This window comes from Calliphora vicina, chromosome 4 (assembly GCF_958450345.1).
Source record: "Calliphora vicina chromosome 4, idCalVici1.1, whole genome shotgun sequence".
Lineage (NCBI taxonomy): Eukaryota > Metazoa > Arthropoda > Insecta > Diptera > Calliphoridae > Calliphora > Calliphora vicina.
The window spans coordinates 35,014,923-35,087,011 of NC_088783.1; the positions used below are offsets into that span (position 1 = coordinate 35,014,923).

The window sequence follows — 72,089 nt, forward strand, 5'->3', positions numbered from 1 at the left end:
AATTCAACAAGAGCTTGCAAAATCATTGTATACTAAATTCAGAATATTATTACTCATTAGTATCCATACTGGCTATCTTATCTTATAAATGTTAACCACTTGGGACAAAAGTACAAATTTTGGAACATTTAACAATTTCCACAAAAAAACAACGTTTAAAGAATTTCTATTTCTGTTTTATTTTTGACATGACAAATACTGCCATGATTTAACTCTCCCTCAACAAAAATGTCCTTAATAAAATTCGATTTTATGAGGTGTTAAACTTTAGGAGGCAATTTCTCATTAGCTAATCTTTTGAAATTTACTAATGAGTTGTCTTAATTTTTATTATTTTACAGCATCTCAAATGTATTCCAAAAATAAAAATTCAAGGATTTCCTCTAAAACTATTGTGCAAAATTTCTCTTCCTTTTTTGCAAAACTCGTAACATTCTTTCGATTTAACAAATTCTATAAGCAGCAGGATTTTATTATCCCGCTGACTAGAAGTCATTCAATAAATATTTGAATTTCATTTTAAAATAATTTGAATAGATAATGTCAAGGCAATATTTGTCAGCTAACAGCACGTTTTCCTAATCAACACCAATAATGTTAGAGAAAGAATGAGGAGAAAGCAGCTCAAGTGTTAGAAATTTTTGTATGGTCAGTGACCATGTAACCTTAAATAAATTTTCTTTTGTTGGGCACAATAACAAACGCTTTATTATATGCCCATGGAGAGGTGATTTAATGCCTGTTAAGTTGAGACAATGCACAAGGAATTTCGTGATGTCCTTAGCAGACTAGTATTTTAACATCTGGTTGTTAGAAAAATCAAAAACATTTTTGAAAATGTTATTTTATTGTAACAAAATTGTAATACAAAAATATTTAAAATAATTAAAAATTGTTTTTTAAAAAGTAATTGAAATTTGAGTGAAATACTCTTAATTATATGTGTTTGTAATTATTTTAATTTTTGTCAAACAACTTCATTTTTCCGCTACTCATAACCAATTTGTTTTTTATTAACAAATAAATTTTATGCCAGTCACAAATTTGTAATTTTTTTTTTATTCTAATTTACATAATTAAAATTTGTAATTTTTTTTTCTTTTTTTATTTAAGAAAAATGTTATGATATTTATTAAAAAAATGTGTTTGATGAGCAGTTTCATACTTAAAAACCAATTTATTTTTATGTGCTAATTATGCAGAAGATCAAGTGGGGACAAATACCCTACATTCAGTCATGGTTATATTGTAATAAAGTCTTAATGGTTTTATCGATAAAGGAGTAACGTTACTGAGTGACAGATTCAACATGCACAGTTCAAGTACCCTAATCTCTAGACATGAGTATGGACTATAGATTCGTCAACCCGCAAATAGATCCACTAAGAAAGGATTTTTGGAAATGACTTTGGCACATATATCAGACTGAATTTAACCGATAGCTTGGCTTCGGGACCATTCAGCGAACACACGACGCACAGTAGGACAGAATCAAAAGTTTTTAGTTTTCTAAAGGTCCGAAAAATTAGTTCGGAATAAATGTGGAAAATGTTTCTAATATTGGAATCCTACTAAAATTTGTATGCAATAAATATGTAATAAAATCATTATTTATTAACAAAACGCCATGAAATTTTCAACGTTTTTTTAATTTTGTCATTCTTAATAACAAAGTGTAAAAATGCTTGTCAAAGGTCCCGCAATTAATAAAAATTGGAGAAAAAATTCCAAAAATGGTATTTTTTACAATTTTGTCCATAGAGTCCACATTTCCTTCGGGGCTGCGAAAATACTTTGAGGGTAAATAGAGAACACATCTAGGTTTCCGAAGCTGCTTTCCGTTTTCTGAACCCAGCTTTTGGGATTTTAGAACATGTGGCCAAAATTTTAAACTTTGATAAAAAAAATAGGTCAAATTCCGAAGGGCGTAGGGGCGACATATTTGAAAAACAGGACTTGTATTTTATATCAAAATATTCACCGTAAAGACAAATTTCAGAAAAACAAAAAGAAAGTTTTTTGTTAATAAAAATAGAGTTAAGTAACCTTTTCGCCCAAAAAACAGCAAAAACCTACTATTTTTTTTAATTTGAAAATCGTTTATTTTTGGATCCATAGCTGATATTGCTCTGAAATCTTTTGTATATTATTGGTAATTTAGTTGTCTAACTAAAAATGTTCATTCGGTCCAAAAGTACGACCTGTATTTTTAAAAAAGAGGACCAAGGCATGACATAATTTTAAAATTTCAATTCTGAAATGCCTATAAATCGGAATTATGTTTTTTCAAGAACTAGCCGAGTGCTTTCCAAAAATATAAAAATCTTTGAAATCAGGAAGCAAAAAAAAATTGCATGTCAAATGTTATTTATTTCCAAAAAAATTTGATTCTGCCCCACTCTGCGTCGTTGTCTATGATCGTCTACCTTGAGCTCCTGGGTCTGTTGAATTTTGTACGGTTACATGCACAAGTCATGATGCAAAATTCGTCAAGCTGTGGTCGACAAAAGGCCGAGTTATTGTGAGCAACGCGAAATCGACTGCCTCGGATTATCCTGTACACTCTCAAGGACAGGGTGTTAAATCACAGATTATTGAACAAGAAGAAATTTATCCACCACACTGCAATTAGATCTCTTGCTGTGACGATTATGGCGACCGTAAAATCAGCGAAGTGCGTGGAGCTTTGCCCGAACAGAACTCCCATTATGAACTCCCACAATTTTTTTATTATTTATTTATTTTCAACAACCTAGCTTTATTGGTCATAACCGGTTATAAATTTCTAGTTAAAAAAAGTTTCTCATTTGGTCGTCTTGTTGAACGCTATATGCTTTCACAGTGATTTGGCAAAATAAACTGAATAAATAACAGCCAATTCTACAGATGTTGCTGCAACAATATGGCCTCCATCAACTGTCAAAGTTCGGAAGTCCCTAGTGGAACACATTTTAGAAATTAAGAATCTTTCGAAATATTTTACACCATTACAATATTGTAACTGAAAAATTACGACTCTCCCAAAAATGATATACATACATACCACTACAAAATGTAACAAGAGCCGGGGTTATTTATGGTTAACATTTGGTATACCTTGGCTAACATTAGAACGACATTGTACTGATAGTAATTTTCAGCCTGGAATATAATACACCATGAACTGATATACAAGACAAACTCTTCGATTAAGCTAAAGCTACCATCATTCCATAAAATTTCCCTACAACCATATTTAGTTAGAGAAAACTGTTTTGCAATTAAGAAAGAGAAAAAAACGAAAATTTTCACTATATAAACATTTTAACAAAATTACAAATAATGATTTTATTTCGCGCCTCAGGCTAATTTTTTAAATGCAAATATCATTTAAAAAACATAAAAATTCTTAACAAAAAAACACACAAAACTCCATCCAACTGTCTCAATGACTAAAAGCACTTGCAGCAGCAGCACAAAGTAGTATGAATGAAAATAAAAATAAAAAATATATGAAAAATACCTGTCATAAAAAGGGAAACACAACAACTTTGTATAAATATTTCATTGATTTATGCAAATTTTTTTTTTGTATTTTGAAGCACATATTTTGACCAGTTACCTTCTGACTGTTGCTGTTAATTTTCGTTTCGTTATTCTGTCAGAGTTTGTAACTTTGACAAGTTTGGTGTTAAATTCTACACTTGACCAGCTCAAAACAAGTGTGTCTGTCTGTCCTCTTCCTGGCTGTCAGAGTTTGTATGTAGAAAGCGTGTAAAAACTTCATTTATTAACATCACTGATCAATTAACATGCAAGTGTGACCCACAAACATTCATTTTTGCTGCTCCATCTCTCCCCTTCTTAGTTATAGTTGCTTTGGCAGAATAATGTTGCAAATCCTTTTAGAAAAAACAAACACTTGTTTCCTTTAGTGCTTTTTATGTATTTTATTATTAAGATGAAATTGTTTCATGTAGCATTTATTGTACCCTTTATGTTTTATTTGTTTAACGTTTTGAAAATTCTTAACGAAAAAGAGTAAGAAATTATTCAATTTGTTTATGGTCCTTAGAATAATGGATTTTTTGTTTTGGAATTTTGGTGGACGTGAGGACATGGCTGGCTGCGTGCGGTGGTTGTGAGTGCTTTTAACATGTAAATTGGGGCGCTATATGGCTTAAGGACATAATAATTGTTAAAAAATGATTTGTGTTAAGGCTACAAGCAAATATCAAGAAACTTCACTTTAATTTACTTTGAGAAGAAAACATCAAAAATAATTTGTAATGATGACTGAGGTGGCCAAACTATGTACATGGGTTTGATTCGATGTTTTGAAATATGCACTGAACATTTCTCAATAAGTCCAAAAAGTTAAATAATATGGAATCTATTTGTCTGCAATGTTTTGATGACTCAAACTAGGTATTTTAAATTGCAGAATGGGCAAAAATAAATCTGCCATTTCTAAAAGACTGATCCGACTGATATGAAATTTCATATAGGATTATTCGGAGTTTTATTTGACTCTCTTAGACTTCACCAGAGGTAGCTGAAGTCAGTCAAATTTAAGAAAAAATTAATGAATAAAAAAATTAATTGAATTGCTTCAAGAAAATAATTCTCAAAAATGCATTATCGTAAAAATTAGTTCAAGTTTTTGTTTTTTGAGTTCTTTAGTGTTTTTAAAATTCGGTAATAATAAAATTTTTATTAATATTTCGACAAACATTTTTTTATCGCTCAAAAAAATACATTTTTAAAAAAATAAATCAAAAATTACAAAAGTTTGTTGGAATTTAAAAAAAAAAAATCGTATAAAATCGTACATTTTTTTATTTCAGTTTTTGTTAGTATATAGTGTTGTTGAAAAGGCTGTGAAAAGATAAGTACCAACTTTTTGCCACACCTTAAAAAAAATGGATTTTAAAATAGGTGTAAATTCACAATTTTTACTTTAATTTTATGTATTAAGAGCAATAATGTTAAAGTTATGTTTCAAGATATATGAAATAATATTAATAACTTAAATTTAATTAAAGAAATAGTCATAATTTATTATATGGAAATCAAATTGTGCATCAAATCTTAACCAGAGTGCGCTAATATTATATAATTTTAAGCAAGATGAGGTAATACTTTGTATATCCACCTATTTTGGTGACACATCTCTCTCAATATTTTACTTATGGATTATTTAAATATGGATTCAAATTCAACAACAATCTTAAAATTTACAGAATCTTGCCGTTTTGTAATATATTTTTGTGCACTGCATTGCCGACTACTATGTATTTTGAAGACTTTTGGAAAATATAAGATATACATATTATATAATTGTGTCTTCTTTTCAAAAATATATTAAATTTTTAAGAATTAAAAATTTGATAGAAGACTTTTGTAAATTTTTTTTATAAAATTTTAATATAATAAAAGTTTTGTATACCCGAGATATCCCATTTTGGGGCCTTGAGGCTCCGCCCTACCTTCTAAAGTCAAAATTCAAAACGTAAACTCAGCTATACCTCCTCTATAGCCATGGAATTTTATTAACATCAGACTGTTGGTTTAGAAGTTACATTGTTATTACTTAATTTCATTTTTCTTTCATTTCCCCACTGTGCTCAAGAAGACATTTTTATGGAGGCTGGGTGAAATCATGAACCGATTATGACCAAAATTATCAAAGTTTGTCCTTGGGTCGAAAAAGTGATGTGGACCGAATATTATTGGAACATGTCTAAAATTGCGACATATACCTTGATAAATAAATTTACATGGACAGACGGACAGACAGATGAAGACGGACAGACTGGCGGACGGACAAAGTTTATTCAACCCAAAAAGTTATTCGGTAAATACTGATAAACATACCAAGTTTCATTACAATCAGATAATTTTTGCAAAACTTATAGAATTTTTACAATTAAGGATATATGGCAGGACCAATAGTCCTTGCTGCAATCACAATAAAAATGAGCAGAAAGATTGTAAGCTTAGTGCGTATAACAAATGCAGATTTTCATGAATTTTAGATCAATTATGTAGCCAAAATTAAAAATTATATTTTTGATATATATGGGAGGTAGGCGTGTCCTTGGTCCGATTTTTTCCAAAAATTTAGTTTTTCTTAACTAAGGTATTTTATATTAGCACACAAAATTTCAAAAGAATACGACAACTCCTTCTACTTTTGTCCCATCGTTATATGGGGACAAAGCTACTCCCTTCGGAATTTGACCTATTTTTTTTATCAAAATTTAAAATTTTAGTTACATGTCCTAAAATTCCAAATCTGGGATCAGAAAAAAGAAAGCAGCCTTGGAAATTTTGATTTGTTACCTATTTAGCCCCAAAGTATTTTCCCAGCTTCGAAAGATATCTGGCAAAATTGTAAAAAATACCATTTTTGGGATTTTCGCTCCAATTTTTAGGAATACTCTGTGACCTTTTGACAAGTTTTTTAACACTTTTTTATTATTTTAAAAACGTTGAAAATTTCATTGAGTTTTGTTAATAAATAAAGATTTTAGTACATATTTATAGAGTTTCCAAAACTAAAATATGTATCATAATTTGAATAGGATTGCAAATATTAGGAACAATTTGATCCTTATTTCTTCAAACTAATTTGTTGCTTAGATAAGTTAACATTTGGTTTAGCAAAAAGAATTATCAATTAGATTCAAATATATGCACTTTAAAACTCTGTCCTTCAAAAATATTGCACTTTTTTCTATTTTTTTTTTATACCCTACACCACCATAGTGAAATTTGGTACATTTTATTTTTTCGGCTCAAGGACCAAGCCTATTGGTACTGGCTGAAATCGGTCCATTATTTCACCTAGCCCCCATACAAATGTCCTCCCGAAATTGGACTTTATCGGTCATAAATGTTTAATTTATATATGTATCACCACAAATTCCGCTCCAAATAAGTTTTATATACACAAAATTCATGTCACCAAATTTTGTTACGATCGGTCCATAATTAGTCATAGCTCCCATATAGACCCGCTTCCGAAAATCACTTTAATGTGCATAAATCGCTTAAAAATGTTGGTATACACACAAAATTCAACACAGTTAACTTTAATATAGACATAAATCACGCAACCTAATTTCGTGGTCCATAATTGGTCATATCCCCCATATAAGGCCCGCTTATGAAAATCACACAAAAATATAAATTATTGAAATTTTAAAAGAAAAATGTTTTTGCTATTTAACTTAGTGTAGGGTATTATATGGTCGGACTTGACCGACCATACTTCCTTACTTGTTTTTATTACCTAAAAGTCAATTTTTTTACTTTTTATGAAATTTGAGCTCATCGAAAATGTTTTTTTTGATATGTCGTATTGGAAATTTCGTTTCCCTCATGCCCTTAGCAACTTCCTTAAGTGGATCACAGACACTCAGCAAATTTTATTTTAACGTATTTATTTCATACTCATTGATGATCCAAATGTCATTACAAGTGATATAGAATTATAATTGATAAATCAAACACGGTATTAATGAAAGTTTTCATTGATGCAATGAATGACTTAATAGCCAAAAATTATATTTAGAAAAAATTGAATAAGCAGTACCCCATACAGTAAATATTTCAAATCAATTTTTTTTATTTTTTTTGGGAAATATACTGTTGATGACCTAAATGACTATTTTCGGGGCAATAGCGTATTAATGGAAAAATATAAATGTTTTTTGCAACAATAACTTTCAGTAAAACAGCATTTCCCAAGAAATTGTTGAAATGAACAAAGATTGATTAATCTAATCAAACAAAAGCCAAAAATGAGTAATAAGTACTTAAATAAAGATATCGCACCAACAAAACGTAGACATAGATATACATACGTTTTAACTTTTTTGCTGAAATAAATTCATATGTATGCCTGTAATATACTATTGGTAAATTACGAAATTCTTGACGCTAGACATGTTTGTCTTCTTATCGGCATTAATCTATGTTGCGTTATACTGTTAGCTTATATACAGTCATCGAACTCTGCTAGGTTAAAGCAAGAATAAAATAAACTGGAGTATATATTGGAAATGTACTTATTTCTTTGTACATTTGTTTCAAAACTAAAACATTTCCTTGTCAGGCCCTTGAGCTTTCCCTTCTCTGCTTAACAAAAACTTTGATTTTTTATTTTGATGATTTTATTTCTAAGAAAAACCTAATTATACCTTTAAGTTAAAATGACATGTTTTAATTAAACAAACAAAAAACCAACAAAGCAAAAAAATAAACAAATTTATTTTATTTTTTCTCTGCTAGACTAACAAAAGACATTTTAAAAACCAAAAAAAAGTACAGAAAAAATTAATCAAATATCGTTTAGAAAAACCAAATAAAATAACGCATAAACACACGGTTAACAAAACATAAATTAGTCACTTTGTTTATTTGTTTCTAATAAAAAACTATTGTTTAGTTGAACGCAGTCATATCTCCCAAACATATTGACGATATACAAACGCAAATTCAAGATAAGATTATTAAACTCATTTATGTATTATTTGTTTAATAAATTAATATTTTGACACCAACTATTTACAATGTTACCTAATACACATGTATTAAGTTTGTGGTAAACAAAATAAATAAAATAATTTTTAAAATAAATAAAATTGATTACAATTTCAATGTAAATCCAAATTATTGTACAAGTGTTGTCATTCTTTGGTAGTTATTTTTAACAACTTCCAAAAAAATTAATTAAAAATGTGAATTCTTGGCAAAATGATTTCTAATGACTCAATAAACAGTAAACAGTGGGACAAAACTAAAATATATTGGAAATAAAACTGACATTTCTAACTGGCTTAGAGGATTTCAGAGGAGTATTCGAGGTTATGTTTTGGATTCCACAGGAATACAACTGGTCCCAAACACGCAACATTTTTGAACGCTTGAAAATGTTTTTGCCTTACCTCCTGTTTTATTTTAATATACTAGCTTGACCCGGTGCGCTTCGCTACCCCTGTCGAAGTAAAATAAAAAAATGTGAAAAGATTTTATAAGCAAATAAATGAATATAATTAATACAGGAATTTCTTGTTTGTGATTAATTGCATACTATGCAGTTGAAGGTATAAAAAATATCCTGTGATTTTCAAAAATCTTGTAGCTTTTTTAAGACATTCGCCTATTTTTAGTCAGACTGCTTATAATGATATGAAAGCTATTTATTATAATAGTTAAAGTAATGCTTCAAATGAGTTATTTTGTTACCATTGAAGATAAAATATATAAATATTCGAATATCAAGTGAATCTAATTGTAAGAGTCTTTAAACATTATGTAAATTACGTTGATGTCAGTGCCCTGTTATGCCAGAAATTAAGAAGGGGTGCCACACCCCTTGTTCCCATCCGTTACATTTTTGGATAAACTATCAGTACATGAAGAAATTGATTCGTATAAAGTTTGAAGGCTTTCGCAATAATAGTTCTGCAGATATTCGAAAATACTATAAACTTTGCATGGGAAGTTCCACGCCCACTTATCCACTCCCGCCCATTTTCAGCTATTCTATGTAAAATGATAAGAGAGCTATTCGGACAAAGTTGGAAGAATCTAGTAATTATAGATCTCAAGATATTTAGAAATAACTAATTACTTTGTATGGGAGGTGACTCACCCCGAGTTCCGATCCTTCCCATTTTGTTTATTAACTTCTTGTACTGATAAGAAATTAACTCATATGAAGTTTGAAGCCTTTCACATTTACAGTTCTCCAGATATTCGAAAATAACTAATTACTTTGTATGCCCACGCCCACTAATTTAATACCGCCCATTTTCAGCCAAACCATGTAAAATGATAAGGACTAAAAGCTATTCGGACTAAATTTCAAGACTTCCACAATTATAGTTCACCATTTATTTGAAAATAACTATTTACTTTGTATTGGAGGTATCACACCCCCTGTTCCGATCCGTCCCATTTTTAGTTAAACTTCAAACAGTGATACAAAATTGATTCGTATAAAGTTTGAAGATAGTCACAATTTTAGTTCTGGAGATATTCGAAAATAACTATTTACTTTGTATGGGTGGTACAAATTTTGCCCTCTTTTGTCCCTTTGTGGACCAAGTTAAGAAAAACTATATAGTCTATTATTGCTTACAAGTAAAGGAATATCTATTTTCCAAATTTCAATTAAATCGCTGCAGCCGTTTACTCTTGATTGTTTAAGAACTAAAGGTATCAGTTTTACCGGGTTTCCCCCTTTAAATCTCTTTCTGGTCCAAGCATTAATAAAATATATAGCCTATTGACGCTTCTACGTAAGGATCTATCTATGTTCCAAATTTTAATAAAATCGGTTCAGCCGTTTAGGCGTGATGCTCGAACAAACCAACAAACAAACAAACTTACAAAAGACATTTATATATTTATATGGATTTATATGGATTATTAAAGCTGTAGATTAGACCTATAGAAATGAGAAAAGCTGGTTTCCACACTTCAAGTTTACTTGCGGATGTCTTGAGTTTGTAGATGAAAGAGGAAAGGAGATTGGAAAGATTGTTTTTTCTTCTCTCTCTTCTATAAAATCAAGACTTTCGCAAGTAAACTTGACGTTTGTGAACCGGCACTTAGGCACTTCCAAATATAGCCTATTAGTGCTAAAATTGCAAAGCTGGGATTCCAAAATGGGCATGAGTTTTAAATACTATGATGTATTCCAAATCAATCATATTAATCTTTTAGCAGCCAAATGACTTTAAAATTATTTTCCAATTTTTAGTTTTTATTTTGAAAGATTTGTTCAATATAAATTTTTTCAAGGCAACATATTTTTTCTGGCAACATATGGATTCCGAGCCAAAATAACTGCTCATCTTTTGAAGCCAAGAACGAATCAAGCCAACATCGGATAGTCTGTTCCAAAGTGAAACCTATCCCAGAGAGAGCATTCTGCATTGCACAGTGGGGCAGAATCGAATTTTTTTGAAAATAAATCTTGCATTTCTAAACGGCTGGTCTGATCGGGATAAAATTTGAATTGGGCGTAGCCAAGGAGGATTCGAGTTTAAGTTATTAAAATGGTCCCTACAAATAATCCAGGGGCGGCGCTATGGGGGGTCAAAGTAGGGTACCTTCGACATGTAATATTTTTAAACACGTGAACTTTTTTTGTTTCCCATCCGATTTCAAAGACTTTTATATTTTTGGAAAGCGCTCGGCTTAAACTCCGTCACTGCCACTTTAAAACTCCGTCCTCCAAAAATATTGCACTTTTTCATACTAAAATTGTTTTATAAATTTTCTTAATATTTTATTCAACACAAATCATTGGTTCTGACTCAGTCACATTAAGAAAATTTATACAAATTCTTTATTATGAAAAAGTGCAATATTTTTGAAGGACGGAGTTTTAAAGTGGCATATTTTTGAATCTAATTGAGATATTGACTTGAATTTTTTTTGTATCCCGATCGGACCAGCCGTTTAGAAATGCCAGATTTATTTCCAAAAAATTTCGATTCTGCCCCACTGTGCATCGATAGAAACAAATATTAGTGGGACGGACTATAAGGCGGGAGAAGCAAAACTTCCCAACCATTTCATTCTAAATACTTTTTAACAGATATTGGAGCATGTGACCGCGTGTTGTCTTTGTAAACTCCACCGCCTTCGGTTTTTTTAACTTTTCGGTTTTTTGACAAACCGGTTTTTGTAAGACAGTTAACCGGTTTTAATGAAATATATTTTCTAAGGCTCATTCAAACATGTTTATGACAAACTTTGATACCATTTTAAAAATTATTGATTTATTTTATAGAAAATTATAGCATTTGACAATATTTCGTAAAAGGTATAAAATAATTCTATAAATATTGAGCCTTAAGAATTCAAAAATGCAAAATTTCCGAAGATTTTGTACACAATTGTTAATAATTTACAATTACCATCCACAAATAAAAATAAATTTAAGGAGATCTTTTTCATATTAAATAAAAATTTAAACCTGTTAATCGGTTTTTTTGAAGACAAAATCCGAAACCGTTTAAGCGATTTTTTAAAAGACAATAATCAAAACCGGTTTTTTCAAAAACACACTTTTTCGGTTAAACCGGAAATGGGTTTTTTAAATTTGCCGGTTTTTTGGATACTCTAGTTGCCATGATGGAATATTACGGTTTCACGTCTGGCCGCATATTCTTGGCCATAGCTAACAAGCCTTTTCCAATCTTTCTGGCAACATATGGATTCAGCGACAAAAGAACTGCTCATGTTTTAAGGCCAAGAATGAATCAAGCCAATATCGCATACTCTGTTCCAAAGTGGAGCGTATATAAGAGAGAGCGTTTTGCATCGATCGAAACAATTAGTATTCAAAACGCGGAAAGGTCTAGACTATAAAGTGTATGAGGCAAAACTTCCCAACCACTTATTTCTATATACTTTTTAACAGGTATTGCAGCATGTGACCCAGAGTGTTTCTGCACAGAGAGAAAAAATATAGTTGTGAATGTTTGCTGTAACCATTTAAACATTGTTACAAGTTTTTTAACAATATTATAGTCATAGTAACTATTTACATGATTGTGGTAACCATAATATGGTTAATTTACGTTTCAGCTGATTGTATCAATCATATATACGAGACATAAATTGTGCGGTTCAGTGGTGTGGTGGTGATTTTGCCATGGAAGACAAATTTAGCCCTGGCCAGACAAAAAAGTTTGAACACCAAGAATTGGAGGCATTACTCCATGGGGACTGTTGGCATACTCAACAAGAGCTTGCAAAATCATTGGGAGCTACTCAAGCAGCAATTTCAAAGCGTATTGAAATTGGGTACCATACGAATTTAAGCCGAGAGAGCTTGAAAGACGATTTTGCATGTCCGAAATGATGTTTGAAAGCTCAAAAAGAAAAACATTTTTGCAACGAATCATTGCAGGCGATAAAAAATGGATCTATTTCGATAACCCAAAGCGTGAGAGATCGTATCAATCGAATCGACCCCAAAGTCTAATATCTATGGCGCCAAGGTAATACTTTGTATTTTGGATTTTTTAAATATTTTTTAGGAATTACGAGATTCTAAGTTAAAATCCCTGCAAATATGCAAACGAAATTTTATGGGATTTGTAAATAAATTGCTTACCTTTATGAACAGCTGTCACATAGAAGTTGTTTTGATCACATTCATTCATGAGCAATTTAAATCCTTACATGTATTTCTTTAAATAAATAACCGATATTTTTATAAAAAATATCAGTTTGTTAATTCATACGAATTTATAACAAACAGTTTAGTTTTGTAGCGATAACCTCAAAATAATCACAATATGTTATCAAATTTCCTCACACCTTATTTTTTATTCTAGCTATCATATTGTATTGGATTTTAACCATAAAAAATATATAATCTTTTATTGTTTTTTTGGCCACATTAAGTTTAGTTAGTTATTGACGAACAATAGCCGAGTAAAGTTCTTGCGGTTTAATTAAAAGAGGAAAAAAATAAATAAATATGAATTCAAAGCAAATTATGTTTGGTGTGGCTTTAATAGCTTTCTGCTGTGTATCACTAAGTATGTAAAAAAATTTTAAATAAATTTGTTAAATATTAAAAAGTGAAAAAATTTATATTAAGCTTAAAAAATAAATTGGAGGCAAAAAAAATTTTAAAGATTTTTTTTTTCAAAATTTGGAAAATTTATTAAAAATGTGGTTAGGTTGTGGAAAAAGTTTTAATTCTTAAGATTAATGAATATAATGTATTACATATTTTATATACATATGTATAATGTAGTGTTTAATGTTTTATATTCCTTCAAAATTGAATTCATATTTATGTGTAATCGGAATTGGTTAGAAAGCCATTAGTGATAATTATGTAAATATTAACTTAATCGAAAATATTTTGGCTTTTTTATTTAAAACTTCATTTGGTATTTGGTGATCTCTAAGAGATAAATTAAATTATAAAATATCATTATATTGAACTGGTGTAAAGATTTTTGGTTAAATGACATTATTCTCATCTACTCATATTCACCTTATCGCCTTAATAGAGCTTTCATATGAATATTTATATTACTATTTAACTATTTTAAATCACATGATCGCTATGATCAAAAGAGTTTGATTTCGAAATCGCGTTATCGTTTCTACAGAAAAATGTATAATCACAAACACAAACATTTGTCTACTCTAGGTGTGTGTTAGTAAAGTACTTTTTAGAAATTTGAGTGGGTAAAAAGGGGAATTCTTTTATGACACAAGTTTACCATAAATATTTTGATGTTTCTTCGAAATTAAATATGGTTTTAAAAGCGAGCATCAGTAAAGTACTTACGGAGTGCATTAAAAGCTATATTTGTTCGTTTAAATTTTAAATAAAAACCGAAACTCTATTATCAAAAAAAATTGTAATCCAAAAAATTTTTAATAAGTATGGTACCTTTTGAACTTAGTAAGGGTGCCTTAAAAGGAAACACAGTATTTTTTCCATTAGATTAAATTGTTTAAATCATAAACTACACAAGATAGCGTTATATATACGAGGGTGCTTCAATAAGTTCGCGACTTTTTAAATTTCCTGGCTCTTAACTGAAAGGGCGACACTGCTCCTGTTGACATCTGTCAAAATTTGAACAAGCTGCGTCATTTAGTTTGAGCTTGACAGCCATTAATGGCCTCGTGACTTGGTGAGAAATTGGAAAAAAGTACATTTCGTCTGCTCAACTCACTCAAATCTGGCACCGATCCAGGTCAACCATTTTTCTTCAATTCAAATCTAGTAAAAAAAGGCTTAATACAATTTTTTTAATTAATTTTGTAAATGATTTGATTTAACAAAATTTTAATCATTCAAAGTTTGAATAAATTCTGTTCACTGTCCAACAAATTGAGACTTTTTGATTGTAACGGAATAGTGACCCTTTAATTCTGAAAGTGACCCTATAATTCTTAATAAAATATCAGTTCATTCGGATCATAGATTTTTTTTTGATTTTTTTAAAAAATGTGAGACCCAAGGTGGCGTGTAATTTAGCTAATTAAGCGTAAAGAGCTTTATTTACAATTTTGGTATCCTTGGATACCCCAACCGAAATTTTCGTAGAATATTTGAATCCTTAAATGTCCTTTTTGAAAGGACTTTTTTGATTTTCTCAATAAAAGGGTCAAATTGACCCCTAAAGAGAGGAACTAGAGGGTTAAGATCTTCCACAAAAATAATCCCCATAAAACTCCATAATATAACTCTGACCATAATCTAAATAATTCAATATTATGAATGGATTTATGGAATGAAAGGCTGACATTCTTTAATTACGGATTAAGATTTTAGTGAATTGAGCCAAATTTTTATATGAAATTTGGCTACAATATTCCTAATTTACAGTATCATTATACATATATTTCATGAATAGCCGGGTACCCGGGAATATAGAAAAAAATTTCTCGTTTCCCGGGAATCCAAAAAGGTCGAGAAATTAAAAACCCTAACCCGAAACAATTCACGAAAATCGCGATATGGTGTTGACCGAACGAATATTTAAAGTGCGAGAGATTGTGGAAGCCATAGGCATCTCACATGGCTCAGTGGTTTCAATTTTGAATGATCACTTGTGTATAACAAAGCTTTCCGAATTTAGTCCCGAATGACTATGTCTTGTTTCCAAACCTGATTGAATATATCGCCGGAAACAGTATTGACTCCAAAAATACATATTTTGTTGACCTAGACAAATCTTATTTTTTGGAAGGGATACAAAAATTGGAGAAACATTGGACAAAGTGCATAGAAATCAAAGGAGATAAATAAAACAATTTGTTATCCAAAAACCCCCGTTTCCCTCGTAGAACAACTGATCGGGAAAAAGTACTCCATGAATTTGCTTGCACTTAGGCACTCTTTGGTTTGATCAAAATTGTCCATGTCTATTTTGCTTGGATGTCACTGAACTTTATTGAGTCAGCTTTGAATTTCCTCCTTCAATACTCGTATGCTTGTGGACTTGTTGGCATTGACTTTTGACCTCAAATAACAATGATGTTAAATCAAACGATCTAGGCCGGTAAATGACTCATACAGAAACTGACTAGTTTCAAGGGCTGTCTTGTCATCCGCATCAATATCATCCAACTTGTCGCAATATCGAGCACCAGTAATATTCACTGCTTTACCAGCCTCATTGTTCAATTGTTCATTTTCTACAATATAATTGGGTTCTCTTAACCGAAAATGCGGCAATTTTAACGATTAGCAAAGTCTTAAAAATTAAATTGCTCTTCATCGCTTGGGACGATTTTGCACGAAAAAACCTTAATTATTTTTGAGATATTGTCTTTTTTTTGGTTGTCTTTTTTTTACAGCTCAAAAGGCTTCAAAATAAAATCCCATCTTCAACATTTTCCAAATATTTTTTAAAGAAATTCCAAAAAATTTAAAAAAATATCGAAATGACACTAAATGAGGATTAAAATTGCAAATTTGAACGGTTATCTTGGAGACCAATTTGAAATTTACGGATTTCGATTAAATTTTGTTAAAACGATTTTTCAAAAAAAAAAAACATTTTTTAGTCAATTTTCTAATATTTAATTTCAGATTGCTAATTTAAATTTTTGTAATTTCAAATATCTAGGATATTATTAATGTTATTGTCAATATTGTTAGACCTCTGCTCTAAAATATATAAAAATTATCAAATAGATGAAATTTAGCTATTGAGATAATTACATAAATAAAGTATTGATTGAAATATATTTTCCGAAGCCTTCGAATATCTTGCTGACTCAAATGTAACATCAAATAAAATTTATACTCGGGAGAGTTTTGAGACTCGACTGACTCTGTTTTTTTTTAATCACACATTTAAACAATCCTGTATGACAGAGATCTTTCACCAATTAAAATTTCTCTGTTTAAAAATTGTTAGATCTGGTTTATAGAAATAGTTCAGAAATACATACATACATATGTATATTAAAAAAAACATATTTTTCACCAAAAATCTGATTTTTATATTAAAAATTCATTTTTTACACTAAAAACTGATTTTTTAAAAAAACAGTTTTTTCAAATAAAACGATTTTTTTACTAATTCCTAATAAAAAAACAATTTATCATTAAAAAACGATTTTTTACTATGAAAAAGTTTTTTACTAAGAACCAATTTTTTCTCTCTTGATCGGTTCTTTTAGATTGGGGAAGGGTTGGCGATAGTAAGCCATTATAGTGTACAATAATTTTTTGATAAATATTAATATAAAATAATTGATAACTATTCTTCAAGATTGTGTTAAAATTCGCAGAAAAAATGTATAATTTGTTTTTAGCATTTAGTCACGCTGAATGATATCTCACTCTTTTAACGAGTCACGAGACTAGTACGATTAGAACAATTGTTTGGTTACAGTACAACAAGGTTATAATAAATGTTGCAATTCAAATATATTCCAATAGTAACAAACAATTTATTTATATTGTCACATTCATTAAATCCTATGACCAGGTATTGTGCTCGTGAAGTAAATGCTCAATCAAATAAATTTCCGATAAGAATTTCAAATTGATAAATGTGACCTGTGTATTGTTTTTTTTAATAAAACTTACGCTAATCAATAAATACCACCAATAAAATTATGAAATTATTTGGATTGTGTTTAATTTGTCAGTTTTTAAAGCTAATGAGAATGAAGTACTGTTTCCAGTATTTAATTTTAGATAAGATTAATGGCATTTGTATGTGATAGACAAATAAGTTGCATATAGTTTGTTGCAAGAATAATATTCCAAGGGATATCGCCCATGCCCTAAACATAAATATCTGTCGTTTGGCCAAAGTCCTACTATTCATAAAGTCATACCAAACAACCTTTCAACACATCTAGATGAAGAAGCTATTGCAACTGAATTTACCTGTTAGTGGTCAGTGTTTAAAAAGCTACGATAACTAACAAATTTTTAACTGTTGCTACAACTACTGCTTCAAAAAAGTGTATGTAGCGGTAGCAGTAGCATTTGTCTTTTTTCTTTTTCTCGTTTTTTTAAAACTACTGCTACCTTCAAAATGTAAAACTCTTAACAGAGCAGTAGTAATAAAACATGAATTGTAAATGGAGTAGTAGCATAAAAATACAAATCATTGCTACTGCTCTATATCGAGTTTTAATTTTTAAGGTAGCAGTAAAGTAGCAGTTGATGCAGCAGTTAAGGTAGCAATAAAAGTAGTCAAAAAAGAAAATCTTCAGTCATAACACCAAAATTGACAGAATTAAACACTGTGTGTTGTTTTTGTTTTGAGAGAGTTTGAAAGAATTATTCGATTTTATTCGTCTCAGATGTTCGTGTTGCTAACAGAAAGATCGTGTTTTCTGTGTGTATAACAAAAAAGCCGAACTTTTGTTTACAACACGACCAACATACACAAATATACATTCACAACAACAACACATAATATACTTTTTTGGCTGAAGATTTTTATTTTTGACTTATTTTATTGCTACCTCAACTGCTACTTCAACTGCTACTTAACTGCTACTTCTTCTACTACCTCAACTGCTACTTCTATTACTACTAAATTTTAAAAGTAGCAGAATTAATAAAAAACTAATGACTGCTAGAAAATAAATTACTCTGCTACTTTTAAATTTTTCTTTTATTAGTACTACTACAACTACTGCTACCAAAATGTGAAGGTAGCAGTAGTATTTATTGACTCCGAGTTTTTATTAATTTTTTAACTAGACTACTTGTGGTTTTTCGTTGCTACTGCTACTTGTAGTCTAGTTTTTTAAACACTGTTAGTGGTCTGTTATTCACAATAGTTTTGGATAATTTGACATTATGAAAAATTAGCCAAACAGGTGGGCGATTATTGAAGATGTCTTGTGGTTGATTTTAAATACAATTTTACATACTGCTTAATTTACCAGACTTTTCTCAGACACGTTTTCACTCTACATCTGATAAGCTTTACCAAATCTGCTGATGAACATATTTATAGTTTAAAAGCTTTCTAATGGAATCTTTTAGCTTAATTAGATTACTGAACAAATTATGGAAAATAAATAAAAACCCCTGTCATTTAGCTAAAGAATGATGAACTATGAAAAACATATGGTTTAACTTTAATTCTTAAAGAAATCGTAAATAATTTTATTGGTATATGTTTCCGATATGTGTGCTCCGAAGGTGTGCTTCGATTCGGATTCGATTCCGTTAAAGAGTTTGGGACCCATTTTCTCAATCTCTTGTTTTTTTTATCGTTAAAATATACTGACAGTTCTCATACAAAAATTATATTAATTGAAAGTACATATATCGTTACGAAAACGATAACCAGAGATTCAGAATCTCTGGGTGGGTGTACCTGCAGACAAGCCAAAAGCTTCGCAGTTTGTATTTGTTTAAAAAAAAGTAATAATCATGGGTTGCATTTTGTTTCTGTATTCTGGTTTCATTTCCCTATTTTTATTAAAAACATTTGGTTTTGGTTATGGCCTCAAATATGCAAAATAAAACCCAAGTTTTATTCCCAATTACCAGGCTCCTCAATCAAATGTTACGTTTGTGAAGACAAGAAGACCTGCAATAAACCCAAACAGTTAGAATGCAATCCCATGTTGGCCGGCAATACCCAAGCTTATCTTTTAGCTTTCCACAAGGGTGCTAGTGGCAATACTACTTCGGCATTTTACGAATGTTTTAGTGAATACATCGAAAATCGTAAGTTCTTTTTGAGGATGAACTCCTTATTTTTTTGGACTTTAAATGCTAAAATCTCTTGTATTCATTACAGCTACCAATAAATATTATTACAAAGGTTGCACCTATGCTATTGTAGAGGGCTGTAAATTGCCTTTGAATGATTTTTTAATATCGAACAAATTCAAACATGAATGTAATCAATGTCGTGATAAAAATGGCTGCAATCCAGCCGGCCGTGCTGATATTGGGCCGATGACTGTAATCGCAGCAATTATTATGGGATTTGTAACACGTCGTGTGTGGCAGTAAATAAATTGAGATAAAACGAATTTTTTGTACAATTATTGAAAATGTGTATGTGTATCATATTAAATAAATGAAGACAGTTTAAAACTGACCAACACAAAAAACAAAATTTAATACTTCTTAAAGGAACTTATGCAATCTTCCTAAAATCCCAACCCAATGAAAAAATATAGTTGTACGTGATCACAGCAATAATTTTGACATAACTACGGGATGTTCAACAATATTATGGTCACTGTAATTAGTTATATGGTTGCGGCCACAATAATCTTTAACTGTTACCATTAACATGGTTACAGAAATCATATATATGATTATAGTAATTAAATATATGTTTGTGGTAATCATTTTTTGCTGCTCTCATATTATTATACACATACAATTATATATATGATTGCTGTAATCATATAAATCTTAACTGTAACACATTATGTTAGCCGCAACCATATAAATAATTACAGTATCTTTAAATAACTCGTAATCATGTCAAAGTGATGTGACACTATATTTTTTTTCAGTGTGCATTAATAACATTATCAAATAATTAAAATTGTATTGCGAACCTTAATTTTTTAAAGGATTTTAAATAATTTATAGGGCGTTGTTTAGTTATTCTTCTTGTGAATTTATTGTGTGAAATGGTTTTCATACTGCTCCTGTCTGTGGCAGTATCCAGCCATATCTGTAACAAATGTTTGGTTTACCATAAAAGTATAAAATAAAACCAAGGCATTTTCCTTATTACCAGGTTATCCAATTAAATGTTACATTTGCGATGACAAGAAGTTTAGCAGACTGCCTAAACTAAAACTATGCTAACCATGTTGGCCAACAGAATCCAAACTTATGTTTTTGCCTTCCACAAGGATACTAGCACAAATGCCACTTCACCATTCTATGAATTTTTTCGCGAATATTTCAAAACTCTTAAGTGTTTTTTAGTGATTAAAATTTTTTGGATTCTAAATGACAAATCTTATTGCATTCATTGCAGCCACTACTTATTACAAAAGGTTGCACCTACAACATTTTTACTTCCAACAAGTTTCAACAAGAATGCAATCAGTGCCCAGTGGCAAATTCCTGTGATCTTGTTGTGTGACATGGTTGGCGTACTTTAGTTCTGCTACAAATGTTGTGTATTGGCCCGCATGCTATTAACATACATAAGTTTTATTCCTAATTAGCAGCTTATAAAATGTTTCATTTGTAATGACAAAAAGCTCCAAACTAGAAGAGTGCAATCCCATGTTGGCTAACAGAACATGGAATTGCATTCCACAAGATTACTAGCACCAATGCCACTTCAGCACTCTATGAATATTTTCGCAAATACATATATTGAAACTGTATTTTGGATTCTAAATGCAAAATTTTATTGTACAAAGGTTGCACCTAAGCCAAAATTGAAGGCTGACCATTGCCTTTAGACAACATTTTTACGTCCAACAAGTTTGATCAAGAATGTAATCAATGCAGTGACAAATTCTTCAGACTTTGTTGTTTAAGATGGTTGGCTTACTATTTCTGTCTGCTATAAATGTTTGGTGTTGGCCACGTGCGGTCTAGTTTTATTCCTCATTACCAGGTTATTCAATTACATGCGTATAACATAAACCCCAAGTTTTATTCAATTAAATGTTACATTTATGTCTACAAGCAGTCTTGCAAAAGTCCCAAACTAAAAGATTGCAATACAATATTGGCCAACAGAACCCGATCGTATGCTTTTGCCTTAAACGTAAGTGTTTGGTTTTGATCTCAGTTTTTTTTAGATTCTAAATTTCAATTGATGACTACGACAAAGGTTGCGTCTGTGCTAGGAGCGAATGCAGGTGAACCATTTGGGGGGGAAAAAATTTAATTTTTTTTTTTTTTAATTTTTTATATGAAAACTTTTCAGTTTTGGGGGGGGGGGTAATTCCTATTTCACCCCCTTTGGATCCGCGCATGACCTATGCCGATATTGAAGGCGGCTAATTGCTTTTTGCATCCAACAAGTTTAAACAAGAATGTAATCTATGCAGTGACAAAAATGGTTGCAATCCAGCAGGTCGTGCCCATATTGAGTTAATGACTGTTATTGTTACAACTGTAATGAGATTTTTAATACGTTGTATGTGTCATTAAATATAATGAGATTAAAAGTTTGACTTTTTGTTGAAAATTTTATGTAAACTAAATTAAATGCTAAGCTATTCATAAGAATAACTGGATAATAAAATCCTACCTACAACAATCCTACAACAAACTAGTGACAAATTCTCTACTTAAATTACTAGTTCATGTTGTTTTATGCTGCGACGCACAGTGGCGCCATTTCAGTTTTTTCGTTGAACCAAATAAAATTGAAAGGCATATGATAGATAATTGATCAACCTATCAAAAGAGTTTTTGGAAATAGTTCTATGACTTTTAGGTGCCTTTATCGGTTAACAAAGTTGAAATTGGTGGAAAAATAAATTTTATGGGAATAAAATATTTTTTTTTTTAAATTTTTGATTTTTTATATTTCTTTTTAAAAACTTTTATGATTTAATTTTTTTTTTTTTTAATTTATTTTTAAATTTTTTGTAAAATATTTTGAAAAAGATTAAAATTTTTTTTTTTTAATTTTTTGTAAAATATTTTTCATAATCCGTAAAAATGGTATATATAATTTTTCCGGACATTAAATGCTAAAATTTCTTGTATTCATTGCAGCCACCAATAAATACTATTACAAAGGTTGCAACTATTCTACTCTAGAGGGCTGCAAATTACCTTTAGATGGTTTTTTAACATCTCACAAACTCAATTATGAATGTTAACAATTTCGTGATAAAAATGGCTGCAATCCAGCCGGCCGTGCTGATATTGGGTTAATGACTGTAATGACAGCAATTATCATGGGTTTTGTAATAAGTCGTGTGTGGCAGTAATTGAGATTAAAAGTTTTATTGTTAGAAAGAAAATTTGCATGAGATTGAGCTTAAATAAATGATGATACTTTGAAACTAACCAGTACAAACAAAATATAATTCGTCTTAGCAAAACTTAAGGAAATATAGTTAAAATTTATCAAAGTCAAATAATGAAATTATTGGAATTGTAACTTACTTATCGCTATTTGAAAAAAGTTAAATGAAAATCATGTGAGTGATGTTTTTAATGCTTATGTAAATGGTATTTATGAAAGTGTTAAAAATTATTTCCCGAAATCGCATCTTAGATATAGAGTAACATCTAAGAAACTTTTCTGAATCAGCTAATTAATAAATACGAGATCAGAACTCCTCCCAGTTGTTCAAGCCAGATGAGAACTCAACTAGACCAAGTATAAGTCGATGAATTTTATACTTTGCGAATCGACAAACCACCAGTTCCTCTATATGGGGATTAAACATGGTTTATGCCTGAAGATTCCGATTCTAAATAATATAACTGTGAGTGGTTATTATTTCATATTGTGAATATGTTGTGTGACATTGTCGGCCTACTGTTTCTGTCTTTAATTGCATCCAGCAATATCTGTTATAAATGTTTGGTGTTGACCCGAAAAATATGAAAAATATAACACAGGTTTTATTTCAAATTACCAGGTTACTCAATTAAATGTTATGTTTGTGACGAAAAGAAATCTTGCAAAAGTCCCAAACTAAAAGAATGCAATCCCGAGTTGGCCATCAAAACCCGAACTTATATTTTTGCCTTTCACAAGGATGCTAGCTTCAATGCCACTTCACCATTCTATGAATGTTTTTGGGAAAATATCGAAACTCGTAAGTGATATGCTTTTGAAAACCATATTGTGGATTCTAAAATATTCCTATTTTTGTACTTATTGCAGCCTTCACTGATTACTATTACAAAGGTTGCACCTTTGCCAATATTGAAGGCTGCAAATTGCCTTTAGACAACACTTTTACAAATAACAAGCATAAACGAGAATGTGATCAATGCAGTGACAAAGATGGTTGCAATCCAGCAGGTCGTGCTCAAATTAATTTAATGACTGTAATTGCAGCAATTGTAATGGGTTTTTTAGTATGTTATGTGTAGATTAAGATTTATTTGTAATTGAAAATCGTAAGTGAAATAAATGAAACAGTGAAATTTTGTTACATAAATGATTTTCGCCATACTTTACAGTATTATTTCGTGGTACTAAGAACTAATATTATCAGGATTGTCATATAATGAACATGTTTATGGCTGCTTAAACAGTATTCTGGGGGACATTTGCAGGGGGGCTAAATGAAATCATGAACGGATCATGCACATTTTCAATACCAAACAAACCTTATAAGCAAAAGTAAATTTCAGTCTGTTAGCTCCTTTTGTTTGAGCCCTATCTTGTTTTCAACAGACAGACGGACGGACGGACGTAGCTAGATCGTCTTACAATATTATATGGACGCAGAGTATACCAATTTGGATATGTCTTTCCCAAGACAACAAACAAGTCAACAGTTTCTGTACTTAAATATGGCACGCGGATTGTTTTGCGACGTCTCACAGTGGTTGCAAAAATCAAAAATATCATGTGCCTTTAAAAAAATACTGAAGGAACATATTTTACAGGAAATTATACAACGATTTCAAATATGCTGCTATTATTACTATCAGATTTTTGGTTCACAAGATATAGACCAATTATGGACCGATGACCATGAAATTAGGTCGTGTGATTTATGTCTATATTAAAGTTAACTATGTAACAAAATTTGGTGACATGAATTTTGTGTATATAAAACTTATTTGGAGAGGAATTTGTGGAGATACATATATAAATTAAGCATTTATGACCGATAAAGTCCAATTTCGGGAGGACATTTGTATGGGGGCTAGGTGAAATAGTGGACCGACTTCAGCCAGTTTCAATAGGCTTGGTCCTTGAGCTGAAAAATAATATCTACCAAATTTGATCGAAATATCTCCAAAATTGCGACCTGTACTCTGCGCACAAGGTTTACATGGACAGCCAGCCAGCCAGCCGACCAGACGGACGGACGGACATCGCTTAATCGACTCAGAAAGTGCTTCTAAGTCGATCGGTATACTTTAAGGTGGGTGGTGTAGGGTATAAAAAAAAATAATTTTTTCTGGAATATTTTACAAAAAAATAAATTTAAAAAAAGTTTAAATCTTTTTTGGAATAACTTTAAATCATAAAAGCTTTTAAAAAGAAACATAAAATATAAAAAATTTTAAAAAATATTTTATTTTACTTCACACACAATTAACTTTTTCACAAATTTCCACTTTGCTAACTCATAAGTAGGCACCTAAAAGACGTAGAACATTTATTTCATAGGTTGATCAATTATCTATCATATGCCTTTTAAATTTTTTCATTATCTTATTTGGTTCAAAAGTTATGATTTTTGCAACGTAAAAACTGAAAAGGCGCCACTGTGCATCTGAACATGGTGTTGTGTATTGCTATGCCAACTCAAACAAATTGTCATGTTAGGTCTTTGCAACGCAACCAAATGTTGTGCTGTGTCAGGAAGAATACTAGTTGTTCTTACTATGATCAAGCTCAGTAGATTGTGTTGAATTCAGGGATGGCAAAATTGGTACAATTGTACTTTTTTTGTTACAATTTGATCTTAAAAAGTACAATGTTACACCAATGACTCATTTGGTACAATTTGAAAATTTATTTCACAGTTAATATATTAAAACCAATTTACGAATTTATGTTCTCTATCAATTATACCGAAATATTAACAATAAAATTTGTAAAATTATACACTCAGGGTCTCGTTTTATGCGGATTCAAATTTATGCGGTTTTTAAATAATTTTTTTTTTTAGAATTTTAAAAGATTTTGAAATTTTAGATGTTTTTTAAAGCGTTTTTACCATTTCTAAATTAAACCAAGTTCGATCTGTTTTCCGGATATCAACAGTTGCATAAGCAACTTAAAAATTCAAAATCGCAAAGTTTAATGACAAATTATTTTGCAAGAAAAAAAGCAATTACATCTCCTAAAATTTTTTTGTCTTCGTCCCCTATTCACTTGATTAATTCTAGTGATGAAAATGATATTTTACCATATGATGACAATATGATTATATCATCTAGTGATGAAAGTGACGTTGAACCAATTCCAAAACAATGCAGACAATTATTCAGTGACTCAGATTAATCATACATATTTACAGAATTTCCTTAAAAAATGTGTTAGCTCTTTTTTTTGGATCATTTTCACTTTTTCTGTAATTAATGAATTAATTCTATATTTTTGTTTATTTTTTAACGTATTTGGGTTTTATTGTTTAGTAAATTAAATAAATACATATATTTTTTTGTTGATTTTTTTATGCGATTTTGTTCTGATTTTTTAATTAAAATCTAAATTTATGCGGTTTTTCAGTATTTTGGAACGAATCATTAATTTTTATATGAAGCTAGAGCATCGTTTTATGCGAATTCAGTTTATGCGATTTTTTTGGAACGCATCTATCGCATAAAACGAGACCTGAGTGTACTTATGAGTTTTTGAAATAAAGAAGAAATAGCGGCATTTGACTAGTCTTGTCACACTCGTAATGTTAAGTGTTTTTCTTCTGTGGCTAAAAAATGTTAGATGGCTGATAAAAATTCGATAATTTAAACTACGATGCTTAATTATCAACTGAATATCTGTTGCTAGAACAAAATGAATGAATGAATGGATGTAATGGAATCGATCCAAATTTATTCATTACAACTGTTCATTTGTTCATTGTAACTTTAAAAAAATCCCGAAATTTCACTGGAATTTCCAAAAAAATATTCTCGGCAAACATTTTTCCGTGGAGGAACCCTAGTTTTGGTACAATCACAGTCGAAAAAGTACAATTCCATTTGCCATCCCTGGTTGAATTTATGGTCACATTCGTCGTTTTATAATTTTTTTTATTTTTTCATTGTTCGAAGAAACAACAATTTACTTGAGTCGTGTTGAATATTGACTTTGTATGTTATGTCGAGCATGTTTGAAGAGTATAGTTTGAATTAACATTGTTTGGAGTGAAAAAATTTAAAAAGTCTTTACTGATGTTCAGAAATATTATATTTATGACTGGGCAAAACAAAGACCAAAAGCATTTCGTTAGTTGTTAAGCATAAATTTCTCTACCATAATTAATTTTAAGGAATCTATTACATTCAAAATTGAATCTAAGTTACGGGGTATGGCCACTACATATTCCTCAGCAGTTTATCACATTAGGAAGTTAAAAGTTAAGTAGTACATTTTTAAAAACATTCAAGAAATTTAACTTGCATTGCGTACTACTTACTAACATACAAAATGGTTTTTTTATACTTCTAGGTACTTCTCTCAAATGTTATGTTTGTGATAGTAGAGTTTCCTGCAAAAAACCCGAATTACTTGAATGTAACCAAAAATTGGCCAGTGATACCCTTACTTATCTACAAAAATTCCATACCGGCATTGATACAAGTGTCACTTCAAACACCTACAAATGTCTGCTAGAAAATACTGATACTAGTAAGTTGTCACTCAGCATTAACTGAAAGTGTTTCAAACAAATATTTGACCATCAATGTTTCACTTGACTATTTCTAGCAACTTCCAAAAACTATTACAGGGGCTGCATTTATCCCAATGTATTAGACTGCAATTTGCCTTCATTGTCCACTGAGGGAGATCTCAAAATGCATGAGTGCAGACAATGTAATGACAGAGATGGTTGCAATCCAGCTGGCCGTGCCCATATTGGTTTAATGACTGTTATTGCCACAATTGTATTAGGTTTTGTTACACGTTCTGTGTGGCATTAAAATAATATTTTGATTATAGCTATTAAATATCTTTGTTGTTCTATCAGTCATATAATTCATGAGATACTAGTTATTTTCTATTCTCAATTTTGCCTTTAGTTCTGTCCTAATTTGTATTTTAAAATGTTATGTGAAATAAATTAAACAAATGAGATTAAATAAACGAAAGCAATGCTCAATTGGAGTTTGATTTTGGAATATTTAAAAAATTATATAGAAGGTCCAGTGTGAAAGTACCTACCAAAAAACAACTGCCTATTAATACTATTTAAATTGAAATGAAAAATCCATATCATAACAATCATCAGTCTTGTCTCCATTCTACATTTAAGAAGCCTTTATGAAATAGCTGGTTTAGATGTAAACTCATGTAGATTACGCCAGCTTTAGCAATGTACTTTAATAGATTTGAAATTTATCAGTTAGAAGTATGCGAACATCTCTTTGCTGGTTACTATTCAAGAAATATTCCTCATTATAGCGAAGGTGTGGTATAAAATTATTCAAACAAGCTAAGTATTAATATAAAGGATATTTAAGTTTAAATAATCTGGTGACAATTTTTGTTTGTATTTACAATTTGCTAAAATCTGCAAAAAAAATGTTGTTTGTTTTTTACTTGTAGGCTACTCTACCAGATGTTTCGTTTGCAATAGCAAAGAATCCTGCAAAAAGCCTCAATTATATGAGTGTACTTCCGACTTGGCAAATAATACCCGGATTTATTTGCAACAATTTCACACTGGTGTAAATCCAAATGCAACTTCTCACATCTACGACTGTTTCCGAGAATATATAAAAACTAGTAAGTTGTTAAAACAAAATTAATTAAACGTGTATTGCAATTAATTTAATGTCATAATGTTATTTTAATTCTAGCAACTTCTGAGTATTATTACAAGAGTTGCGTGTATACCAATGTTGACCATTGTAGATTGCCTTTGTCACCTTACATTTCATCGACGACAAAGAAGAATTTTTGTAAACAATGCAGTAACGGAGATGGTTGTAATCCAGCTGGACGCGCCGATATTGGTTTAATGACTGTTATTGCCACAATTACCTTAGGCTGTGTTGCACGTTATGTGGGGCATTAAAAAATAATTGAAGTGGTAAACTTACTTCATGCTACAATAAAATATTTATGAAATCCTATCTTTGCTAGCCTCTAATTCTATTCCATGTTTTAAGTTTAATTTATAATCGAAAATTATTAAATCTTTAAATGGTATAAATAAATGAAAACATCTTAAAACAATACTCATGTGCTGACGTTTTATTTACTTTAAAAAAAGCAGGTAAAATTTTGATGCGTCAAATACATAACATAGAAAGATAGTGTTATGTATTGTTTTTTGCCAAAAAGATAAAATAAAAAAATTTGAGATAATACCGTTTTGTTGAATGAGTGCGATAATTGTTAGCTTAGGGATAAAACGGTTAAGTCGATTTTTTATGAAAATGGAGACAAAGCTTTAGAATAAATATTTTTTTTCCAAATTTTTTTAATTTTTTTTTTTAGTTTATTAGTGAAAAAAAATGTATGGGAAACATTTTTTTTGGTAAATAAGAAATTCGGTTTAAAAAATATTTGGACCCATTGCAGGTCCAACTTACTATTGCCTTATATACATATGTACATCGCCACCGTGCGATATATATCTCAATTTCATCGGCCAAAAGTCCAACTTTTTGTTAACTCCGATTTCAAAATTTTTAATGTCATTCAATAGTAAACACATTAAAACTAAGGTAGCCAAAAAACTAGATAAAAATATTGTCAATTGTGTGCGTGGCATGTTGTTGAAATCAAATATTTTATGTCATTTTATAAAAATGTGATTTTTGTAAATTTGATCAGAAGTAAATTATCATTACTCGCAAACTATTATAGATAATTGGATGATTTTTCTTTTGTTATATTGGTAGGATAATAGTCTTTAAGAGATGATATGACTTGTCATTGTACCGTTTATACCTGATGTGTTATTAATTTTTTCTCAGGTACTATATTTTAGCCAAATTTGAATTTCAGTGGAGTAAAAGTGCTTAGGGTCAAAAGGGGTTAAACAAATTTTACAACCAGGAGAAAGTCCAAAGTGTCCTCTTTAAGCCTATATATACTTGTTGACCTGTTTTAACCTGTTTGTTGAACACTTTTTTCATTTGAATGAAATTACTCCCAAATTTTTGTTCTATTTTTATTTTATTTGTTCATATGACTGGCGCAAAGTACAAGTCGCAATTTTGAAGATATTGCGATAAAATTTGATACATAAATTTTTTTCGGCCCGAGGACGAAGTCTATTGAAAATTACTGAAATCGGTCCACTATTTCACCTAGCACCCATACAAATGTTCTCCCGAAGTTATTCTTTATCGGTCGTAAATGGTTAATTTATATATGTATCTACACAAATTTTGCTCCAAATAAGTTGTATAAACTGAATTAATGTCACCTAATTTTATGATGATCGGTCCATTATTAGTTATAGCTCCCATATAAGACCCGCTTCCGAAAATCACTTTAACGATATAGACGTAAATTACACGACCTAATTTCATGGCGATCGGTTCATTACTAGTTATAGCTACCATATAAGACCCGCTTCCGAAAATCACTTTAACGAGCATAAATCTCTTAAAAATGTTGGTATAATTACAAAATTCAATAGAAATAACTTCCATATAGACGTAAATCACACGACCTAATTTCATGGCGATAGGTCCATACTTAGTCATAGCTCCCATATAAGACCTGCTTCCGAAAATCATTCACGAAAATAAATTATAGTGTAGGGTATTATATAGCCTACATAGCTTGGCCGAACATACTTCCTTACTTGTTTTTATCTGCTGATAACTTTTTTAATAAGTATAGCTGATTCAAAAAACAAAAAATTTTCATTTTCATACTAAATGCTATAAAAAATTAAAAGTTCAACTTTAACCTTAAATTGCGCAACAACTGCTGAACCGATTTTAATGAAATTAAAACTGGAGAAAAATTCAAGAAGTTATCTGTCCACCAAAAAAAATTTCTAAAATATCTCTATCGGTTCAAAAGTTACAGAGTTTTGGCCGATGAAAAACGAAAATGAGCCACTGTGCATCGTCGCAAAGCACTTCGAAATATCTATCATTAGTAGAGTTGTTCTTTTCCCGCACTTTTTCATTTCCCGGGAAATCGGGATTAATTTTGAAATTTCCCGGGATACTGGGAATTCCCGCCTAATCACAAATTATTCAATTTTAAGGATGTAGACTTCGTTCGGTAGTTTATGGAATAAATTGAATAATGAACTTGTTATTGGTCTGTTTAGGTTAAATTTTTTTAGTTGTATGAATCCTCTGCATTTGGCTTGAAGCTTTAATCATATTTTAGAATAAAAAGTTAAGAAAAATAATTCCCGGGTTTTCGGGATTGAAATTTTGCGGAATTCCCTGGATTTCTCGTCCCGGAAATTTCCGTGAATAACTCTACTTGAAATATATCAGTTTTAAGTATTCGAAAATCCCTTAGCTGTTTACTATTCAAGAAATATTCCTCAATACATTGTATATCGAATGTTTGGTACAAAATTGTTCATACAAGTTAAGTATAAATATAAAGGATATTAAGGTTTAAATAATCTGGTGATAAATTTGGTTTTGATTTACAGTTTACTAAAATATGCAAAAAAAAAAAAATATAATGTTTTTTTATTTAAAGGTTACTCTACCAGATGTTTTGTTTGCAATAGTAAAGAATCCTGCAAAAAGCCTCAATTATATGATTGTACTCCCAACTTGGCAATTAATACCCGGATTTATTTGCAACAATTTCACACTGGTGTAAATCCAAATGCAACTACTCACAACTACGACTGTTTCCGAGAATATATAAAAACTAGTAAGTTGTTAACACAAAATTAATGAAATGTGTATTGCAATCTAATTAATGTCATTTTAATTCTAGCAACTGCTGAGTATTATTACAGGAGTTGCATTTATACCAATGTTTACAGTTGCAAATTGCCATTGTCGCCTTACATTTCATCAACGACAAAGAAACAAGATTGTAAACAATGCCGTGGCCAAGATGGTTGCAATACAGCTGGACGCACCGATATTGGTTTAATAACTGTTATTGCCACAATTATGTTAGGCTGTATTCCACATTATATGGGGTATTAAAAAATATTTGAATTAGATGTTCATGGAAGCGCTGTTGAGGGGAGCTGTCACAAACTGACTTCATGCTACAATGAAATATTTATGTAATCATATTTTAATTTATAATCGAAAATTATTAACCCTTTAAATGAGTACAAATAAATGAAAACATCTTAAAACAATTCTCATGTGCTGACGATTTATTTACTTAAAAAAAAACGGATTAAATTTTGTTCCGCTAACTCAAAAACTTTTGAGTGTTCAGGAGAGACAAAAAACTGTTTTCTTAATGCTTTAGAAAGTTTTCTTTAACGAAAATTCAGCAATATTAAGAAAATCCATCAATTCTTGTATTCCTCTGCAAATGGAGACAAGGCGTTAGAATAAATAAATTTTGTTTTTCCAAATTGTTTTTTAATTTTTTTTAAATTAAAATTTTTTTGTAATTTATTAATGAAAAAAAAAAATTATGACAAATTTATTTGGTGAAAAAAATTTATTTGGGTTAAAAATAGCCTTATATACATCGTTGCAATGGACTTCCAAATATATATCATTAGATATAAATATTGTCTATATTAATGACTTAAAAATCCAGACATAGATCAAAAATAGGCCAAAAACCGAGGTTTTTTTATTAAGCTGATTATATAAACATTTTTTGAAAGTTCTGGTAACATCCAATGTAAAGAGTTTTTGTAAATATTTTTACTTTTGTAATAATTGATTACAACATAACAAATTTAATCAATTCCAGGCTACTCTCTCCGCTGTTACGTTTGCGATTCCAAAAACTCTTGTAAAAATCCCAAACTATATGATTGTAGTCCTAAACTGGCCAGTGATACAAGAGCTTATTTGAAACATTTTCACAGTGGCATTAACATAAGTGCCACCTCATCTGACTACGATTGTTTTCGGGAGCATTTTAAAGTTAGTAAGTTTTCCACAAAAATTAGATGCATATTAAATATTTGCATTACTTTAGTACGTATTTAAGTAAATTTGATTTATTTATTTTCCAGATACTACCGAATACTATTACCGAAGTTGTGCCTCTACAAATGTAAATGGTTGCTATGCCCCCTTGACTGGGTCTATTTTGGAAGCATCATACAATCAAGATTGCGATCAATGTCGGGGAAGTGATGGTTGCAATCCTGCCAACCGTGTTAATGTCAGTTTGATATCCATAGTGACAACAATTATTGCTACTTTTATTTTACATAATTTATGGCATTAATTATGTAGCTGAGCATTCGAATTGTTGCTGATATTACAAAGTAGTAAATTTAATATAAAATTAAAGTTTAAACTGAAATAATAAATAAAATATTAGCTACACTACTACAATGTGTTTAAAAACTCCAAAATAATTCTTGAAATCAGTAAATGCTATCAGCACCACAAAGTATCCAGCAAAAACTTTACTTACACAATAAGCTGAAAAATAATGGGGAAAAATAAGTACTGTTTGTAGTAGTCAACGTACTTATTTTTGTTCTCGATGTACCAAAAGTAAGCGATTTGATTTTAACTTGTCCAGCAATAAAGTATTTTGTAAGCGATTTTTTTATGTAAACATTTTTTTCTAGCCTTGAGTGATATGTGAAGTTGCCCAACAGTTAAGCAAGTAGTCAATGTATCCCGTATAGAAAGTAATTGTCACTAATGCCTGATCACTTGGCTAACTCCAAGTAGTGCAGAGAGAAGTTAATTGGTTACTTTATACATCCAATGTAATATAGCGTGATGTCAATTGTCACTTTAGTGTCTCTATGTAACCTAGATTGTAGCCACTTTGAACTTTTATTTTGTACTGCACTTTTTTATGAGTAAATCGTACAAATTGGTTTTTCTCATACAGTTTATTTATTTTTTTTTTGCTTAAGTATACTGACATCCCATTTAACCTAGCGTGAAGTTAATTTTTCCCGATAGAAGTATTTAATATAGTGGAGAGTTGTCGGAGATAGGTATGTGTTAGAGTATTTCACGGGAATTCCAGGAACGGGAAATTTGGAATAAAATCAACATCCATGGAATTCAATTTTATTTAGTTTTTCTACGGTTTTCTTCAAGTTTTAATTAATATCATTACCTAATTCTTGATTTAAGTAATAAGCAAATCATTGCCAACTCAAAATTTAAAAAAAAAATTAAATATTTATTTTTGGGAATTTGCTGAATTAATTGGAATCTAACGAAGGTAGAACAAAATATAATGGAAATTGAAACCATTCTAATACAAATGACAAATGGTCACAGGTTTGTATATAACCAAAATCGAGTCAGTTTATCCCTTTATATTAAATTTTTATAGGATTTTTTTATTTGTTTTAAAATCAAAGAAATTTTTCGAAGACAGTTACCAGAACTGCTGTTTGCTTTCCTATTCCCTGGTATCTACATTAAATGTATCAGTGCTAAAAATAGTGCTGAAATATTAGGTACTAATTTCTAATAAATAAATCAAATCTAACATTGTATATAAAACTCCACTTCCAGCCGGAGTTTAATACCACACATAAATGTATTACTTGATCCTTAACCGTTGGGTGCGTTCCTATTTCTCTATATACCGGTTTGCATTTTCCTACATATTTCTAAATAACGTAGAAGCAGTACAAATACATCCAATAAATTTTCTTCAAAGTCGCGCTATATAATCACAATTTCTAGGTGTTTTAGTAATTTATTTAACATTAATTAGCATATACCACAGATACTGAAATGTCTACACATTGAACGTAGGCTTCAATTATCCTGATATTATTTTATGGCTGCTTTCTAGAACAAAATCAGCCGTCAGCTTTGATTTAATTTGTTACAATTTAAATTTATTTTATTAATTTGTAGTTGCTGTTAGTTGTTTTGTACATAAGCATTTGTTAAAACCCTTTCATCAGATCATGTATGGGGTGTTACCAATGCAAGTTTTATTTAGAATTTAATTTGTGGTTTAAGCAACATGATGTAGTTTTTCAATGTTGGAAAACAATGTAAATTGGTTTAGATTTATGGCGTTTAATTTGTAAATATAAATATTTTGATATAAAAACATAAATACCGCTACCTACTCATAATAAAAAAAGGATGTTTATTGGAAGTAGTTTTTAACACATGTAGAAAGTAGTATTTAAATTCATGATTGACTAATTGGTGTAGGCTAAATCGTGATTCTATTTGAAATTTATTAATATGAGTGTCTTATTAAAAAAGAGTTTCACACTTAAATTATTGTAATGAATTTAAATTAAAGGTTAAAGAAATTGATAAATAGGCATGGTTAATAATAAATCAAAGACTTATTTGAAAAATAAAAAAATATACATATCTCGGATAAACTGTAAATTTATTTAAATCAAATGTAACTGGTTATGTGAAAAATATTTAATTCCATAATAGATTTATGTAAACTGAAATTGGTACTTCCGTTCTATTGATTTTACTGTAAGTAAAATTTCAATTTTTGAAGTTAATCATCAAAACGACGTAAACTTAATTTTGGGTCTTAGAATGCACTGGTAATCCACTTTAATAGATCATGTCTATATCATGAGTTGTTAAGTTTGTATCAGGGTTTCGATATTCAGCTCTAGCAACATATTTCTTACATTTGACTATGCAATAAATATGAAATTATCTCATTTCATCACAATCAGCTAATATAAATATTCATACTGTTCGTTCGTATTACTATTAAAATTGCAATGCTAGTCTGCAATTTTTAGTAGCAAACACAATCCATTGCATATCCACCAAAATATATGTTCGTGCTTTAGTACCACACACAGTTTTTCTGTCGTGCTAATATTGCACTCCATTCGTTTTATTTTGTTGTGCTGGCAAACTTTTCTAGCAAAAATACACACTTCTGTAGTTGTGCTATAGCACAATTGACATTTCTGCAATTGATGCTATCAGTTGCTTTTCTTGATAAGTGCATAACAACATATCAGTAAACACACCCAATGTACAGTTGGGCAGAATCAAAATTTTTTTGAAATATATCTGGCATTTCTAAACGGCTGATCTGATCAGGATAAAATTTGACGCGGGCATAGCCAAGGAGTATTCGAGTTTAAATTATTGAAATGGGACCTACAAATGCCTCAGGGGCGGCGCTATGGGGGCTCAGAATAGGGTACCTTCGTCATGCAAAATTTTTAAACACGTGCCATTTTTTTGTTTCCCATTCGATTTCAAAGAGTTTTATATGTTTAGAAAGCGCTCGCCTATGTCTTGAAAAAATATGCTTGTGTGTGCTATTTATCTCTTATACTTTTCGAGTTATAGGCATTTCAAAATTGAAATTTTAAAATTTTGCCATACCTTGGTCCGCTTTTTTAAAAATATAGGTCGTACTTTTGTACCGAACGGGCTCGATTTTTTTTTGTTAGTTAGACAACTAAATTATCAGTAATATACAAAATATTTCAGAGTAATATCGATTATAGATCCAAAAATAAACGATTTTCAATTTAAGAATTCAAAAAATAGTAGATTTTTGCTGTTTTTTGGATGAAAAGGTGACTTAAATCTTTTTTATTAAAAAAAAACTTTCTTTAAGAACATATAACAATTTTATGTTTTTCTGTAAGGTAGCTTTACAGAGAACATTTTGATATAAAAAACATGTCCTATTTTTTGAACATGTTGCCCTTTCGTCCTTCGGAATTTGACCTATTTTTTGATAAAAATTTCAACTTTGGGCCACATGTTCTAAAATCCCAAAGTTGGAATCAAAAAACGGAAAGCAGCTTTAGAAACCTTGATTTGTTCCCTATTTATCCCCAAAGTATTTTCCCAGCCCCGAAGGAAATGTAGACCATATGGTTAAAATTGTAAAAAATACCATTTTCGGGATTTTCGCTTAAATTTTTAGGAATTGTGGGATTCCTTTTAACCTTTTGAAAAGTTTTTTTACACTTTGTAATTTGGAATGACAAATTTAAAAAACGTTGAAAATTTCATTGAGTTTTGCTAATAAATAAAGATTTTATTACAGATTACATATTTATTGAGTTTCTAAAACTAAAATTTTTATCAAAATTTTAATAGGATTGCAAATACATATTAGGAACAATTTGATCCACATTTATTCCGAACATTTTTTTTTCTTGTTTAGATATTTTAATTTTTGGTCTTACAAAAAAAATGCAAGTCAATATCTCAGTTAGATTCAAAAATATTTACACTAATGAATAATCGTTATTTCGTATTACATACTTGACAATAAAATAACTAGCAGCATCCAAATAGCCAAAAAACAAGAAATATCAATGCAACCATAGCAAAGCAACCAAAGAAATGTAAATTGCTGCCAGAGAAAATTGATAGCACAACAAAACAAAAACGAATGCTGACGCGCAATATTAGTTCGGCAAAAAAGTGTGTATGCTGCTATAGCACGAACATATATTTTGGTTGTTGTGCTACAATAACGAGTTGACAACTGGTTGTATCTGCTACTAGAAATTGCAAACTAACATTGCAATTTGTATAGTAATATATGAATAGTAACAGCAATTTATATTAGCAGAGTTATACAAAATTATAATAGTAACTATATTTTTAGTATGCAGATTGATAAAAATGTATATTTACTGCAATTGACGGCTAATATAGTAGCAATTGTAAACCCTGGTTTGTATTGCGTATTGTTATTTTAGCTTTTATTTTAACGAAAATACCGATCATGGACCGATCGCCATGAAATTAGATCGCGTGAATTCTTTCTACAAGAAACTTTTTGTGTTAAATTTTATTCGGATAACAAAATTTTTAAGAGATTTTTGGATTGATCCGTCAAAGAATTTTAAATGTGAGTTCCTTTTATGTAAAACTTATTTTTGGAGAAATTTGTGTAAATAGTTATATAGATCAAATATTTATGACAAAAATTTCCTATTCCGGAAGGACATTTGTATGAAGGCTAAACGAAATAATGGACCGATAGGTTTTGTCCTTAGACCCAAAAAAAAATGTATGTGCCAAGTTTTAATGATTCTGAGTCGATCGGTATACATTTACACCCTTTACCTCCGCCACCAGCATAACAAGTCAGAAGTCAGATCCTACTCTTTGTAGTTTTTCTATTTTTAAGATTAACTGAAAGGTCTAACAATCCTACTCGCAGATCCTACTGCATTTTCCCTTACCTTTGAATCCTTTCTTCCATTATGATGTTTAGCTGTTTGAGAAAACCCAAATGGTCAGTGAGTGTTTAAAAAGGACTAGTCGCTAAGAGATCCCCCTGTGCCAGGACTCGTTATGGTTCCAATAAACTTTATCGAGATCATATACTACGTCCTACACAATTTAATTAAACAACCTCACTTCTAAGGATAACATTTATGCATGCAACCAGAAGACGTTGATCGAACTGGCCATCAACACTGATGACTAGGGGGCGGATTTATATACAAATGCATGTTTTTTCTCGAACGTCCAAATACAATGTAGCCTAGTTATCTATCCGCATCGCACATTTTGCTATAAAATGGCATCGATTTGTTAGAGAATATTTTGTTATATTTAACTTCAAATGCATATATTTATATACATATTATCCAAGTTTTTAATATTTTTTTGTCGTTAATGGGCAAAATAGCATTAAATGTTATTAAATGTATTCAAAAAACTGGCATTAAATCTTCTTCATTTCTCTATTAGCAATTGAAAATTATAATTTCAAAACATTTTTCTTCAAAAAAGTTTAGAGTTATTTTTATGTATCAAAAATTCATTATATGTCTCGAAAACATTCATATTTGTTTTCATTTCAATTTCGATTTAAAAGAGATTTCGTTATTGAAAAATGTTGTAACTTCACATACACAGTTACCGCTACTTACAGTTATTTCCCAGTAGTTGTAGCTGACTACGTGACTATTTATTTTAACACTTTCATGTTCTAAGTAGAGAGTCAGTTGACCCTTTTGGATTTCTTAGAGACAAATGCACTACCCCAATTACCGTTTAAAGTGACTACACTATCGATTACTTAGAGACACTTAGGTGTCAATTGTCTTTACGCTAGATTACATGGAATGAATAAAGTAACCAATTGACTTTTCCCTGCATTACAAACAACAGATACTTATCAAATGGAGTTAGCCAACTGATCAGACATTAGTGACATTTACTTTCTCTAATGGATACATTTACTACTTGCTTAACTGCTGGGTCATTAGGAGATGAAAATTAAGGTTAGATGCTACTTTACAGTACAATCAAAATATTGACGATTTTAAAAGTCAAGTCTCAAGAGAGATGCTCTAAAGATTATCCCCCATATGCATAAACAATTTATAAATTTATCAAAGGTTTATGAAACAGATTTTGTATGGAAATTTTGTTTTATAAACCTTTGATAAATTTAAAAACTGTTTATGGCTTTAAACAAGTATTCATACCAAGATATTATAAATAATATTACTATCGTTTTCTAAGAAGAACAATTATAAATTAAAAGCTTTAACTATTTAATTCGTGGTTAATTTAAAAATTTCTAATTGCTGTGAATACTGTTGTGTATTTTTTGGACATTTCGCGATCCATATTTCCATTATTTTTTGTTTCTGCACGAAAGTATAACTGCATATTTTTTAAACTTTTAGATCTTATTTTGACTTTTTTCAAGCATATTTTCCAATAATAAATGCATGAAAATCCACCCCCTACTGATTACTAACCGAAGGAAAAACAAAAGAGAAGGTCGATGAATATCGAAGACACGATATTCATTCATGACAAGTTAGACAATAACTTTTCTCTAAGTTATTGTCAACAGAATGTCAAATTAGCTATAAGATCAGGATCTCCTCTGTAATTATACCCTTCACCATGAGTGGCAAGGGTATATATAAGTTTGTCATTCCGTTTGTAATTTCCACATTTTTCATTTGCGACCCCATAAAATATATATAATCTGGATCGTAATAGATAGCGGAATCGATATAGCCATGTCCGTCTGTGTGTTGAACTTTCCGAAGCCCCCAAATAACTTACATACACGATTCATACATCAATATCTCCGAAATTCTTCCGGCTGAGATATAAGGAAAAAACTAGGACAACCTCGGTTTTTTACCTATTTTTGACCCATATCTGGATTACTAAGTCATTAATATAGGCAATATGGATGTCTAATGATAGATATTTCAAAGACCTTTGTAACGACGTATATAATACCATAGTAAGTTGGACATACAATGAGTCAAAATCTGAAAAAATATTTTTTAACCCGAATTTTTTTTTTCATCAAAAATGTTGTTTTTGTCATAAATTCTTTTTCCAAAAAAAATAATTAAAGAAATTTAAAAAAAAAAATTTTGAAAAAACTTTTTTTAAAAAAAATTAAAAAAAAATTTGGAAAAAAAATTTTAAAACATTAAAAAAAAAATTTTTTGATTTTGTTTAAATAAAAATATTTAAAAAAAAATATTTTCAAGTATAATTTGGTTAAGGGTATATAAGATTTGGCACAGCCGAATATAGCTCTCTTACTTGTTTTCTTTCAAAACAGCAGATTATAGAATACAAACACCTTAATTCAGTATATCCAAATCACTCAAAAAGAACTCTATGATTTCTACTTCTGTTGTTATGTGATGTATGTCATTTTATCCCCATTCTATTTTAGTTAGTATGACTTAACCTTCCTTATAGAAATCTATCAACTTCTTAGTCAATGCTTCTGAGAGTGGGAGAAATTAGTTGCTTGGAAAATGATGCAAATGTACTAGAGAATTTTAGGAGGTGAAAAATCCCTCAATACCGGAGGAGTTCTGAATATACTTACTGTATTACTGTAATACTGTATTAATACATATTTTTTACTTTTTTAGAATTCCGAAAACTAAAAAGAGGAAAAATTCAGCTACTTTTATTCGTTTCTACACCATAGCTAGGCTTTCCTAAGTCTATAATGAAGATATTAACTAATAGTAAACATTTTTGGGTTCTCATATCTTCCAGTTTGATGTAAGACCAAAATTAATATTTGCATTTATACAATTCATTGTTTAGTGGATTCTTAATTAAATAATTTTAATAGTTCAATGATTCCAAAAACCGCCAACATATTATTTTTCATAATTACTTTATACTTGGCATCTCTTTAAACAACTACAAATGTTTATTATTTAAACGCACAAAAAATCGCTTGCTCCTTCTTGTTGGGAGCATAATTTTTCACATGATTCTCAACAAAAGTCAGCCAGACAATGAAGAAAGAGAAACAGTTGAAAACCGGCTAAACAGACGGCACGCGACTGCAGCATAGGACAACATTAAATAAAGTCAATTGTAAAATAAATTTCAAACATAAAGTAAATATCTGCAAACTAAAAATAAAAAGGGGAAATATTTCAACTTGAAAACTGTTCCCATCGTGTGATAGCATAAAAAATTTCCCCTGATCTTGGCTGCACAGGTAAATACCAAGTAAAGTAAATCAAACAAAATAATCTCTGAGTAAAATGTTTGTAAATTTTAAAATATAAAATCTGAGTAAATTGAGTTTGTTTAAGGTAAAATCTCAAAACTATTTGGATTTCTTGGCCATAAAACTCACAGTCTGAGACTAAAGAGCAAAAAAGGTAACATTGTGAGAGTTTTCAAAGGGATGCTTGAGAGAAAACTAGCTCTTGTTAATAATATCCTGCTGAGAGTTGCATGCGTGCGAGAGTTGTTTTGTCAATGAGTAGAGAACATAAAGAATGATCTCTGATTTTTAGTTACCTGTAAAGAGTCAGAAAATAACAGGTAAAAATTGTGCGTATTGTGTTGAATGAAATTCCTTTACTTCGAGGATGCCAGAGGAAACCATTTAAATACCCAGACGGCGCAGAGAAGGGCATCATTACATCTTAAGCATCCAAAGAGTAAACAACTAAAAAAAAATACTTGGAAAATAATAAAAATTTTCAAATTTACCAAAATTAATTCATACCAAAAACAAAATAATATTTCAAACATGGCTTTGGGTTCAGAGAATATGGTTTATCATCAACAACCCACACAATATCAACTGCAGCAACACCATGCCCAGCAGCAGCAGCAACCACTACGAGAAGTTTTAAGAACTCGTAATGTCAACCACCAAAGATCTATAGCACCTGCACCATATACAAAACCTTCGGCACACAACAGCATGTTGGCCGGCACTACCTTGGACTCTAACAATCCGGCAGTAGTGAAACGCAATGCTCGTGAACGCAGTCGCGTTAAGCAAGTCAATGATGGTTTCTCCACATTGAGAAAACACATTCCTACAGCAATTGTGGCAGAAATTAGTAATGGCAGACGGGGTATTGGTCCTGGCGCCGACAAGAAGCTCAGCAAAGTTGACACTTTGCGCATGGCCGCCGAATATATACGCCGTCTTAAGAATTTGATTGATGAAGTGGACAGCAGTGATTCTTCCAGTGTATCATCATACGGAACAACAACCAACTCACCAGTCTCATCATATGCCTCATCAACCAGTAGCTCACCACCACCTTCTCTATACATCAACAACACCACCACCAGCGGCAATAACTACTACCAACAATCTCAAGCTCAAACCTCATTACAATATTGTACACCTTTAAGTTATGCCGGCAGCTTTCAACAACACAATTTAATTTCTCCAGCCAATTCCTGTACTTCCCATGAATCCTATCAATTCCATCATTCACCAAATCATTATCAATCATCCGATCCATCGACATTTGCATTGAATACACCAAATACAACTCCCATTAAGACGGAACCAACGTCATCATCGTTCAGTTTTGATGATTATCAACACAACAATACCAGTTCTGCCTCATCCACAGACGATGAAGAACTCTTGGACTACATATCCCTGTGGCAAGATCAATGAATACTGCCAAATCATCAACAACAAAGATTTTGATAATCTAGTCTGCCTTTTTTATAATGTTACAACAACGACGAAGAAAGAAACCATTGATTGGTCATTGCAAAAGTATTATTATTAATTTTTATTACAACTCTGGAACAATGAATGAGAGATAGCGGGGAGTTTATTCTACCTCATGAATGATTATTGTTAAAAGAAAATGTACAAATTAGTTTTAAGTTTTTAATTGCTGTGCCTGTTATTTTTTATACATACATATTTATTTTTAAGTTATAAATAAGTTAGTTTATATTTATTTTAAATGGAAGACAATGATTTAAAATATTTTAGTTTTATACAATTTTTTTTAGTATTAAGCAATGGAGGACACTAAACTAAATAGACAATATTAATTTTAAACAAATATAAAAAAAAATATTTATTACAAACAAATTTCAATTGGTTTTTTATTTATAATATTCAAAAGTGTCTTTGAAATACTTTTATGGGAAGTTAAATAGTCTTAATGATTTTAAAATCATTTTAAAAATATCAACAGCATACAATTGCAAACATAAATTAAAAAGTTCTTGCAGCCACTTAAAGAGGGCAGCACTAGTCCGATTTGCGGCTAATTCTGTAGTGACAAAGTTTAGTAAAAGGTTATTATTTAGCAATTTTATATTTATCCTGCGAACTATCATTGTTGTATGAGAAAACAGTTGGTTTGCGAGACAGCTCGCTATGATTAAGCAATCAAGTATAACTGATAGGACTCCATTTTCATACAAGGAAGCATCAAGTTTTCCTTTTTACTTTCATTTATTTCCACAGTTTTACGAAATGATGTGTACTGAAAAATATTAAAAGTATCAATGCCTTGATGAAAATAGAAAAATTGTGATAGCTCGTGTATTGCTAAGATTTTTCAACTTTTATTTATTGAAACTAATTTGCCTTATAACTAACAAGTAAGAGAGCTATATTCGGCTGTGCCGAATCTTATATACCCTTCACCAAATTATGCTTTAAAATACAAATTCACCATGAGTGGCAAGGGTATATATAAGTTTGTCATTCCGTTTGTAATTTCTACATTTTTCATTTGCGACCCCACAAAGTATATATATTCTGAATCGTTATAGATAGCGGAGTCGATATAGTCATGTCCGTCTGTGTGTTGAAATCAACTTTCTGAAGCCCTCAACTAACTTACATACACGAATGATACATCAATATCTCCGAAATTCTTCCGGCTCGGTTGCTATCGAGAAAATCGGTCCACAAATGGCTGAGATATAAGGAAAAAACCAGGACAACCTCGATTTTTTACCTATTTTTGACCCATATCTGGATTACTAAATCATTAATATAGACAATATGTATATCTAATGATAGATATTTCAAAGACCTGTGCAACGACGTATATAAGACCATAGTAAGTTGGACCTACAATGGGTCAAAATCGGAAAAATATTTTTTAACCCGAATTTTTTTTCACTAAATATTAAAAAAAAAAATTTAAAAACTAAAAAAAAAATTTTTAAATTAAAAAAAAAAATTTTAAAATTTAAAAAAAAAATTAATTAAAAAAAATTTTAAAAAACAATTTCGAAAAAACAACTGGAAAAAAAATAAAATTTTGTTTACCTAAAAATATTTAAAATTTTTATTTTAAAGTATATTTTGGTGAAGGGTATTTGGTGATTTTCAGTGCTGTAAATGAATCATTCTTTTTAGATTTTAATTCGTTACGAATTAGATAAATTTTGGATTAATTCTTTTAACAACAAAAAATAATTGAATGAAATTTTAATCAATTCAAACGAATCAAATGCGTTTATAAAAATGAGTTGCAATACGTTTTCAATTCAAATGAATCTGTAAAATTACATTTACTTACAAAATTAAGTTGAAAATTAATTGCTAATTCTTTCATTTGAATTAATTAAAAATCAATTCAAATAAATTGGAAATGAATTGCAATTCACTTTAACCAATTCATTTGAATTAGAAACTAATTGCAATTCATTTGACATTATTAATTTGACGATTTATTCACAAGAAAGATTAGTACAAAATAAACGCTCAAAGTGGCTACACTAGGGTGGCCCTTAATAAACGAAAGTTGGATTTTGGCCATTCTCACCCTCCAGTTTGGTGAACATTAGCAAAAAAATCATCCTGAAAAAATTTTAGGTAAATCGGTTGGGGTTAAGACGTGCCGCAAGCCCTCTGAAGTTTTGAGATGCATTTACAAGGGGAAAAAATGCATTTTTTTCAGTTTTTGTAAAAATTTTGCCATTAAAAAATTACTTTTGTAATTTAATTTAAAAGAATCGAAATGTGTACGTAATTGTCGTTCTAATGAGACATAAAAAACAGAAATCGGTCAAAAAATGTTAAAGTTATTAAAAATTCGCCAGGCCATTAACGTGTCTCAGGCCACTAGAACATGAAATGTAGGAACAAAATTAACATATTTTGAGAAATATTAAAATAAAAGCTCATTTTTACTTAAAATATGTCCATATTTACTTGTATATGAGTTTTTGTCTTCGTAGGATACCGTTAACCTATTCTTAGGTATGAACAAAAAAATTTAATTTTTTTAACGGCAGTTGCAAAACTCCATTTTCAAATTTTTAAAAATTTTGTTAAACAAATTTCAGAATTTTTTGATCATCTCATTGGGATTTATTAAGAGTATAATGGGGAATAAAAATGTGAAAAAATTATGAAAATATCTCTTATAGTTTTTCCGTACCTGCGATTTAAATTTTGAAATTTTCGAGAAAAACCAATTATTTGGCAATTTTTAGGCCAATGAGCTCTATTTCCTTACTCTTATGAATTTTAAGTAAAACCTATTCAGAATATTATAGTCCAGATAATTGAAAATATACTCTGAAACTTCTACTAAAATCGGAAGACGTTAACCCTTAAATCGTGAAGGTCAAAGGTAAAATTTTTCAATATTTGGAATTTCTCTTGGAAAGATTTCGAAATGATCGAAATGTTGTATATTTTTGGGCCGATTTTGATGAAATTTAACAAAAATATAACATAAACTCTAGGGTTTATAATAACAGCACAAGAATGGAAATTAACGCTTAATGGCACTTGGGGTTAAAATGACACCAAACTTTTAAAATCATAATTTTTTATGGTTTTAGAAGTTTGGGGTCATTTTAACACCAAGTGCTATATAGGGTTAATTTTAATTTTTCTGCTGCTTTTGTAAATACTAGGCTTTGTGTTATATTTTTGTTAAATTTCATCAAAATCGGCCCAAAAATATACAACATTTCGAACATTTCAAAATCTTTCCAAGAGAAATTCCAAATATTGAAAAATTTGACCTTTGACCTTCACGATTTAAGGGTTAACGTTTTTTGATTTTAGTAAAAGTTTCAGAGTATATTTAGAATTATCTGGACTATAATATTCTAATTAAGTTTTGCTTAAAATTCATAAGAGTAAGAAAATAGAGCTCATTGGCCTAAAAATTGCCAAATAATTGGTTTTTCTCGAAAATTTCAAAATTTAAATCGCAGGTACGGAAAAACTATAAGAGATATTTTTATACTTTTTTCACGATTTAATTCCCTATTATACTCTTAATAAATCCCAATGAGATGATCAAAAAATTCTGAAATTTGTTTAACAAAATTTTTAAAAATTTGAAAATGGAGTTTTGAAACTGCCGTTAAAAAAATTAATTTTTTTTGTTCATACCTAAGAATAGGTTAACGGTATCCTACGAAGACAAAAACTCATATACAAGTAAATATGGACATATTTTAAGTAAAAATGAGCTTTTATTTAAATATTTCTCAAAATATGTTAATTTTGTTCCAACATTTCTTGTTCTAGTGGCCTGAGACACGTTAATGGCCTGGCGAATTTTTAATAACTTTAAAATTTTTTAACCGATTTCTGTTTTTTATGTCTCATTAGAACGACAATTACGTACACATTTCGATTCTTTTAAATTGAATTACAAAAGTAATTTTTTAATGGCAAAATTTTTAGAAAAACTGAAAAAAATTAATTTTTTCCCCTTATAAATGCATCTCAAAACTTCAGAGGGCTTGCGGCACGTCTTAACCCCAACCGATTTACCTAAAAATTTTTCAGGATGATTTTTTTACTAATGTTCACCAAACTGGGGGGTGAGAATGGCCAAAATCCAACTTTCGTTTATTAAGGGCCACCCTAGGCTACACCCTAGGTTACTTAGAGGCACTAAAGTGTCAATTGACATCACGCTAGATTACATTGGATGTATAAAGTAACCAATTAACTTCTCTCTGCACTACAAAGTGCACATACGTGTCAAATGACCCATAATATATAAATTGGAGTCAGCCAAGTGATAGAACTTTGGTGACAATTACTGTCTAACTATAAGGGATACATTGACTACTTGCTTAACTGCTGAGCCAATCGAATTCGGATCGAATCGTATGTATTTCCCCTCAATTTGTGTTTTAGTATGTGTATTGATATGGCTCCTGATTAGGGTTTTTAATTTCCCGACCTTTTTTGATTTCCGGGAATCGGTAAATTTTTTTCTACATTCCCTGGTACCCGGCTATTCCCGAAATATATAATGTTACTGTAAATTAAGAATATTATAGCCAAATTTTATATAAAAACTTAGTGTGATAATTATTAAATATAAGAGCTTCGAATTAATTAATAAAATTGGAGCTTAATTCACTAAAATCTTAATCCGTAATTAAAAAATGTCGGCCTTTCATTCCATAAATCCATTCCTAATATTTAATTTTTTAAATTCATTCCAAAGCCTTTGTTTAAACTGAATTAATTTTAAAGTTAATTAATAACAGAATTTATTCAAACTTTGAATGATTCAATTTTGGTTAAATCAAATCATTTACAAAATTAATTGAAAAAAATGTCTTAAACCTTTTTGTACTAAATTTTAATTGAAGATAAATTTAATCATTTAATATATTTTTAAGCTATTTTGTTATGGATTTGAAGAAGAAATTTAAAGAAATTAGAATGATTCAATAAGAAATAAATTCTATAAATAAAGAATTCTCTTTTTAAATTTTCATACGAAAAACCCCAAATAAATAATCATAATAATAATAATAAGCTGTCTATTTTTGCCGAGATATAAGCAAAAAATTTTAAAAAACTTTTAACTAGTTTTTGGTGAAAAAACAGAGTTCTAACTTGTTTTCTAAGTATTTTCGTGAGTTTTTAATTCCCGGGATTCCCGACTAAAAATCCCGGGAATTGGGTAGTAAAAAATTGGCAAAATTTCCGGGAAATTTGTACCTGAATTCCCGGGATAAAAACCCTACTCCTGATATATGTATTTTCGGAAAACACTTAAAATGTTATTCATTTATTGAGAATTGGAGAAGATATACGATGTTGCTCAATCTTATTCAATAAATGATATGTAAATATATTTCGTATTATGGATGCCAGAAAGAATTTTTCAAAATATTGCTTATTCATTCAAAATATTCGCTTATTAAAGGATATCCAAAAGTGTATGCAAAGTTTGAATTAAATATATGATATGGGGCAATGTACGGAATAGCCAATCGGGAAAATATCCTTCACGGCTTTGCTGTTGCTGCACAGTTGATTGTGGGATTGTTAACATAGATCTTTGACTTCAATTCAATGGTGTTAAATTACATTATCTAAAAGACCAATTCTGATCAAGAAACTGAGAAGTACTTGATCAAGAAATGACTCACATAATAATTAAATTGTTTTACGTATGGTATGTAGCTTCAAACCATCAATACTATATATAGACGGTTGTCAGATCTGGCAATATACTGACAATAAAAAATTGTTAGTTCATTGCCAGGCACTAAGTTTATCTGCAAACAAAAATTCAGATGGTTGTCATATTGTTGTTGAATGCAAAAATTGCCAGATCCGTTGTTAGACATTGCCAGAACTGTCAAATCATTTGTAATGAACAATTTGAAATATTTCATCAGTGCTTTGGCCTGACTTTTTTCTTCTGATTTTTTCCAAATTGCAATTGAAAGAGCTGCGGAGATTGGCCCATTTTGCTTTGCAATCGTTCGCTGTAGAATTTTTGTTCGGCATATATTTGTACCACCTTCAGAGCCTGTTATCAACTGGATAAGAAAAGTGGTTTCATAACTGAAATGTCGCTATTAATTTTTATTTAATTTGTTTTACAATTTTGTTGTAGAAGCCATTAAAATATAAGTTATTCAGTAATTGCCAGTTATAGTTACGAAATCAATGTTCGCGAATTAATTCCAATTTTTTCCCGATATGAATTATTCAAGAAGATATTTGAGCTTTAATGAAAAAAGATTGTGCAGTTAACACTGAAAAGTTATAATAAATAAAATATAAACAATTTTCAATTTCAATACCATATTCGGCTTAAAACCATAATTTAATCCCAAAAATTATATTGTACAACTTAAGAGCTAATTAAATGTCATGTTTTCAAGGGCTTTTAAAATATTTGTTTCTTTTTATTTCAATTTTAAAAGAAGCGGCAAAAAAATGTTTAAACTTGCCCAAAAATTTGTCTTTCAAATGTCATGTTTCTTATATTTTATTGTTAACCTTAAAATATTTTTAAACAAATTTTTATTAGCAATAAGTTGAAAAATTGGTTCACAAATTTTACCAAATATGTAATACAATTAGCATGAAACCATTTTTAGCATTTTATGTTTAAAATATATTTTTAGTAATAAAGAAAAGAAACTGCTAACAAGGACTTTAGTGGTATTGGTTGCCAAATCTTGTTCCCACAACTCTATCTGCAAAACTACTTAAATTAAATAAAGAAAATAAATGCGGGTGAAAATTTGTCACATTAATTTAAGAGTTTATGTTCTCAACTGCGAAATGTAAATAAAACGGTAAGATTTTGACAGCTAGTTGTTGTCCTCTTCTTTTATCTACCCTTTCTGCTAAAGTGCTGCGAATCTAAATGTTATATTCTTCTATATATATTAAGGAAGCTGGGGGAGATGTTTAAAGTTTTTAAAAAGGAATAATATTTGCATAAAATATAAAAGACATTCACACACAATATTTGATTAAAATCACAGTTTATAACAGTGTTCAATAAGAGGAAATTTGAGTTTTGAGCAGGGCCTTTTTTTGGGGAGTTTTCAAAACACTTTAATGCTTTGAGCTTAAACTCTTTGTTTAAAAGAAGTTCGTATTTAAAAAATTTAGAAATTTGCATCATTAATAAGTGTCAGGTAAATGAATATGAACATAATTTCGTTACAAAATATTGATAATTTTTGGTAATGGGAATCTTTTTGTGGTCAACTTTTTCTCGGTTTCTTCGATATTCGAAATCTGAGCTTTTAAAAAAAACCGAAACCGACTTAACCAAAAAAACCGGTTATTAAAAACCGGGCCGATCGCCCTAGTATCAACCCACCAAAAACCCGATAATGACTTTCAATTACTGAATAACATACTTTTCAATGACTATAACATACCTTCTGTATTACTTAGAAGTAGTCCCAGAATGGCTTATTTGTAATCTATTTATAACTGTTTCTTTTTTAGTCATTTGCATGAGCCAAACTACCAATGAGTTATTAAAGTCATTACTTGTAACCAGTTTTAGTAATATTAAAGTAATGAATTATTGATAAGTGATTCTGGTAAGTACTTGTGACCAGTGAAAATAATGAGTTAAAATGCTATTATGTAGGTAACGAATAGGCAGAGTATTAGCATTTTAACTCATTACTTGGTAATTGATTTTTGGTGGAAACTTATGAACTACTTTCGTTTAATAAGAAACTTGTGGGAAAGTTTTCTATTTAAACTTTAAAGGCCCCATTAACTGCATTATCATCCCGGTTAATACAACTTAATTTTAGACCAACATTTAGACGGTCTACAGGAAGCCAAACATCAGCATTATTTTTTAAAACTTAATAAGCTAAAAAGCGTTAAAGTGTTTATGCTGCCAAAACGGATGCTCATGTTCTGCCAGCAGACATATCGACTTGAAATCGACATAAGATGTTAATATACAAAAACAAAACCAACAACAATAATAAAATCTTACTACTAACAACATTTGTTAAACTTAAATAACTTGCAACGCAAGACAATACAAAAAAAAGTTAAAAGAAATCTGTACAATTCGGCGTCTGTGAATGATTTTACAACAGTTTTTCGAAGTTTTAAAAATGTCCCTACTGCTGTTGCCGCAAAATGACAAAATCACATAGCTGTTTTTAGTTGTTTAGTTAAGGGTCAAGATTGAAAAATAAATAAATGACAAAATACAATGAATTTACTTAAACAATTTCAGGTGATCAATACATTACCACTTATATATTGTACAAAAAAAAAAAAGATCTTCATCAGACTTAGTTTTTTTTTTGTATGTGGTTGCTGTTCATGTTATAATCATGTTTATATATATTTGTTGTTATTGTTTCTTAACTAAAATGAAACAGTATCGTTATATCGATTTCAAAGCTTCCGTCCATATATACAACAAACAAATGATTAATTTTTAGTTTTTTTTCATTTCATGAACTTATTTTGCATACGATCAGGAGGAGACAACAAAAAATAAACAACATCCTACCCAAAACCATTTCCATTGATGTTGACGGTGGTGGTGGTGATTGTGGCATGTTGTAGTTGCACCAGCAGCAAATAAATATATTAAATTGGTTCACAATAATCTTGTAAACGATTTATGCTTTTGTTCATGTTTGTTTCTTAATCTGCATACGTTGCAACAACTGCACAGAGAAAGAGACGGACAGACAGCAACACACTGCATGCAACACAATGTGAAAACATAATAAAGCAACTACAACTGTACAATAGTGATTTGTTTACAAGCCTTGTACTTACTTAAGTATGGTAAGTATGTTGTAGACTTTACATTAACCCCTTGCAGGCAATAGAGGACGTTTCTAAGGGTAAATCGTTTAATATGATTCTATTATAAAAAGTAAATAAGTGGCACAAAAAAGGTTTTTATCCTAGTAAAATAACTTTATTGTGAAATCTGTTTGTTTTCAGAAATTTAAATTTTTTTATAAAAAATTTGACCTATAATTTGACCATTAAAAAAATAAACCAATTTATTTAAGGCAAATGGGATATTATATTCATTAATTCTTCTTAAGGCCAAATGTACCAACTCGGGAGCAAGCCATATAAAATTGACTGTGTGAAAAACATGAATTTTTCAAATGTAATCCAGCGATTGGCCGACCTTGTGCAGTTTATATCAAACATTTTTGCAAACTTCGTATGTGAAACCCGGCCAACCAGCCGAATCGACACCAAAGCCAAATATCGATGGCGCTGAGATAATGGTCAGTATATGTTGCAACCAAAAGGTTCCTATCTACTATGAGCTGTTGAAATCTGGGCAGACCATCACAGGAAACCTGTACCGAACACAACTAATTCGTTTGAGGTGAGCATTGACCGAAAATCGTCCAGAATATACGGCAACACATGAAACTGTAATATTCCATCATGACAACACTCGGCCACATGTTGCAATACCTGTTCAAAACTATTTAGAATGAAGTGGTTGGGAAGTTTTGCCTCACCCGCTTTATAGTTCAGAACTTGCCCCGTCCGACTACCATTTATTTCGATCGAAGCAGAACGCACGCAAAAATCTCAATTTCTATATTTTTGGTAATTTTGCACATAAACAGCCCAATTATGAATATAAAATTCCGCGGTAGTTTTTTGCCATTTTTTTTTTAAATATTTTTATTTAAACAAAATCAAAATTTTTTAAAAAAAAAAAGTTTTTTCCAAATTGTTTTTTAATTTTTTTTAAAAAAACTTTTTTCAAAATTTTTTTTTTAAATTTCTTTAATTAATTTTTTTGGAAAAAGAATTTATGACAAAAAAAAAAATTTTGATGAAAAAAAAATTCGGGTTCAAAAATATTATTTCCGATTTTGACCCATTGTATGTCCAACTTACTATGGTCTTATATACGTCGTTGCAAAGATCTTTGAAATATCTATCATTAGATATCCATATTGTCTATATTAATGACTTAGAAATCCAGATATAGGTCAAAAATCGAAGTTGTCCTAGTTTTTTCCTTATATCTCAGCCATTTGTGGACCGATTTTCTCGATTTTAAAAAGCGACAGAACCGGAAGAATTTCGGAGATATTGATGAATATGATATGAATCGTGTATGTAAGTTATTTGGGGGCTTCGGAAAGTTGATTTCAACACACAGACGGACATGGCTATATCGATTCCGCTATCTATAACGATCCAGAATATATATACTTTATGGGGTCGCAAATGAAAAATGTGGAAATTACAAACGGAATGACAAACTTATATACCCTTGCCACTCATGGTGAAGGGTATAAAAATGAGAAAAGGGAAAAAACTCCCGGGAAATTTTTATTCATAATTGGGCTGAAAGTCAATTTGGTCCGGGGTATAGAAAAAAAAATAGTGGGGAATAAATCTGTAAGTTCTAAAGGATTAGAAATCTTTAAGAACCTGTGTAGAGCACACATTGTGATCAAAACTTAAACTCGAATGCTCCTCTGCTACGCCTATGCGAAATTTAATGTTAATCGGATTAGCCAGTTAAAAATGGCAGATTTAGTTCGGAAATATTTGTGGCAAAGCGTGACCAAGTATTTGAGATGTCATAGCCATTCGTAACACCTCGTTTGAGTTGTCACTACATAGCGATTGTTCAGGGGTTAAATATTCATTGTTGCTGTTACAGTTTTTTTTTTATCTTACTGCCAATATTTGCGTTGTCTTGTTATAGTTTAATTTTATTTTTTTGCATTTGTTACGAATCATGTTGTTTAACAGAAAGTTATTGGTATTCGATTGATTAAGTGCTGTGAAAATGTTGTTACAACATGTTACCACAACAGCAACAACAACAACATTTTATACATTTGTAGATACCACAAGCTCTAATAAATTTCATACATGCGCTTTCCGTTACTTATTGTATGTTTTCACTTGTTTTTTTTTTGCCAGAGCTTTTAAGAAGATAAATTTATTTTGTTAAATTTGTTGAATAATTGTTCAAAATGTTTAGTGAATTTGTTTGCTGTTTTGCAAATAAAGAGCTTTCAATAATTTATAGCCCTAGAATATGTTTTACTTAATTGTTTGCGGAGTCTTTTGTAATTGGCAGACTTACGTGCTCTTTGCAAAGATTAGGAATAATTTCAAACTTTATGAAAATAGCCATGTGTACGTATATAAACCGTGCTGGTACCGGCTTTTAATTACGATCTTGTTAAATATGTTGAGCTCCACAATTTACTTAGTAAATTTCAGTATGGCTTTTGAAGGGCATGATATATAGGACACGTACTGGCTTATCTATCGGATAGGTGTAGCTTGATTCGCTATTTTAAAAAGAGTGAGAGATTCAGATCAGAGCTACGTAAAACATGGACACCAAGCCTTATGTTTCTCTTAGTCTCACTCCTATATACGCTGATCTATTGAACGAAACCATTCAGTCTCTCTTAAGCTTTCAAAACCTTTCACGAGGTTGTGTCGCCGATTGCGAGAAGATTATTTGAATGTTTATTGACTTTCTCCGATTTCTGGTGCAATGTTTTGAATCATTAAAGCAAAAATTGAGATTGTATGTGTGTGCCTGGTTCTGCTACTGCCAAGGTACTGCAAAGAGTTTGATACGATCACAACAAACAAGTTTAAGCCAAGGTATTATACTATTTACTGACAGATCTTCGGTAGCGAATTTTCATCCCAATATTTCATTCGATTGTAGATCAAGCCTATTGCAGATTAAGGCCATAAAGCAAAACATGAATGATACGCTTAACTGGCATCATTTGGAAATCTTCGCTTCATGGCTCAATGAAAGTTATTACTGATGCCAATTTAAATGTTTAGAAAATTATACCGGAAACCCTATTTAAATATGATTTAAATCTCGGTTATCAAGAATTCTGAGCTCTAAGAAAAATGTTTTTGCAGTTTAACTCAACGAAGTATGATCGAAAAACAAACGATAGTTATGTATCGTCATAAGATCACGTTTAATCTTTTTTAATTAATTAAATAGAACGGGGAACGATCTTCCTTCTATACTCTATAATATAGAGTATAGAAGGAAGATCGTTCCCTTCTATTATCGAAAATATCTAGATGCTTTTAGATGATAAGTGAGGTACCGAAATATTAGTTGTTTATATGTGTATAGCTACTTGGATTGCTAACTTTATATACAAATATAAGAGTGTGATTTTTCAATATATCAAACACAAAACATTAAAACTTCCTTCTCATATTTGTTTCCTTTTCAAAAAAAAAAAGTTAAAGAAACAAAAACTTGACCCATTGTTGAGATTTAATGTAAAACAAATTCATCAATAATTTTTCATTGTCACATTCATGATGTATTGTGGTCAGATATTATGTACATACATGTTTAACAAATCATATCTTTTTTTTGTATCCCCGCCATGTATTTATTACATCAAATTCACAACACATCTCTCATCAGCCTTAGTAGTTGGGGTGCGATGTGATTGATCCTCAACAAATACGCTACATTTACCACAGTTTGTCAACATTTACTTACATACAAATGATGTTTATGTTGCTGTTGCTTAAATATATGTATGTATATTTTTTTTGAAGATATTAAAAATAAAAAAGATCATAACAACAACAAGAACAACAGGAACGAATATGTTAACGAAAAACAAACGATCTTGTAATCAGAACATCCTTAATAAATCATAAATGGTACTTGGACTTGTTATTGTTGTTATGGTGTGTCTTATTTTCGAAAAAATAAATGCAAAAAAATAAACAATATTTTAAAATTTATTTAAAACATTCAATAAAAGAGTTATACCCATACTTAAATATGTATGAAAGTTATAGGTAGACAATATCGATCATTAAGTACTGTACACATGCATACATAGATTTTACTAGATTTATATTTGAGCGAGGAAATTATCTTATTTAGTTGCTGTACTCTTACAATTCAAGGTGAGATGACGATCAGGTTGTTTAACTAAATATTGTATCTACGATCGTTGGGGTACCTTTTAGTTACCCACCCATTTAGGATACTACTAAATGGATGGTAACTTTGAGATTTGAAAACAAATTGGCTGCCAAAAGATGAAATGACAATAATTGACATCATGTTTTAACATTTAAAAAAACTGAATGAAAACAAAGTCATAAAATCATGCATTTTCAATAAGCAAACTTAAGTTGACATTAGTTATCTCAGGTTTCAGGTTCGGCAAAAATATTTATTTGTTGGCTGAGAAATTGGCCAACCCATTTTTGTATTGTATTATTGTGGCTGATAACCGCCTTTGGCCGAAGATCTTCGGATCATTCCGGTACATAGAACCAGCTGTGGCGATTATCGCCTCTGGACTATTTTCTCAGGAGCCTTATGAAAAACCTGGGTTACATGAACAAACCACAAGCAACTGTTGCTCTCGAAGATGAAATTCGGCGCTTCATTGATGAGATAAGCGGAGCGATTTTCAAAAATGTGGTGCAATATTTACTGAAAAGAGCGGACGTCTACCGTCATGTTAGAGGTAGACATTTGCCCGACAGAGAAATAATGCTTGCAATATTCGTTTCCAAGAGCTCGATCGTTTCTCTTTTATCTGCATAATCTAATGGCGTCAAACCACATGAACGAGGTTGCCAGTTAATACGTCCATTTCTAGAAATTATTCGTTTACAAAATTTTGCTCTCGTAACGTTTTGACCATCGTTATTTGATGATGATTCCACTGGCCCATAAATCGCATTAAATATTGTAATTGTGTAACGATAATGGCTTGAGGATTATTGACATAGCCATTTAAGCAAAAGTGCTTCAAAAAAGCTTCATCACTGAACAAAATTTGGTGTGTGAATATTGGACCACCAAGTTACGCCATGTACATTCTAGACGTGTACATTAATGCCATAAAATTATCTCATTAAAAAAGCTTATTGGATGGATATTAAAAACACTCGTTACTTTACACTGAAATTATGCCGAAGAAATGCCGTTCCCGAAAATCCCGGGATTCCGGAAAAGGGATTTCGGGATTCTTTATCAAAATCCATGATCATTTTTCATAAATACTGCTGAATTTCGTTCCTCTTTCAATGTAGGGGATGTTCGCGGGGCTTTTGGCATAGAACTTTGGCTTCAAATAACCCCATCAAAAGAAAACCAATGATATTAAATAGCTTATTTTTAGGGTAATCCTCCAAAGTGAGAGAGTACACGATCAGAAAATCTCTCGTGGAGTAATTGAATTGTTTTATGGGTTATATAGCAATTTCCATTTCAATATTATTTAATTTAGGCAGAAATATCTCTTTTATCATGTCGTTATATCGAGTACCAATAACCGTATCCACATCAAAGAGTGACACGTTGAGGATTCATTAGTTTCCCGGAAATCTAATGTGGGTTATTTAAATCCCAAATGCGGCAATTTTGACAATTAACAAAGCCATCAAGGTAAACGTGTACTTCTGGAAATGTACTTCACTTAAGATGATATTGCTCAAAATATCATCCTCCACTTGTTGATGTTCAATAATCCATACAACTCTCTGAAGTGAACTCTATTCGTTGTAAATGGTCTTTAGTCTAATGAACTTTGTAAGAATGAAGTCTCTGTATATACGCTCCAGAGAACTTCGGAAATTTGCAATATTTGTCCATGACACAGACTTGATGTTCCTGGACTGTCACACTCTCACGCTCAGCTTCGATGTTGAAAGGCTTGTTTTATGTGGATTCGAGTGTTAATCATCACCAGTTGCCGAAGACAAATCCATGTTCCCACTGTATTTTATACGAACTGTGGCCCAAACTTAAATTATTTTTGAAATATTGTTCAACAATGAAACGCCTAAAATGTCAGTTGCCAAACTGTTTCTAAAAACAAATTCAAATCTTGAGTTAATTTCGAGACACTCTTTATATCCTATATTTAGATGTAGAATACGTATGGGTTAAAAAAGGTGGTTTCAAAAATAAAAATTTCAATAAATACAAGGACTTCATTAAATCTTCTTCCCTAGCCATAAGGATCCACAACATGTTTACGTACATAGCTTATATTAGTGATCGGTAGTCATAGTCTCCAGGTGCCGAACGCGATCGACTATTCATCGACTGTTTAAAATGATCAAAAGTGAAACCAACTGAAGATTGGCATCAAAAACACTATCAGAAAATTAGTTTTATGCAATATTCCAACACACTGCTAATGTGTCATGTTCCTTTTGTGCCTTACTTATATGATTAAATATGACTATTGTGAAAATTACAAATGGAATGAGAAACTTATATTATACCCCTACCACAAATGATGAAGGGTGTACCCTTTTAATACAAACTATATGTCCGTCCGTCTGCTTAGTACTTTGATTTCAGTTTTTTTTATAGTTTCTGTTTTTGTTATACTTTTCATAAATACTATTAAAACTTGTTGTCTGTCTGTCCATTCATCGCTCCATCCATCCATCCATAATTCTGCATATATTTTTGGTTCCAGTACTTTTTTCTCGTTCGTTCGTTTATTGTCCAGCTCGCACGCTCTGCTGGGTTCGTGTGTGTGAAAGAATAAGTTGAAGAAGAACATGACAAACGTATTATTAAATTCACACAAAAAGCGTCCGTTTTTGCACCGTTTGCTGTCGCATTGAATGTCGCCTCTTTTGCAGGCGACCAACAAATGGACAGCGTAAAGCTTACAATCGTTTAATGTATGAAATGTTGGTTGTTTAATGTTCAATATTGTTTTATTTTTTTTTTGTTGGTTCTACCAAAAACTCTATATGATCTGTCCATCCGTTGATGCCATGAATACGTTGATGTTGTGTTGTTTTTTGTCATTGCATGTTTTGCTCCAAAAAGCCACAGAACTTTTAAGTTGATTTTAAAAATAAAAGCACTTGTAATAGAATATTGGGTATGTTAAATTTGTTATTATGTTTGTACAATAACATGTTGTTAAGCGGACGTCCAATCAATGATCCAATATTAGGGAATTTGGAATTTTAGAAATAAATTTTGTAAACCGAGATTCTGTGATTTCGAAATCAAGGTTATCGGTATTTATTTAAGCTCAGAGATTGATCACTAGTAGTAGCTAAATGGTTCAATGAATGCGATAACGATTTACAAATTTGAAATTTTCTAAATAAATCTCGGATCTTCAGGACTTCTGGACGGTAACATTGGGTACTTGGAGTTCCAATTTAAATCAATGAAGACATATCCAAATAAACCAACAGACAACTGGCAGTTTGCTTTAGATTCTTCTAATGAGCTTTTTTTAATAGCAATGTTTGAAAATCATTCGCTTTTGGAACCAATGAACATTTTTTAGTCAAAATTCAACCACATATATATGCTTCATTCCAATTTCTGTTGATTGATAACCCTCATGCAAATCTCCAACAATACTGCAGGCTTCGTTAGTGTCTCCAATGGTGGAAATATTGAAAACATTCACAGTGAAAATTGTAGCAATTTTGATCTAGGATAATTTTTAATAATTTTAATAATTTAATAATTTTTTTTTTAAATTATGATTTCTGTTCCTAAATAGTGCTCCTCAAATTCGTCATATTTATCACACCTACCTAAAAAAAAAATTCTTACGTGTTGCTCTTTACAAGTACTCGTACATTTTTAAAAGCATCAATGATCTTTTTTTTTCGTACTTTTTCAATGCTGCAGCAGCAACGAATTGAAGTGAACAGATTTTGTTTGATGTGGTGCTAAAGTACTCACCATGTAAACTGTCATGTTAAATTTTCTCATTCATGGCAGTGATTTTTTGTGGTCCAATTTTTTACTCATTTCCTTAGTTTTGGTTTTATTTAATAAATGTATTTCATTTGTGACCACATGTGTCCCGTTGAAAAGGAACTTTTCAGATATAATGTACAAAAAAAAAAACAAAGAAATGAAAACATTATTTTCGTTTTATCAATATGTGCGTTTTGTCTGTTGTAAGTGCAACAGGAAAAAAAAGAACTAAACGAGGTATTAAATTTAGCAAAAACATGCTAAAGTACTTGATGTAATTTACATAAGGAGGAAATCATAATTTGCAGAATCAGGACGATAAAAAATCTTTTTAAAAGGTTACGTTTTTGTTTTTATTTTTATTGCAATTCAGGGGTTATTTTATGTTATTAGTATGAACGCACTTTATAGGAAAAGAGGATGACAAGTTTCCTTGTCATTTGATTTAAATTTTAAGTTATTAGCAAGGGATTTGAACTTTGGCTTGATTTGCCTCTTTAGTCTGATTTATTTTTTTATGTTTAAATCAACTTTGCGGATAAATGGATGACAATTATCAGCAGACAGGAATAGTGTCCCTGGGACACAGTAAAACAGTCGTCTATTCGTCCCAGATTTTATGATTAAACAAACTTGAAAACAAGGACAATATTATGATCAGAACTGAGAATATTTGAGTTTTTTTTTTCACGGATTGTGGTTATTTTCCTTAAAATCGCAGTATTTACAAAGATAACTGTTTAAGATATTTGAGATTTTTATACTAAAAATCAATTTTGGGAACAAAATATGAGTGATCACAGATTGAGCTTATTTTGTCTAGAATCGCAGTATTTACAAAGATATTAACGATTTAAGACATTTGAGTTTTTTATACTAAAAACGATTTTTGGTGAAAAATATGAGTGATCACCGATTGTGCTTATTTTGTCTAGAATCGCAGTATTTACGAAGATAATAACGATTTAAGATATTTGAGTATTTTATAAAAAAAATCGATGTTTAGTATAAAATATGAGTGATCATATTATTTTGTCTAGAATCGCAGTATTTGCTAAGATATTAACGATAAAGATATTTGCAAAGATATTAACGATTTCACTTATTTGAGTTTTCTATACTAAAAATTGATTTTTGGTACAAAATATGAGTGATCACGGATTAAGCTTATTTTGTCTAGAATCTTAGTATTTACGATTTAAGATATTTGAGTTTTTTATAACAAAAATCGATTTATATATAAAATTTGACTGATCACAGATTGTGCATGTTTTGTCTAGAATCGCAGTATTTAGGAAGATATTAAAAATAAATGTTTGGTATAAAATATGAGTGATCACAGAATGTGCTTATTTTCCTTAAAATCGCAGTATTTACAAAGATATTAACGATTTAAGATATTTGAGTTTTTTTATACTAAAAATCGATGTTATTAATGATTTAAAATATTTGAGTTTTTTATACTAAAAATCGATTTTTGGTATAAAATATGAGTGATCGCAGATTGAGCTTATTTTCCTTCATATCGCAGTATTTACAAAGATATTAACGATTTAAGATATTTGAGTTTTTTATACTGAAAATCGATTTTTGGTATAGAATATGAGTGATCACAGATTGAGCTTATTTTCCTTAAAATCGCAGTATTTACAAAGATATTAACGATTTAAGATATTTGAGTTTTTTATACTAAAAATAGAATTTTAGTATAAAATATGAGTGATCACATATTGAGCTTATTTTCCTTAAAATCGCAGTATTTACAAAGATATTAACGATTTAAGATATTTGAGTTTTTTATACTAAAAATCGAATTTTAGTATAAAATATGAGTGATCACATATTGAGCTTATTTTCCTTAAAATCGCAGTATTTACAAAGATATTAACGATTTAAGATATTTGAGTTTTTCATACTAAAAATCGATTTATGGCATAAAATATGAGTGATCACAGATTGAACATATTTTCCTTAAAATAGCAGTATTACGATGCTATTAACAATTTAAGATATTTGAGTTTTTCATACTAAAAATACATTTTTGGTAAAAAATATTAGTGATCACAGATTGAGCTTTTTTTCCTTAAAATCGCAGTATTTACGATGTTATTAAAGATTTAAGATATTTTAGTTTTTTATACTAAAAATCGATTTTGGGAACTAAATATGAGTGATCACAGATTAAGCTTATTCTGTCTAGAATCGCAGTTTTCACGAATATATTATTTTGACTAGAATATCAGTGTTTAGGCAGATATTAACGATTTAATATATTTGAATTTTGTGTACTAAAAATCGATTTTGGAAACAGAATATGAATGATCCCAGATTGAGCTTATTTTGTCTAGAATCGCAGTATTTACGAAAATATTAACGATTAAGATATTTGAAATTTTTTATAATAAAAATCGATTTTTGCTACATAATAAGAGTGATCACAGATTCTGCTTATTTGTCTAGAATCGCGATTTAAATAACGATTTAAAGTATATGAACTTTTTATACTAAAGCTCGATTTGTTGTATAGATACGAATTTTGATACAGAAATAAAGATCTTCGAAATGGCTCTTACACAAACCAAACCAACCCATATTAAAAATACAAAAGACTCTTCTTATCTTTAAAGTCAACCGCAAATGTAGAAACCAAGTGAAATTTTTAACACAAAGGAAACAATAAATGACAACAAGTGCAAAGAAAACCGATTTCTAAACAAAATTTTCTACTAAAACCATAAAATTGTCACCAAAATGTCGTGTGAAATCTCTGATAACAAGTGAGAAATTGCATACTTTTTAAACAAGAAAAATCTATAAATTAAAGCAAATAATAAGAAGTCATCGACATACTTAAAGGCGTTTACATTCTAAACTCAACAAGTTAGCTAACTAACAAGATATTTAAGAACAAAATTAAACTAAAAAAGGTTTGTTTAACGTTAACGCCCTCCCGTAGTTAAATTTTAACTTCTTTAAGCAACCAAAAAAAATAGTACAAAATCAACCTGTAAGTATGTAATTGCCTTACATAACGACAAGTGCAGTGCAAGTAATTAAAACAATGAGCCAGGCAACAAACAATTATTCTGTTGAGTATTTAATTATTTTTTTTGAATTTCACATACAATTTCAAATGTCTCTGACCTGAGAATTGAATTTTAAAGAAACAACTTAAATTTACAGGTTTTTACTATTGGTTATCCTTATTGCTATTGCATATCCTTTCGTTGTTTGTTTTAGTTTATTTTTCTGTTCAATTCATTTTTAGCCCTACTATATTATTTTTCCCTTGTGATCATATGAAAACAAAGTCCTTTTTTGTCTGTAAATATTGCAGGTGTATTCTTAAGGTTTTTATTTCCTTCAGAAAAAAACCTACAAACACACTCACTCATCCTTATTATCAATCGTATTGGTCAAGTTTAAATATGTATTTAGGGATTTTTGCGTAATTTTGTGGCATTAGTTTGTTTTTTTGTTTTTTTTTCTTGTTGCAAACGTATTTGTTTCGCGCGTCATGCTTGTGTTGTGGCCTCACGCACAGCAGGTGCGTTCACGATTACGTTTGCAATTGATGTCGATGGATTTCAGCTAAAAAATTTTACAAGTCAAGTACATATTTATGCGTTAATACTCTACTATTAGTTGGTGTGTTTAAATATTTGTGTTTTTTTTTTGCTTTTGTACTGATCTGATGTGATATGTCCTTTTTGCTTTGTTTTCTTATTGATTATCCTTGTCTTATTATGTTGTCCTGCTTGATTTATGTAATTTCATGTGTCAATATTAGATTATTTAAACTTTTGTTGTTATTTCTAATTGTATGGTTGGTTAAGAAAACAGAAAAAAACCGAGAATCGAAGGAAAGTGTTTGCAAGTTTATTGTACTTATAATAAATCCAAACAAGGGGAGATTTTGAAGTTCATTGACTATTGGGATTAGGGACAAATGTTGTCCGATTTTGGCCATACGTTACAGTATAATTTCGGAATTCTTAAAACTAATTTGTGCAAATTTTTATCAGAGTGTTTATGACTGCTCAAACAGGAGCTAGGTGAAATCATGGACCGCTATTGACCATTTTCAATACCAAGCAAATCTTAGAAAGAGAGAATATTTGTGGTAAAGCCAGCTATCTCTTTTTGTTTGGTCCCTATCGTGTTTTCAACAGACAGACGGTCGGACATAGCTAGATCGTCTTAGAATCTCAAGAGGACTCAGAATATATATACTTATATGGATCTATGACAATCTTTTTTGACTGTGGGTATAGAAAATTACATGAAAACATTGTCAAAGCCATTTCTTTTAAGAGTCCAAAAACAATAGATTTGAAAATTTAGAAAATGTTGAATTTTCGTAGTTTCTATGACCGATGTTTAAGTCAGTGGGCCTTATTTGGAAGATATGACCAATTATGGATCGATTGTCATGGAACTAGGTCACATGATTTCTCTCTATATGAAACTTATTTCTGTTCAATTTTATTTGGATACATTTTCTACATTTTAAAAATACATATGGGAGCTATGGTAAATTATTAACAGATCAGCATAAATTTATTTATACGAAGAAATATTTACAAATGTGCAATATTTTTGTACCCTTTACCTTCGTGAGAAGGGTATATATAAGTTTGTCATTCCATTTATAATTTCTACATTTTTCATTTCCGACCCTATAAAGTATATATATTCTGGATCCCTATAGATAGCGGAGTCGATTAAGCCATGTTCGTCTGTCTGTCTGTCTGTCCGTTGAAATCAACTTTCCGAAGCCCCCAAATAACTTACATACACGATTCGTACATCAATAACTCCGGAATTCTTCCTGCTCGGTTGCTATTTAAAATCGAGAAAATCGATCCACAAAAGGCTGAGATATAAGGAAAAAACCAGGACAAGCTCGATTTTTTGCCTACATCTGGATTACTAAGTCATTAATATAGAGAATATGGAAATAAAGTTTTTTTTCGCTAAATTTAAAAAAAAAATTGAAAAACCAAAAAAAATTTAAATTTAAAAAATTAAAAAAAAAATTCGAACATTTTTTTTTTTTCAAAAAATTAAAAAAATTTGGAAAAAAATAAGTTTCCTTCCCTCGAGGCCCTATCGTGCCTTCAACTCCTCATGAGACTCCATTACATCCCCAAAAATTGTCTTTTTAGTGTGGGTTACATGCTTAAGTCGTCATCAGCCCATTTGTTTTTAAATCCGAAACCTGTATCATCATTTGTGATTTTTCTATTCCTCATGTCATTGCAAATCATTTGGAGGAGAAATGGTTACAATAATATGGCGCAACATGCACTACAGTGCGTGAATCCATCACTCTGTTGAGGCAAACGTTTGTTGACCATATTATCTCAAGAATTGGACTTGTGAATTGGCCATCTCACACATCTCGTGTGATTTGACACCTTTGGACTACTTTCTGTGGGGTACGTACAATCTAGGGTCTATGCTGATAAATCATGGATGATATTTTACATATAAGTTTGTCATTCCATTTGTAATTTCTACATTTTTCATTTCCGACCCTATAATTCTGGATCCTTATAGATAGCGGAGTCGATTAAGCCATGTCCGTCTGTCTATCTGACCGTTGAAATCAACTTTCCGAAGCTCCCAAATAACTTACATATACGATTCATACATCAATATCTCCAGAATTCTAGGGTCTATGCTGATAAATCATGGATGAGGAATGTTAATTGCAATGTAGGTCTTGATTTGGCTAAAAGGGCTTACTTGGAGGAGCAAATGTGGAGGAGGCTTATGCAAATTGGTTCTACTAGTAATTGAATGAGGATGAATTTAATAGGTGATTAGTCATTCGGTTCGGATGGAGTTTCGATAGTTTTCATAAGGAACGTTCTCCCAGGTATTTCATTACATCTCTTACATATTCTAAACACTATTATCACTACATCAAAGATAACTACTTTATGGAAAGTGGCACGGGTGATACCTATTCCAAAAGTTTGGAGTCCTAGATCTGTTTCCGTTTAACGACCGATTAGTATTTTGACCGTTTTTTCAAAAATTTCGGTGGTCATTTGAATGGTTATCAGTCTGGGTTTGGAGTAGGTTGCAGTACGTCTACTGTCATGGGATTTTCTTCTTCAAAATGTTTTATTTTTTTATTAAGTAACTATTTAAAATTAAGCTATATTCATAAATACAGATCATTCTTATTTAAAAAAGGACTTTTTAAGTCCTATAAGTATATAACCAATTTTCGATAATTAAAGCACTTAATTTTGTCAGTTATATGTATTTATTTTAAATATTTTTTTAGACACCAGTGGCATGCGTGCACTCCTTGTAATTCCTGCCCCACTCTAGCCGTATAATTTGTGTGCAGCTGAAATTCATAAAGGATTAAATATTCTAAATAAAAAAGTTTAATCAAAATTTATTGAAAATATAACAAATTCAGAAATTACCACCCAGAGTAGACAAGCAACAAAAATGGCTCACTGAAAAGGGTAAACTAGTTTAATGAACAAAATATAATTTAATTTAGAGACAAGTATTACAAGCAACAAGTTGGTTGGTTGATTTGGTTTGGTTATAATAAAGACAATCTTTACAATATCTCTTTTAGATAAATGCACAAGAGAAATATCATATAATCGGCTTAAATTAATTCGTTGAAAAAGACAAAAAATAAATATAAATTTAGATGGACAACGACTTGACAATAGCAAATAAAGAAAATCTTAAGAAGTTAAAAAGAATCACTTTATTTATATAAAGCAAGAGACGCTGGCATGAATGAAAATTAATGAATGAAATAGTTATAAGGTAAATCGGATCAGACAAACAAAAAAAGAACATTAACTAAGGTAAGTAAGTACTTAATTGCAGTAAAAGAATTTAATTCAAAGTGACAATCAAGTGCACTTAAAAACAGTAATTTTGGAATGGGAGAAAAGAAAAGCAAAATTAAGCTGGTCATTATTATAAATTATAGGCTCGATATAAAATTCAATAAGTATATAAGACAAAAAAGAAAGATCCCTTATTAGAATTTCCAGGACAAGAGCACTTGTTAGTTAAGGATACTCACTTACAAACAAGAAACGCCTAGAATTTCAATTCTAACGCTGGTAAGCAGACAAACAAAAATCAATAAAACTATCCCTAAAATTTAAGTCATAAAGTGCGTGAGTATTATCATCAAAATAGCAGGCAGCATCATCATCATGTGCATAACTGTGTAAAAAGGACGTGTGAGGACAATAGTTTAAATACACCGTGTCGTATCGATCACTATAAAACAATAACACTAAGCTGATAATATCCTACAAGAACAATATTTCTAGTTTATTATCGGCCGACTAATGATTTCACTTTTCTTTTCTAAAAGGCGGCAGTTTTTATCTTTTTTGCTAACAACACAAAAACACTTTGTTTGCCAGCACGTATTTGGGGAGTTGGATGATTTGCCCAAAAATTAAGAACTCTAAAAGTAAATGTATTCTTAGAAAAACGCCTTATTTTAGGCGTTTATACAGAATTTTTTTTTTTTAAATTTCTTTTGAATAAAATCAAACAAACCACCTTAATTTATGTTTAAGACAAATTAAAAAAAACACTTTTCTTTATTTGTTTTACTGATTTACTACTTTCTTCCTTGAATTATGGCCTTCAGTTACAAATTATTATGATGGCAATTTATGGAACTTTCTCACATTAAACTGAAATAAACTTTCATTGATGAAAGTCATCAGGTTTGTTTACTTTAACTCCTTATTACTCCACTGTATAGTAGATGCACACACTTCAAGGTTGTTGCTGTCAGCCTTAATTTGGCGATCGTGTTTACTGGCAGGCATGTGCCCTGTATAAAATTCACATTAGCAAATGAAATGTTCATTAAAAGAAAATTGTGAAAAGGCTTTTAAAGGAATTGTATGTGTTTTGTTAAAAGTGACAGCACTAAATAGAGAAGGCAAAAATAAAGAATTTACAATTCTGACAAAACAAAATGTTTATGATATTTATGCTCGATCGGTCCTTATATAGGAGCTAAGAGTAATTATGATCCGATCGTTATACAATTTGGTGACATTAGTTTTGTATACATATATGAAACTTATTTAAGTTGAATTTTATTTGAACATCACCATTATTATGAGATTTATATTCCTTAATGTGGTTTTCGAAAGTGAGCCTAATCTGATAATGATCCGATCGTCACAAAATTTGATGACATTTGCATATTTATGACACATAGTTTGCACTATTAAATTTAGTACCAATTGGTCTATACCTTGTCATAGCTCCCATATAATTACCTCTCTCGAAAATTTGATTAAGGAGCATAGATACATTACAGAAATATCTATCTGATTAAAATTCAATGCAAATAAGTTTCATAAATATGGAAATCAAGCAACCAAATTTTATAACATAGATTTCGAGAAGGCCTTCATTGGCATGTAGGATTTATATACACCATATAAAAAGCTTACAACGTAATGCTTCTTGTAGGATAAAACATAGCAAATTGCTAAGTGAAACTGTAAGAGTTGGGATAGGTGTCCGATAGAGATGTGCCCTCTCCTATTTAATATAGTTCTGGGCACGATCCTTGGAAGAGCCTTCGATAACGGCAGGGGGAAATTGTGGGGATTGCTGACTGTATTTGTCTACTGGCTCACAGCTACTCAGATATCGCGGCTAACTTACGAAGCGTAGCGCTGGCAGCGGAATCAGCAGGTTCGAAAATAAATGTCATGAAAACAAAACCTTTACGTATTAAGGCAACCTCTCGGAATTTATCTGCAATTGGTGCAAGCGAAATAGAAGATCTCTGCCAATTCTGCTATCTTGGGAGGATTATACCTAGGTACGGTTGATCGGGTGAGTACATCGATAATCGCTTGCAGAAGGCACGCCAAATTTTTGGCCACCTAAAACCAATCTGGATATCACCCTCATTATTTCTGTGTACGAAAATGGCATTCTTCCATGCCAAAGTAAAATCTACCCTTTTGTACGACTTTGAAAAATGCAAGTATTCGTGAACCGCTGTCTTCGCATGATCCTATTCTGTATTCTGGCCGAGATCCATATCTAATCGTACGCTCTGGGAAAAAACAGGTTAACAAATCCTATCGATTGAAATAAGCAGAAGAAAATAGATCGGCTACAGACAGATTGAGGCCGAAGTAAATATCAGTGGCAAGAGTTGAGGAGAAGTGAAGGCTTTAGCACAAAATAGAGAGATGTTCAAACATTTTATTGATGTACTATGCCTTGTAGGCTCCCTGTATGCTCACAATCTATCACAAACACAATCATGTCACAATTTCGCAGGAGTGTCAGGCGTTATTCATCGGCAATATGGACGAGTTTTTGCACCGTTTCATAAACATTGACGAAACGTAAATCAACCACAACAGCAGTCAAAACAGTGGGTTTCTCGGGATGAATCGATACCAAAGAAGTCCAAGGTGGGTTTGTCAGCCAATAAAGTCATGCAGACCGTTTTGTTGGAATTTGGACTAGAAAAAAGTTATTTTGCACCAGACAATTCCAAACCTTAAGAAATGGCACCCCACTATGGCAGTGTAGGGTATAACAAATATTCAATGGCTTAAGATTTTTTTTGAATTTTTCATAAAAAATCGATTTCTATTATGAAATATGAGTGATCACAAATTGATCTTAAGTGTTTGGTATGAAATAATAGTGATCTCAGATTGAGTTAAAAAAGGAACATTTAAAGTTTATATTTATTAATAACTGAAACTGGATGAACCACAAATAATTTGCAATCTGCGATGTCAGAGTAGGTCCACAGCTTCTGCGAAACTTAAACTCGAATACTACTTTGATACCCACCCATATGTGGATTTGAATGTAAATCAGATCAGGCAGTTGAGATGAAGATTTATTTTGTGATTTGTATAGAATTTATTTAAAAATTTTCCCTGATTTACTAAAGTTTTATTTTTTTTTTTCGATTTTTAGCTTACATTGAACAAGTCAATCGTCTTATCAGAAACCTTACGATCATCCCCAAAAGTATGCAATATTTATGTTGTTCCCATTTCTTACTTCAAATATAAAAACGATCTATCTCAACATTCAGAAAAAATTTATTTCAAAATTGTATAAAACCTAAAAAAATACACCACAATTTTATTGTATAAAATTGTAAATATTCTGCAATAAATTGTATACAAAAACGCATTAAGTATCAAGGAATTTGCCTGGCGGTGTGTAAATATGAAAAACAAAAATAAAAAAAAAGAACGAAAACAATCTCAAATTGCCACTGTAAGTAGTATTTTCGCAGCTAAATGAGTTTCGGGCGAATGTAACGTAAACGCAGGCTTTTAAAAGGCGCATACACTAATGAATCGTAATACACTTGCAACATTAATCTACATATTGAAATAATAAAAATAAGAAATAAAATTACAACTGTAGCTGTAGCTGTGTAATAATCTTAATAGTAGATGAGGTAAATAAAATGAAATATAATAAAATACATTTCGTGATCATTACAATTATAATAAAAAAAAATTAACTTTGTTTTGGAACAATAATTAAAGACACCAAAATATAAAAACAAAAAAAAAAAGGAGCAAAAGTGAGCATTATAAACCGCCACCACATCAGCATTAATACACTTTTGATTTCAATTCCATGAATACAATGGCGGGGCAATATGAAATCATAATCTATCTGTGTTAATAGTATATGGATGCAAAATTGCCAATACACACGCATGGAGCTGTTTTGTTACCATTTTTACAACATTCGAACAAATCCTAAAGAAACTGGGGAACAACCTTGAACAGTTGTTGACCATAATGGAAAGTGTAACAAAAACAACAGTTAAAATTAATTTTGATTTGTCCGTTGACTACAAAAACTCAACACTCAAATTTATTTAAATAAATTAATGAACAAAATGTATAAAAACATAAATAAAATTGAAATAAAAATAAAAAAAATATTTCAATAATTTTTATACACTTGTAATTTTACACTTTGCTGTTTTTTTAATTATACACCCCTGTTTGTGTAGCTTGGTTTTTGCTTTTTTTTTGTATCCAGACTTTATGGAGGAAAGAGGCTGAACAGACAAATTGAATTGAAAATGTTTAAAAATTACAATGTTACTTTAACAAACGTTAAGCCCTGTAATCATTTACAATCATTTTTATTGTTATTTATCATATTCAGCCAAGTAACGAAACGAAACCAAACCAAAATGTAGGTTTTATGGCTCTACAGCAATATTGTAATAATTTGCTTTATGCAAAAATCCTAAAACTCTGTCTCTAAAGCTTTAAGGATGGATTAATAAAAAGCGTTTTTACTGCAGCCTCAACTTCTTCCACTATCACAAGTGATTAATAAAATGCTGAGTTTTGTAAATGTATGTCTGGGTATATGTGTGTGAGAATATCCATTTGCCAGCATCTCATCTCTTAAAGGTTTCATTGCGCCTCTGGGTTATTTGCATAAGCCAGGTTTATATTAAATGAAATGTTATGACTTCAGTGACAGTTGAATAATGTTCACCCAGTTTTTAGATGACGTTGCTTCTAGGCTTTTATATATAGTCCAACATAGAGAGTTTTATTTTATAGTAGACTGCTACTACATAGATGGCCAAGGAAATCAGAAAACAAAATTTAAATTATTGTAGACGACCAATATGACGACGACGCAGACTACAAGGTTGCATTTAATTGTAGGATTTCTCTTTATTTTCATTATTTTTTGAATTTTTTTGTTGAAATTTTACAATTTTAATTGTGCCAGCAATTATTGCAATTATAATTCATCATTTTATTTTATTTAAATTAAAAAGCTTTTTTTCGGCTTTTGTCTGCTATTGGTTTGTTGGTAATAAACGAAAGATGCAAACAAAAAACATAATATTATTGGGGTAGTAATACAAAAATAAATAACATTTAGTTGGGAAAAATATATAAGAAAATTATAATATGTGAATACTTGAAAAAAATAATAAATAGTAAATTTTATGTATTGTGTGACTTAAGAATGCGAGATTTACAATAGATGGCGTATCTTTTGAATACAGTTTTTGGCTTTTCTAACTTATATGTAATTTTGAAGGACACATAGCTGTCATTTATTCTCACTTAGCTATTGAATATTTTTTTTGCTTCGAATTCGAATTTTGCGCCAAAAAAGCGTCATATGCGGGAAGTTTTTCTTTACTTTTTTAATTTGAAAAAAAGTGCCACTGAAGCGCACTGATTTCTCACCGAAGCTTATGGTGAATGTATTTCATCGGTTTCAAAGTCAGAGAGATGGTTTGTGCGGTTCACGGAAGACAAATATTGCGCAGGCCAGCACAACAAGTTTGAAGACCAAGATTTGGAGGCATTACTGCATGAAGATTGGAAGCAACAAGATTCATCCAAAAACAGGAAAATTGGTTACCATATGAA

At 30.4% G+C, this 72,089-nt stretch overlaps 3 protein-coding genes and 2 long non-coding RNA genes across 6 annotated transcripts; all 5 read left to right on the top strand.

Moving 5' to 3' along the window:
* Positions 1-13,432: 13,432 nt before the first annotated feature.
* On the top strand, positions 13,433-27,940 carry LOC135957365 (uncharacterized). Of its 2 annotated transcripts, none has more exons than XM_065508099.1 (3): positions 13,433-13,556; positions 27,300-27,479; positions 27,558-27,940. In XM_065508099.1, exons 1-3 carry the CDS (start codon positions 13,496-13,498, stop codon positions 27,770-27,772), a joined length of 456 nt encoding a protein of 151 aa, XP_065364171.1. In that variant the 5' UTR covers positions 13,433-13,495; the 3' UTR covers positions 27,773-27,940. The 2 variants fall into 2 exon arrangements, with proteins under 2 accessions (XP_065364171.1, XP_065364170.1); XM_065508098.1 differs by lacking the exons at positions 27,300-27,479; positions 27,558-27,940 and adding exons at positions 19,526-19,705; positions 19,779-20,074 and having other exon boundaries at positions 13,437-13,556.
* On the top strand, positions 21,534-22,914 carry LOC135956535 (uncharacterized). Its single transcript, XM_065507068.1, has 2 exons — positions 21,534-21,734; positions 22,807-22,914. Exons 1-2 carry the CDS (start codon positions 21,534-21,536, stop codon positions 22,912-22,914), a joined length of 309 nt encoding a protein of 102 aa, XP_065363140.1.
* LOC135956204 (uncharacterized) lies at positions 23,561-24,114 on the top strand. The gene is made up of 2 exons (XR_010576363.1): positions 23,561-23,754; positions 23,823-24,114. It is a non-coding gene; the product is annotated as an uncharacterized LOC135956204 (long non-coding RNA).
* Positions 27,941-28,399: 459 nt separating the features above from the next.
* On the top strand, positions 28,400-29,032 carry LOC135959006 (uncharacterized). The gene is made up of 2 exons (XR_010576488.1): positions 28,400-28,577; positions 28,652-29,032. It is a non-coding gene; the product is annotated as an uncharacterized LOC135959006 (long non-coding RNA).
* Positions 29,033-41,912: 12,880 nt separating this feature from the next.
* Positions 41,913-42,806, top strand: ac (achaete). The gene has a single exon (XM_065510045.1). It carries the CDS (start codon positions 41,913-41,915, stop codon positions 42,804-42,806), a length of 894 nt encoding a protein of 297 aa, XP_065366117.1.
* Positions 42,807-72,089: the final 29,283 nt, after the last annotated feature.

Excerpts from the sequence above, each read along its gene's own strand:
- ac (XM_065510045.1), top strand. The coding sequence starts at position 41,913 with ATGGCTTTGGGTTCAGAGAATATGGTTTATCATCAACAACCCACACAA.
- LOC135956535 (XM_065507068.1), top strand. The coding sequence starts at position 21,534 with ATGTTTGGTGTTGGCCACGTGCGGTCTAGTTTTATTCCTCATTACCAG. Across the intron at positions 21,735-22,806 it reads CGTATGCTTTTGCCTTAAAC|TTTCGTGATAAAAATGGCTG; the intron begins GTAAGTGTTTGG and ends GAATGTTAACAA.
- LOC135957365 (XM_065508098.1), top strand. The coding sequence starts at position 13,496 with ATGAATTCAAAGCAAATTATGTTTGGTGTGGCTTTAATAGCTTTCTGC. Across the intron at positions 13,557-19,525 it reads TTTCTGCTGTGTATCACTAA|GCTCCTCAATCAAATGTTAC; the intron begins GTATGTAAAAAA and ends CCCAATTACCAG. Across the intron at positions 19,706-19,778 it reads TAGTGAATACATCGAAAATC|CTACCAATAAATATTATTAC; the intron begins GTAAGTTCTTTT and ends TATTCATTACAG.